Below are 72,089 nucleotides of genomic sequence, written 5' to 3'. Positions count from 1 at the left end.
TTCATCTATACATATAAGATTGCATTCTGGTAAAACAATCTGATTTACACTCTTTCTGGACTTAGCCTGAAGGCTGCTCTCCACAGCTACCACTTAGAGAGCTTTCTAAGGTTGTCTAAGACCTTTTAAATCAACATAAGGGTTTTCTGGACTGGTGCAGGGTGCTCACTTACATAGTTGGACATTATATACCAGGCAAGCCGCTCACACGTATACACTGAGAAAGCCTCTCAGGGACTGATACACCCACTCAGAGACCCACTGACACACTAATGCACCCAGTCACAGTTGCCAGTCAAAGACTCATACACGCTGTGACAAACACATTGAAAGAGTTATAATTATTTTTAGAGTTATATAGATAGTACTGTATGTAGTGTGATGGTTAGAATACTTTTTTTAGTAAACATTTTTGAATATGCTGTTTGCTATTGACTGGCTGTTTTTATTTTGTGATTTCGTGACATATTCGCGATGATCGTGACATCGGAGCGAATAATTTCAAAAACTGAAAAAATAAGTTCTTTATAAAGAAAATGAACAAAATGTTGGGCTCTAGGGTGGCTCTGACTAGAGCCTTTGTGTTGAATGTGTGTATATGACAGCTACACATAAGATCAGATGCAGTGTTTTAGGTTGCTTGGAAACACTCTGTTCCTTTCATCTGTAAAGTGAACCCCATCACTACTATAGATTCCATGCATGTCAAAACGCAGGTTGTTGATGAGGAGTACTCCTCATGGGCCCAAACCCAGATGCATGGAATGACACTTGTGGCCCCCCGCCCTCGGAAGCCCGCCAACCCCTACGGACCATGCATGCAACCTGGGAATCATCCTGGACTCCGAGCTCAAAATGGACCGCAGATCAACTCCGTCTCGTCCTCCTGCTTCCACACCCTCCGCCTCCTACGTAAGACCTTCAAATGGATCCCCCTCGTACACAGAAAGACTGTCACTCACACCCTGGTCACCAGCAGACTCGACTACGGCAACACACTCTACGCTGAAATAAACAAAAACCTCACCCGCAAGCTACAGAACATCCAGAACGCCGCTGCAAGACTGGTCCGCGACCTGCCAAGACACTGCCATATCTCCCAGCATCTGCACACACTCCACTGGATCCCCATCGAAACTAGAGTCACCTTTAAGATGCTCACCCATGCCCACAAGGCCCTCCACGACACCGGACCAGCATACTTGAACAGCTGACTCAAATTCCATGCACCCCAGAGGACCCTACGATTTGCTACGCTGTGGTCCCCCATACCAGAAAGACCAGATCGGGAGGCCGCTCCTTCTCCTTCCTTGCAGCCCGAACCTGGAACTCCCTGCCGCTCCACTTCAGACAGACAACATCGCTCCCCATCTTCGCAAGAAACCTCAAAACCTGGCTCTTCAACAGACCCCCCCTTGATGGACTGGAGCCTGCTAACCCCCCCCCCAACGCCTTGAGACCCTTACGGGTGAGTAGTTGTGCTTAACAAACACCTGATTGATTGATTGATTGATTGAGATAGAGCCCATGTTATAGTCTCTTAGAAATGCAGATATTCTAAAGTTGGGGACCTCTGGGGGTAGGGACAGATTAAGACGTTTGCAGCCCTTCAGGATGAGTACGAGCTGAGTGGAACGGAATTTTTTCGTTATGCACAGGTCCGTCACGCATTGATGGCTGCACTCCCTGAGGGGCGAAAGATTCCGGAGGTGACCCCTTTGGAGGACCGCTTATTGGATGGTCACTTGCCAGATAGTACCATTTCCCTTGTTTATAAAAAGCTGATTAATTGTAGGGCTGACCTTTTGATATTGTTACGTGAAAAGTGGACCCGAGATGGCCTTGAACTTGGCGACGAGGAGTGGCAGTCGGCGATCTCCTCTCCGAAGGAGGTTGCGATTCCGGCACGTCTCAGATTAGTACAACTCAAAATCTTGCACAGGGTATATGTCACGGGTCCCCGCTTGATTCAAATGGGTTTTACACAAGAAGGGCTCTGTCAGAGGGGTTGTGGTCAACTGGGAACTTTCTTACATATCATATGGGAATGCCGGTTTATGGTCGAATATTGGGGCAAGGTCCATAAAGTGATGCAAAATGTGACAGGGGTGGCTCTTTTACCAGAAGCTAGGAGATGTTTGTTAAATGTTTGGGAGCCAACTGATCTTAACGCTTCACAGATTCAGTGGGTGACTTTGGGTGCTATGATTGCTAAACGGAACATAGCGCAGCTGTGGGGGTCCCAAAGGCCGCCCAATATCGAGGTATGGCAGGAAAACATGGATTGGTGCATGTTCCGGGAAAAGACTGTCTATCTGGCTCGGGGCCGCCCACGTAAATGGAATAATATCTGGAGCCCTTGGAATCGTTATAGGGGAAATATCTGTGTGCCGCCTGTGTCCGCAACTGATTCTGTCCCGTCTTCCCCGTGATCTCCCACGGTGGGCCGTCTTCCCCGTGATCTCCCACGGTGGGCACACCCCTCCCCCCCCTCCCCCATCGATTGCCATCTATTTTGTTGTAATGTGATAATGTGGACGACCCTCATCTGTCTATGCATTAATGTATTCTGTGGTTGCCTTGTGTTTGTTTTCAATAAAAAGAAATATAAAAAAAAAAGAAATGCAGATATAGTTTTACTAACATGTTTCTTGGCTTTGTTAATTTGGGGACAGAATTGACTAGGCCACTTTCATTTTCGCCTTTGGCATATGTTGGAGTATACCAAGACAGTGTAAGGGAAAAGAGTCATTAATTCTGCAAAGGTATTCTTCATTCAGATTTCCAGTCCTACCCCAGTCACTGTGTCTAGGTCATTGCCACCACAGTGCACAATCATGAGGTTAGGGGGTCGGAAATCCGTAATTATTTTAACCAAAGGCAGCAATTGATGGCACTCTCTAGCCAATCAAATTAATATTCAAATTAGACAAACCCAAGCCTCTGTCAATATCACTCTTTCTAGTACCTTCTCTAGCCCAAAAGTCATGGCTGTGGCCCACAATCTAATGATTTTGAAGTGAAGCAGCAGTTACAGACAGGAGAAGGCTGGAGGTCAATGAGGCAATTTTCCAAATGAAACGCAGTTAAAATTGAAGTGTCGTCCTAGTTTAAAAAAACGCACATATTTGATTGGATGTTGTGAACATGTAAGTGAATAAAATTAGATAGTGTGTTGAGAGGATTGGTAACTACATCTGTGATTGGCTCTGGTAAAAGAAAAATATAATACAGACATGGATATGCTTTTTAACCCCTACCGCGCTACCGCGTTTTCCCGCTGTACGCAGGAATTTCAAAAATGGCTTGTTTATGACAAAGCCAGCTCGTCATCCGCGCAGCGCAGGTAACGCTGATGACGAGCTGGCTTTGTCATCAGCGCCGAAGGGGTTAATGGCTATAGCAAACCACACCTGCTGCAGTTGATTTTGTAACAAGTATGGTCCTCCTAGAATGGGGTGTGAACTTGTGACCTACTGCTTCTAGTGGATTGATATGGATACTGTGCTAGGAGTATATTGGGGGAAGGGTGTTAAAGACACAGGTCACTATTTCTTATAATTGTGAGCTGTTTAGATTTCTACTACTATAAAAACGGTTTAATTTCCTAGTGAGGGTTTGGTTTAAAAAACAAAAAGTACCATAGTGTTAAAGTCATCAAACTATGAAGGCAAATTTGTTTTTGGACTCCCGTATTTTTTTCACGACTTTGTCGAGATGATCTTGAATAAGTCCCGATTATAGTCAAATAGGCATTTATTTTGGTGATCTTTGTAAAAGCGAGTGCAAGGGTTAGTACATACTAACCACTGAGAAGTACACTTACAATACTAAAATATGAAAGGAGAGATTTCATTTGCTGTCTACGGCAGTATCAGGCAGTGCAAAGTAGAAAAGGTTGCCATTTATGGTTGCTTTGTATGAGAGCGGTTTGCTATTCTTGTGCTTAGGTTTTACAAACTCTGAGACTATTGCATCTATCTAATAAGAGCAAAAAAAGCTATTGGATCAACGAACTTAATCTTCTGGTATGTGAATTACATTCACTTTTAACTTAAAAAATTGATTAAGAAGGTATACGTGTATGTCAAATTGTGAAAAAAGAGTCTGAAATGTATACAATACATTTTATTACTGGTAGTATGAGTGCTTTTATATATATATATATATATATATATATATATATATATATATATATATATATATATATATCACAAAAGCAATGGCGGTTGAAGCTGGAGCGCTCTTCGGCGGGTGCGTGCGTGGGACCAACCACAGGGCCGGTAAATCTTTTATGGCAAAAAAGGAAAACGCCGCACTCAGGAACTGTAGTAATTTTGTTTATTCGGCAAACTCCACAGCAAGATTAGTCTGCCACACCTGTGGAGTTTGCCGAATAAACAAAATTACTACAGTTCCTGAGTGCAGCGTTTTCCTTTTTTGCCATAAAAAAAATTATATATATATATATATATTTTTTTTTTTTGTGAAGTTAGTTCACAATGTTGTCATGGAGCTCGATATTCCCTTGTGCTGATTTACTCCATTCTCGTAATGATAGAAAAAAAACACTGTACTCTAATAGTTAAAGTTTTATGCAAGAGAATATTTAAAGATGTGAAAGTTTCATGTGTGTATACATGATCTGCTGGTGATAGAGAATGCTTTCCTTTGAATTCTGGGACTTGTAGTCAGGGGCAGCTCCTCCGCTTGAGCAGAAGAGTGTTGCTGCACTTAAATTCCGCGACAACTGCTGGGATAAAAAATAAAATGGTAATTCATTACCATTTTATTTTTCATTCCCCTGTAACGAAGCCGAGCCTCAGGACAGGGTCGGGCCGCTGCTGAGTGACAGCATCAGGGAGGACGGTGGGCTGTTAATGCACTGATTAAAGTGCGCACGTCTTTTTGGATGGCCTTCTTGAGACAGCTAGCTGCACATGTGCACTTTAAACATCTCTAACCCAGCTGTAGAGAAAGCCAAAGCCTCCAGAGCACTGTGGAGCACCAGGTGAGCCCACTCCCGCCAATCCTAGCACTGCTCTCATGCTGGTGAGAGCAGCACTAGGATTGATGTAGGGAGTTCCTGTGGGCGTTGGTGAAAGAAGAGCTCCAGAGCAGAGGGCACCTTTTTTGGTAAGTCTTTTCAATTTTAATTTCGTTTTGCGCACACCCGCTCCCTCCTCCCCGAGGTGACAGCCGCCACTGGGTACCAGCACTTCTCAGTGGGAGTAATGAATGTTTTTTTTCTCCTCAAATGTACAGTCTATTGGCTGTATTCCATTTGTTGTCTTAGGGTAACACTGAACTGGTTTGCTACTGGCGCCATTTTGATTTGATGACCCCCATCTCACGTAATATCCCTGGAGAGTCATTTTATAGAGGGTTTCGGTTGCTTTGTACCCGCATGTGCATTGCTTTCATTTGACCAGCGCATATAAAGGTCCGTGCCCTCGCTGTGCACTACTGTGATAGCCACAGGGCCCATGACGCATATCAGCCACGCCTGTCTCCGGCTCACTTAAGCTGCCATTTCTCCTTGATAGTTTAACAAGCGTCTGAAACCAGCATAGTATGTCATTATCCCAGCGTGGCACCAGCCTGGCTATAAATAGACAGCCTCTGCTGTTTTTGCAGCTGAGCTAGTTTTATTTTTGGGATTCTGGACTGAATCACTGGACGCAGCCTTTTCCTTTACCTTGTGTAACACACAAACTCCTTCAGTATTGTACACACTCACAACTCACTACACCATAAATGCCCTACTGTCTTAAACCATACACACGAGTCCACATAACCGGATTACCACACTTCCAGTTCAATGTTTCCTCTGTTTTTGTAGGTCTGAGTTGACATCGCAGCTATTTGTGCACCTAGTCTTACCATTTCTTTAAAATAGTAATAAAGCAGGACTTTTGCCCAGCCCAGAGGAGTCTAGCTGTCTACCTCATGCTACTGACAAGTGTGGCATATCATTCTTTCTTCCAAGAAGAGTTTCTATTGGAATGGGTGAGGAACTATTTTACACCTAAAAAGTTTACTCAATCGCCACACTGCACATTCACTTCATCTTTATATGCTTTCAATATTGAAAGCAATACATTTGTGTTACTTTTTTCCCCCAGCATAGGCAAAGTCAACAGAGCTGTCTTTATTGTGGTGAACATCATTTGTGCATGCAGCATTTGTCAACACTATCGGGCAAATGTATTACTTATGTGACGCAGCACAGCAAGTCACCTCGATAGAAAGGGCAGGAATATACCATATTCATCAAATACAGTTAATTGCTATCCTTTTCCCTTGTGCCATTTTGACAGCCTAGCACCAAGACAGGCACCCTTGTAACATGGTGCAAGGGTGCCTGTGTTGTAGGAAGGATCGTGCACAAAAACAATTCTTAGAGGCTTTTTCGTCTTTTTAAATAGAAAGAGGAAAAAATTAGGAGAAATAAAGATATTTCTCCTCTTTACGCCTCTCATGTGTGTAGTGTCGTCCGGCGCGAGGTAGCGGTTCAGCTTACCCGCGCCGGCGAGGTCACGTTAGCGCTGGCGCGTATCATCATGCGCCAACTGAATAAATAAAGGGGCGTGGCCGACGGGAGTCAGTCGGAGCTGCGCAGCAAAGTAACTCGAGTGTCCTAGTGTTAATTATCGACGCGGCGCTGCGGTGATTAGCGCGAGCGCCTGGGCACCATCACAACGTGGAGGAGTATCTTTTTGGCCTATTCCCAGGTTTACCTGTTCTTGTAAATCTGGGAATGTATAAAAATCCATGGGGGTTGCATGGGAACACTCACGCAACACCCATGGAAACACCTCCCTGGCGCAGAGTAATGGACTGCAGTGATTTGCGCCGCATTACATGAACTAATATTTATGAAGTTCACGCAGGGTGGCCTTGCGTGGCTTCATAAATCAAATTTGACATTTGCGTCACTCTTGCACAATGTTGCGTGGAGCAAGAGCGATGCAAATGGGCTCATAAATATGCCCCTCAGTGTGTATGCCTGTTTAAAGCCAAATTAGTGGATTTTTTAAAATCATTGCCGTCTTGCACTCTTTTTCAATGAAAGAGATAGAAGAATGATAATAAAAAAGGTTATTTTGGGTAGTGCAAAACACTTACTAATAAGTGTGATATAAATGGTTATTAGTTTAATTACTAATACAGACAGACACATCTGACATTCTCACACTACATGCACATCTCTTTCTTAAGGAGCTTAAAAAAGTAAAAAACCTGCCCTCAAATCACAATTCATCTCTTAAGCGCTTGTGAAGTGACAAGCTGAATTTTTTGATCCCTCAATGGCATTGGCTAATAGGACTTGGGCTCCAGTGGTCTCACCTTTTAAAAATGAGTAGTGAGTTATTGGCTTTGGGTATGCTTGTTTCATTTGTCAGAGGTAAAAAAAAATAATATAAATGGCCGCTGTGGTGTGGACATGCGCTGTGACATCTCGAAACATACCCTGGCAGCCACCTTGGAATGCTGTCACGAGTATGCATACTTATTGGTGGCCATTTCTGAATGGTGTTTTCTTTCAGATCACCATTGAAAGATGACCACTGTGGCGTACCCATCAGTCATGTTGTCATAACACATTTGCATGCAACAGAGGTAAGTTTTCAATGGTGTTTTCATTGAGAAAACATCACTGAAGGATAGCTGTTGTCTCGTGTGCATCCATTTCCAAAGAAAACACCACCAACGATGGCAGCCATTGTGTTCCTTTGGGTAATGTTGTGCAAACAACTCTGCACATTCTTGGAGTCAGTCAGTGCCCTTGATGACACATTAGCCGGCTTCTATTCTAAAAGGAACTCCGAGTTAGCTGTTACTACTGCTCTTGATGATCTGTGCATGGACTGGATGTTCACAGTAGCAACACCCCCATACTGTTAGTGACATCTCGTGCTGTCTACCATGGCCTTCTTCTATTTGAAATTCAGAAATAGGGGAGATTGGTGCAATGATATTCAGTCGTTTCTGCTACTTTTTATTCAGATGGGTCCAAAGTATCTATTCTGGTCCATTTTTCAGTGTCTTCTACTAAAATCGCCCATGTGATTCCTTAGTGCTTTTCAGTTCCACAACCCTTTTTAACATCTTTGTTTATCCACTTTTAACCTCTATGTTCATCCGCTGGCATGGATGTATGATGGCACATCGCAAACTGTAACACCGCATGCCTTCACATCGCATTTTTTTGATCGCATGTCCCTTCACCTCGCAAGTAATTGCAAAGCACCCAATCACGTCGCATCCCAATTGCAAAGCATGTAAAACACATTCACACCGCATACAAATACCTCGCATGGTTCTAAATCGCATTTTTTACCCCAGTGTGCATTGCCCCTGATCCTAAGGCCCAAACTACACACTACGGCCCCCTAAAGCCTAAAAGGGCATCATTAACTACCCTTAACCCTAAGCCCTAACTCTAAACCTTAAAACACTACTGCATACACCCCTTAACCCTAAGCCCTAATCCTAATGCCTAAAACAGTACCAGATCCTACCCTTAACCCTAAGACCTAAAAGCCCTAACCCAAATGTCTAAAACAGTACCATATCCGACCCTTAACCCTAAACCCTAAAAGCCCTAACCCTAAAAGCTAAAACACGACCATATCCGACCCTAAGCCCTAAAAGCCCAACCCCCCTAAAACACAACCATATACTACTATTAACCCTAATCCCTAAAGCCTAACCCCCCCACTCCAATACAGTCCCCATCAACTACCTAAAAGCCTAAAACACCTCGGGTACATCCGCCGTCCTTACCTGTCTCTCGTGGTTCCAACGTTGTCTCCAGTGTCGTTTGTAAGCGCCCGCGATCTAATGGCGCCTCCGATGTAATGGGGGGCGTTGTGAATGCATGCGTTGTAACGTTGCTTGCGTTGTGACGGCACGCGACGTAAAGGCATGCGTTGTGACGCATGCGCTTCGATGGTTGTTCCCCGCTGGCATATCTCATCCATTCCCATGTCTTCCAACTTTCCTCCCGAGCTGATGATATACAATTTTTGTAAAGCCATCTTGGTTGCTCTTCTGCAGACCACGCTTTTCAAATGTTATTGATAGAGGTCAGGAGATGGATGGGCCAAAACTAGCCGAAGCATAACCGTAAGAAAAACATACATGTTGGTAGCCGGTGAAGGAGAGGATCTATGGAACCCTTTGGTTTCATCACTGTCAACTGCCCTCATCTTTTGTTTAGAGCTTGGGAATGAAGACCGGTTTCTCTTTTCAAATGGAGCCTCAGGTAGCTGCTGTAGTATCATCCTGCACCCTCCAGATGAGGAAACTATGTAAAATTCTACCTTTCCTGTCTATTGATGGCTTGCTCACCATATGTAGTAGCTCTGATTGTGATGGACAGGGCAGGTTCTAGGATTTGCGGGGCCCCGGGCTAAAAGGGAATGTGCGACGCCCCTCTAATTTACTTAAGTGACACAGATCAGGAAGCTGCTTTGTGCAGGCCCCTCCTGGGTCGCAGCTCCTCCTCTCGGCCTACTAAAAGCACCTCTTTTACAGCTCCTATCGGGCTGAAGGTGTGAGAATTGGGACTGAGAGTTAACACTGTGAGGGCGCTATAGTCCCGCAGTGTCTCTGAATGGACACCATCCCTGAGAGGCCAGGGGAGACCCTAATTGCAAGGAGACACCTTTCTTTCTGTTGGATTGGCAGGGAAACAACAGGACACATGATTGGTGCTGGGCTCCATGCTGGTAGGCGGATTGTGAGGCCCTGGGCAGCTACCCACACCTTGCGCCGGCCCTGGTGACACAGCTTGACGGCTGTAATAGTGACTATTTTGGCATCAAATACGACTTTGTGACTCATCTACGCTGTTTCTGACCTGCTTGGACCTGTGGTTCTCGTTGCTTTTAGCGCACATCAGTTTTAAAACTCCATACCTCGCGGAACCCGCTCCGCGGGTCCCGCAGCGCCGTGTGCATCTTCCCTGGACCTCTGGAAGCTGTTGTGGGTGCATGTTTGTGTGCAGGGCTGCGAGCGTCGGGACCGGGACTCCATATCCCAGGAGCCCTGGTAACTCGAGCATGTGTCATCTGGCCGCTCTCCCTGCTCGCCAAGCCCCACCACCAACTTTAAAAGCCCTTGCTTGCCGAATGGATTTGGGACGCTGTTTCTGACCTGCTTGGACCTGTGGTTCTCGTTGCTTTTGGCGCACATCAGTTTTAAAACTCCATACCTCGCGGAACCCGCTCCGCGGGTCCCGCAGCGCCGTGTGCATCTTCCCAGGACCTCTGTAAGCTGTTGTGGGTGCGTGTTTGTGTGCAGGGCTGCGAGCGTCGGGACCGGGACTCCATATCCCAGGAGCCCTGGTAACCCGAGCATGTGTCATCTGGCCGCTCTCCCTGCTCGCCCCGCCCCACCACCAACTTTAAAAGCCCTTGCTTGCCGAATGGATTTGGGACGCTGTTTCTGACCTGCTTGGACCTGTGGTTCTCGTTGCTTTTGGCGCACATCAGTTTTAAAACTCCATACCTCGCGGAACCCGCTCCGCGGGTCCCGCAGCGCCGTGTGCATCTTCCCTGGACCTCTGGAAGCTGTTGTGGGTGCGTGTTTGTGTGCAGGGCTGCGAGCGTCGGGACCGGGACTCCATATCCCAGGAGCCCTGGTAACCCGAGCCTGTGTCATCTGGCCGCTCTCCCTGCTCGCCCCGCCCCACCACCAACTTTAAAAGCCCTTGCTTGCCGAATGGATTTGGGACGCTGTTTCTGACCTGCTTGGACCTGTGGTTCTCGTTGCTTTTGGCGCACATCAGTTTTAAAACTCCATAACTCGCGGAACCCGCTCCGCGGGTCTCGCAGCGCCATGTGCATCTTCCCTGGACCTCTGGAAGCTGTTGTGGGTGCGTGTTTGTGTGCAGGGCTGCGAGCGACGGGACCGGGACTCCATATCCCAGGAGCCCTGGTAACCCGAGCCTATGTCATCTGGCCGCTCTCCCTGCTCGCCCCGCCCCACCACCAACTTTAAAAGCCCTTGCTTGCCGAATGGATTTGGGACGCTGTATCTGACCTGCTTGGACCTGTGGTTCTCGTGGCTTTTGGCGCACATCAGTTTTAAAACTCCATACCTCGAGGAACCCGCTCCGCGGGTCCCGCAGCGCCGTGTGCATCTTCCCTGGACCTCTGGAAGCTGTTGTGGGTGCGTGTTTGTGTGCAGGGCTGCGAGCGTCGGGACCGGGACTCCATATCCCAGGAGCCCTGGTAACCCGAGCCTGTGTCATCTGGCCGCTCTCCCTGCTGGCCCCGTCCCACCACCAACTTTAAAAGCCCTTGCTTGCCGAATGGATTTGGGACGATGTTTCGGACCTGCTTGGACCTGTGGTTCTCGTTGCTTTTGGCGCACATCAGTTTTAAAACTCCATACCTCGCGGAACCCGCTGCGCGGGTCCCGCAGCACCGTGTGCATCTTCCCTGGACCTCTGGAAGCTGTTGTGGGTGCGTGTTTGTGTGCAGGGCTGCGAGCGTCGGGACCGGGACTCCATATCCCAGGAGCCCTGGTAACCCGAGCCTGTGTCATCTGGTCGCTCTCCCTGCTCGCCCCGCCCCACCACCAACTTTAAAAGCCCTTGCTTGCCGAATGGATTTGGGACGCTGTTTCTGACCTGCTTGGACCTGTGGTTCTCGTTGCTTTTGGCGCACATCAGTTTTAAAACTCCATACCTCGCGGAACCCGCTCCGCGGGTCCCGCAGCGCCGTGTGCATCTTCCCTGGACCTCTGGAAGCTGTTGTGGGTGCGTGTTTGTGTGCAGGGCTGCGAGCGTCGGGACCGGGACTCCATATCCCAGGAGCCCTGGTAACCCGAGCCTGTGTCATCTGGCCGCTCTCCCTGCTCGCCCCGCCCCACCACCAACTTTAAAAGCCCTTGCTTGCCGAATGGATTTGGGACGCTGTTTCTGACCTGCTTGGACCTGTGGTTCTCGTTGCTTTTGGCGCACATCAGTTTTAAAACTCCATACCTCGCGGAACCCGCTCCGCGGGTCCCGCAGCGCCGTGTGCATCTTCCCTGGACCTCTGGAAGCTGTTGTGGGTGCGTGTTTGTGTGCAGGGCTGCTAACGTCGGGACCGGGACTCCATATCCCAGGAGCCCTGGTAACCCGAGCCTGTGTCATCTGGCCGCTCTCCCTGCTCGCCCCGCCCCACCACCAACTTTAAAAGCCCTTGCTTGCCAAATGGATTTGGGACGCTGTTTCTGACCTGCTTGGACCTGTGGTTCTTGTTGCTTTTGGCGCACATCAGTTTTAAAACTCCATACCTCGCGGAATCCGCTCCGCGGGTCCCGCAGCGCCGTGTGCATCTTCCCTGGACCTCTGGAAGCTGTTGGGGGTGCGTGTTTGTGTGCAGGGCTGCGAGCGTCGGGACCGGGACTCCATATCCCAGGAGCCCTGGTAACCCGAGCCTGTGTCATCTGGCCGCTCTCCCTGCTCGCCCCGCCCCACCACCAACTTTAAAAGCCCTTGCTTGCCGAATGGATTTGGGACGCTGTTTCTGACCTGCTTGGACCTGTGGTTCTCGTTGCTTTTGGCGCACATCAGTTTTAAAACTCCATACCTTGCGGAACCCGCTCTGCGGGTCCCGCAGCGCCGTGTGCATCTTCCCTGGACCTCTGGAAGCTGTTGTGGGTGCGTGTTTGTGTGCAGGGCTGCGAGCGTCGGGACCGGGACTCCATATCCCAGGAGCCCTGGTAACCCGAGCCTGTGTCATCTGGCCGCTCTCCCTGCTCGCCCCGCCCCACCACCAACTTTAAAAGCCCTTGCTTGCCGAATGGATTTGGGACGCTGTTTCTGACCTGCTTGGACCTGTGGTTCTCATTGCTTTTGGCGCACATCAGTTTTAAAACTCCATACCTCGCGGAACCCGTTCCGCGGGTCCCGCAGCGCCTTGTGCATCTTCCCTGGACCTCTGGAAGCTGTTGTGGGTGCGTGTTTGTGTGCAGGGCTGCGAGCGTCGGGACCGGGACTCCATATCCCAGGAGCCCTGGTAACCCGAGCCTGTTTCATCTGGCCGCTCACCCTGCTCGCCCCGCCCCACCACCAACTTTAAAAGCCCTTGCTTGCTGAATGGATTTGGGACTCTGTTTCTGACCTGCTTGGACCTGTGGTTCTCGTTGCTTTTGGCGCACATCAGTTTTAAAACTCCATACCTCGCGGAACCCGCTCCGCGGGTCCCGCAGCGCCGTGTGCATCTTCCCTGGACCTCTGGAAGCTGTTGTGGGTGCGTGTTTGTGTGCAGGGCTGCAAGCGTCGGGACCGGGACTCCATATCCCAGGAGCCCTGGTAACCCGAGCCTGTGTCATCTGGCCGCTCTCCCTGCCCCGCTAACAAATTACCTATATTTGCAATCATCCTCTCCCGCGGCGCGGGAGCGTCCCGGGAGAAGCCCAGGACAAGGGCGGGCCGTCTGTGGCCGTCAGGAGCTGCAGGAGGCTGGGCTGGGCCTAATCTCTGACATCCACACCATTCATATCCTGTTTACTGCTGTTTCAGGTTAGTTGGTCTCCGGGGAGCCTCACATGTTAAGGACATCTTTAGATATGTCTGATTCTTTACCTTCCCGTGTCGGGGTTTCGATTCTTGGGCCTCTTGACAAATATTTTGTGAAGGCAAATAAGGAAATTGATAAAGAACTCTTATTAGCCGAGAAACGTGCAGAGCGTCGTCGGTCTATCGAAAAATTCAAAAAGAAACCAATGACCTCCCAACAAGATATAATTATTACCCAAGATTCGGGCAGCATTGGTAGGTCGGACTTAGACGTTGATTTATTTAGCACCGACCATATTCCTAATATTTTTCGAAATCATAATATAACTCCAGCTCACTCTGTTAATATCAGCGACGACAATTTAAATAGCCCTCCTATTGTCTCTAATAGCCTTATTAACTTGAATACTCCAGTTGGCCCGACTATTATTCCGCAACTCCATTCAACATTGACTAATCATTCTGCTGAGATAGTAGCACCCACCGAGGCATCTCCAAAACATATTCTTAGCAAGACTAAGATTAAGTCCTTGAATCCACAAAGGGCATTCCGCTCTCCGCCAAGGAAAAAAAGGAGAAAAGGCGGGATAAACAGAAAAAGTCAAAATCCTTTGAGTTCTCCACCCCTATTAGTAAGCCCCAAAAACAAATTAATTGATCCACATGTGAGTGAGGTTTCATTAAGGACCCACTCCTCGTCACCCTTCCCCGAAGATTTACCACCTATGTCCAATAAAGAGACAATCGATCTCTTTGCCCAGCTTCTAAAATCGTATATGCTCCCACTTATGGAGAGAGTGAGGATCTTGGGGGAAAAAATGGATTGCCTTTTGGCAGCTGCCGATTTGAACACACATTCTGATCCTGTGAACTCCAAAGATCAGCCCTGTTCGAATTGCCAGCCTAGCACAAAAACTTTGATCCCTAGTAGACCCTTTAAAACCAATGAAAAGGCAACCTCTAACAACAAAAGTGCCCCCCTAACCCCAATTAAGCTGACTACAGTACATAAGCCAGTCAAGGAGAAGACACTGTCGGTTCCAAATAAACCACCTCCTCCCACGACCAAGCCAACTATGCCTTCAGGGGTAACCAAAACAAATACTATAACCCAAAGAGCAAATCGTAGGTCCACAGTGGACTTACCGCCAGAGTGGGCAAACTGCGTGATCCTTTTAACCGGTGTTCTCCCGATTTCAGGTGGAAATCGCGAACACAATGCAAACCTGAAAAATAAAGTTATCTTTTGGTTGAGAATTAATAGACCCCTCCCGGCCCACTTAAACGGAGATATAATCTCGGTAAGAAGATGTAATTGGGTGGGTCTTCGTCCTAAAGATATTGAGGGAGACATTGTGATTATTAATTTTAAGGACCACAGAGTTGTTTCACATATTAGTGATTGGTACCCAGGAAATAATGAAGGAGGTGTCTCAACTCGAAACTTAAGTTATTTTTATCCAGAGGCTCTGCTTAGACCTCCTTCCTATTCCAGATCCAGTAGAAACACTCACCCTCTGAATATGGCCAATTGTACACCACATTTTTCCCGCCCAGCCAATAATTTTAACATTCCTTTCCCCCTCCCTCTACGCCGTCATCCTCCTAGTCACCTCCCCACACTAAACAATCATACTAATTATACCAACTATAATGAGTATTGGAACATCCCGTTGCAAAACCTGTATGAACCATATTCGGGGTTGGATTTTAATGATTGACTTGTTTTTCCGTTCCCCGATCTAGAGGCCATTCAAGATTGTACGGGTATTTTTGCTACCCCAGGTAAAGTTCCCTCTTATGTTGAAGAACCGAATGAAAAGTCATCTCATTGTGGGAAAGGGAAGTTTGATCTTCCGGGTGGTGACTGGGATGTGGGATTGGTAATAGACGAGGTAGAGGTTCAGGAGGTAATGATTTTAAAGGTTGGAAATAAGGTGACAGGCCCATATGGAGGGATTACAACTGTTGTAGAAGTTTCAACAGGGGAATTAGAAGGAGAGGGCCCCCTCGTCATTAACGCGGAGGATGGCTGTGAAAATAACTTTTTACTAAATGAGAGCAGTAGGGGGCATACTGCCTCTATTGCAAATGAACTAGCTGCTCAGGCACACTCTCTCAAGATAGCCTCCTGGAATATTGCGGGGTTGAAAGGGAAATTGGATGGGGCCGAATGGGGTGATTTCATAGAGCAATACGATATCCTTATATTTCAAGAAAGTTGGTCAATTGAGGCAGTTTTTCGTTTAGGATATCTACATTTTTTCAAACCAGCCCTTAAGGGGACTAAGGGACGTCCGTCTGGTGGGCTAGTTGTTTGGATTAGACAATCACTTGGTTATAGGCCCCTCATGTTGCTTACCCCAAATGCTGACATCATGGGGCTCAAACTCAGTAGAGCAAACTGTGAGGACCTGTATATAATTAACATTTATGCTAGGGGTCTACCTGGAGGAAAGGGCCCTGCAATAATAGGGGACCTAGAGATTTTAATGAATACGATAGGCAGAGACAAGTGTGTCATAGTGGCAGGGGACTTAAATTGTACGTTCGAACCTCTGTCCTGCTTGGATGATGGTTGCTATGGAGAGGTAGATGAGTTATGGAATATCCCCAGCCTTGCCATACCACCAGTCAAAAAGATTACTGAGGCCGCACTGCAGTGGCTTGGATTGTGTTTGGAGTGGGGTTTAAGGGCAGCAAATGGAAGGTCAAAATCCGACTTAGTAGGAAATTTTACCTTTGATAATGGCTATAGTTCAAGTCGGATTGATTATTTTTTAATTAAAATGGAGTTTTGGTCACTACTAGGGGATATGAAAATCATTGGGAGACCAGAAAGTGATCATAACCCCTTGGCAATTAAATTGAAAATTGATGTTTATCTGTTTAGTAAAAATGCATCAAATTGTATCACAGCTGAGACCGCCCTTACTAACGACTGTCGCAGGGTTCGTTGGTGCAGGATCCTGATAGCCCCAGACACTATTGGTAAAATCTCTCACGAGGTGTCGGAGGCAGTAATAAAAGTAAGGTCAGTACTTGACAAAATGGGTTCATTGGAGCAAATTAGTACAATCCACGAGTCCCTTTTTGCTAATCTAAAAACCTTTTTTACAAAAACTGGTGTTGAAGTGAAAAAAGGTGGAAAACCCTCAGGTGCAAATTGGTATGATAAAACCTGCCGTAATGCCCATAGCACCCTGATTGCTGCTATTAAATCCAGAGTAACTGCGGATATCCAAGAGGAAAGGCTGAATTATAAGAAGGCCTTAAAGTGTGCAAAGACCTCATGGGATGATCTACGCTGGCGGGATCTTTATGAGGCCAGCATGTCCTCAAACCAGATTAAATTCTGGCAGGTAGTGAAGGGGTGGGTCGAGAGACACGCAAACCCCAGCAAACCATGTCCCTGCTGATGACTGGGTTGAGTATTTCTCTTCCCAGTTCTGCGGCATGGGGATGGAAAGTAACAATGCAGGGGGATATAACATGTTACTTTGTCCGGAAGCAAATAGCGGTCCCCTAGTTTTTAATGAAATTGAGGCGATGAATGCACTAAGGTTGGTCCAAGCTGGTAAGGCACCAGGTATGGATTGCATTCCAGCGGATCTTTTTAAATATGACTTGGATAACTGGGTGCCCTACATAACTACTCTGGCTAATGCCATCGCCAGAGGTGCTAGGATACCCGACTCCTGGAAAGGGGCCGAAATCCTTCCCGTATTTAAAAAAGGCGATAAGACCATCCCAGGGAACTACCGCCCAATAAGCCTTATAGATGCCCTGCAGAAAGTCATAGCTAGAATGCTGTTAGGTAGAATCCAGATTTGGATGAACGATGAAAACATCCTGTCCCCGATGCAAGCTGGCTTCAGGGCATGTACAAGCACTGTCGACCAAGTGCTAAGATTCAATCTGATTTACTGGAAGACAGTGCACTTAGGTGAAGGCACCATATACGCTGCGTTCGTGGACCTCAAATCCGCGTTCGATTTGGTCCCAAGAGAGAAGATGTGGATGGCCTTAAGGCGTATGGGTATGCCACTGGAACTTCTTGAATTACTTATTAGACTGCATGACCAAAATTTCGCCAGAGTTAGATGGGGTAGCCAGGGCCAGGTGACTGAGCCCTTCCCAGTGTCACGTGGTGTAAGACAAGGGTGTGTCTTGGCACCTACCTTGTTTTTACTTTTTATAAATCAAGTAGTGCAGTTCTTAGCAGACACCCCGACCGATGCGCCAGCTCTTGGAGGGACTAAGTTTCCCCTCCTAATTTTTGCCGATGATACCTTGATTTTGGCAAAAACTCAGGTGGGACTCCAGACTGAAATAAATAAATTTGTGGAGTTTTGTAATATAAATGACCTCGAAATTAATGTTTCGAAAACCAAATTTATGGTCCTGACTAAGAACAAACCATTAAAGGGTCAAGTTACAATGAACGGTACCATACTGGAGCAAGTAGAGGTGATGACTTACTTAGGGGTAGTTATAGACTACAGGCTTCGCTGGAAGGAGCAGATTGAGGCACTTTGCTTAAAATTTGCACGTTTGTCGGGATGCTTAGTTAAGGAACAGCGTAGCTCCCAAACCAAAAGGGTTTTACCAGCACTTAAAATCTATAACGCTAAAATTAGGTCAGCCATCCTCTATGGCTCGGATTTATGGGGTAATGTAGATCTTGCCCCTTTAGATAAAATCCAACACAAGTTTCTCCGTAGCCTGATAGGGCTCCCAAAATCAACACCATCACTTCCCCTTATGTTAGACATGGGCTGCCACTCGATTAAAAACCAGGCTAGATACAGGATGGTTGCCCTGTGGAGACGTATTTGGTCTACACCAGAACTCTCCATGTTTGCCAAAGAGATTCTGGATGGAAGATCGATTATGGGGTCAGGTAACCTACTTTGGTTTAAGACTGTGAAGGCCACACTTTACAAAATGGGTCTTCACTTACAGTGGTCAGATCCGGGAAATCAGGTATTCCCGTCGAAAAAAGAATTTAAACTACTTTTTTGGACAACTGTAACAGAGGACTACGTTTTGCTTTCACAGACATCCAGTTTGACTGGTCTCTTTCTGCTTCACAAACTGGTCCCTTATACCGAGACCTATTGGGACAATATTACTAAAAGCGCAGACAGGAAACTTTACCACCAGTTTAGAGTTGGCACATTACCAGTAAGGGCATTTACAAACAAATGGCGTAATCAATCAACTATGTTCTGTCCCTGGTGTAGTGAGTTAAAAGAAACCGTTGGCCACCTCCTCTTTGCTTGTCCAGCCTATTCCGCACCCCGTCGCAAATGGCTTCAACCCATTTGCAGAAGGATTAATCTATGTGTGTGTGAGGAAGCTTTGGTAATGCTAAGATCTAATAGCACAGAGTGGGTATCCATAGGTATGGCGAAATTCCTTGGATGGGTTTGGATCATCAGAGCTAGACACTTACTTGGTGGCAAACGATAAACAAGTCATTCGTAGGAACCAATTGTTTTAAATCACCACGATCCATGACCGATAAGTTAACTTTCTTTCTTTTATGATTCATGTAAACGTCTTTCGATACCATTTAATTCCATTTTACTGTGTAATGAATGAATGGTGTTTTTAACATCCATTATGTTGTACTATGTATGTATTTTATTGTTGTCTTTTATGAAGAAATTTCGAAATAAAGACGTTTGAACTGAACTGAACTGACTCATCTACAGTCAGTCCACAATCAAAGCTGCTCCTTTTGCCACCTTTGCTTCTTTCTTCTGCAGAGCTGTAAATAGGCTTCTCTGGCTAGAATTTCTTTGAAAATTCTTGGCATTATTCATTCTGATCTAACTGACCCTGCCACTAACGTTATTTTAGATCATTTAATCCTGTACGTCCCTTTAAGATGCCTTCATTTTTAGAGAAAATTCTCTTTTTTGCAGTCCCAGATTTTGTAATACCAAATCTGGTGACATGCTTTCTACACTCTAGCTCCCTCCTTCATGAGATACATGAAATCTTTTCTCATCCAAAATTTAGAAAAGAACTAAAATCATTACTTGTCTGCGGAATGTCCTAAATTATGCATTTTATCCGGCTGCTCTGCATTCTAATCTTTTCAGCATCAAGAGACCTTTTGGTTGGAAGTACATTTTACAAGTGCTTCGTGACATAACAAAACACTTCAATGCAATGATATCGCTTTTCTGTGTATCTGATGAAAATAGAAAATGTGCAGTACAATAATTACTAGACATGTAAAACATTTTTCAACTGTTCTAAATGATGGTCCCCGCAGAGTTTGAGTTTCTACTACATGCTGTATGGACTGTACAAGAAAATTGTCTAATTGCACTGGGGAGCATTTTAATAATGGAAAATGTCAATTCCGCCATTTCACAGGATGTTTCTGGGTGGCCCACTATCATACTTTGACCATATCTTTCAGTTTTCACATAAGGGTCCTGGCTTTTCTAAACTGACCTAGGAGACCACAGCATAACACCATTTTTAGATTTGACATATTGTGGTTGCACCATTCATTTTGAACAGACGGTATTCAGTGCAAACTCTATACTTCAAAAAGAGATTGTAGGTCAGCCTCCTTAAGCCACTGGCTTCTATGAATTAGGAACCTTCAGCGACTGGCTTGAGAGATTGTCAACCACATATTGGATCAGCCGTTATAAGTATTGTTTATTCTCATCTTTTTTCTATTTGCTGTTAAGGTTTATATTTCAATCTCCATTTTAATGTATAAGGTACTATTACACATCTGAAAGGTATACTCAGTTATTAGTATACATCTCATCCATATACAAAGTTCATTTATGTATCGTATACATAAAGCAATCTTTTTTTCCAGTGTTTTTTGTTACATCACTTTTTATTACTTTCGTCAGTGCTTGAATGTGTCATATTTACTGGTTTTGCGGATGCATTGTTGTTTCTGCACTTATCTTTCTTACACAGACTCCCCCCCTGAGTCAGCTTTTATGAGCTGAAACACCATTAAAGACACAACACCCAAAAGTCTCTAAAGAGTTGTAGCGCCACTCTTAAAAAAGAGTATGAGATTCTTCTAAAAATAAACTAGAACAAACATTGGAGCCTAGTCATAAATGTCAATTTACATATGGTTAAGGTACACATGTAAATTTACTCTTACACTTTGCATTACATTTTTCTTCTTTTAGCTATTCACCATTTCTGAGTGTAAATTTCCTACAAAGTGTAGACTTACTTGTCTCCACCCCGTGAAACAAGGGATTGGGCTAAATGTACGAGTGGAATGTTACTACAGCCAAATAAGACCCTAAAACAGTAGTAAATGTACTCCAGCTCAGACCTGCAATAAGTCCAGCACCACACATGGGCAACCAATGGTACTGCAAAAGCCTTCCATAGAAAATAAAGGAGGCACACACACACATATATATATATATATAGCATGAAAGCAGGCAAGGATGGGGCGTGGCTTGAGCACCGATGGGTGAGGAGGCGTGAGCAGGCAGCTCCGCGCCCGACCCCGCAAATATCCTGTATTAAATCCCTGAAACTGGCTGACATCACAGCGGCACGGGCAAGACGCGAGCTCTTTTCACCCCGAGTGGGCTGGGTATGCTCAGACGTGAGTCCCAGGCTCTCCACACCACTGGAGCCAAGCTATCCAGGCTGAATGAAGGCTGATAGCCAGAAACGGGTCCTTGGATGCTTGATTCCGGTCTGGGAAAGACATGGCTTGGTAGTTCGGACTGGACTGTTCCCATGAGGCACAGGGTCAGAGCTGATTTGCATATAGCCAGTGTCTAACCCAGGGTGGTGTGGAGTGCAAAAAAATGATGGATTTAGGCCCAGATCCTTGTACTGGGGTGAATGTATGACATTGTTCTACATTCTGTCCATCAACTGTGTTTTTTGCAATTTTCACCCCGAGTGGGCTGGGTATGCTCAGACGTGAGTCCCAGGCTCTCCACACCACTGGAGTCAAGCTATCCAGGCTGAATGAAGGCTGTTAGCCAGAAACCGGTTCTTGGATGCTTGATTCCGGTCTGGGAAAGACATGGCTTGGTAGTTCGGACTGGACTGTTCCCATGAGGCACAGGGTCAGAGCTGATTTGCATATAGCCAGTGTCTAACCCAGGGTGGTGTGGAGTGCAAAAAAACGATGGATTTAGGCCCATATCCTTGTACTGGGGTGAATGTATGACATTGTTCTACATTCTGTCCATCAACTGTGTTTTTTGAAATTTTCACCCCGAGTGGGCTGGGTATGCTCAGACGTGAGTCCCAGTCTCTCCACACCACTGGAGTCAAGCTATCCAGGCTGAATGAAGGCTGATAGCCAGAAACCGGTCCTTGGATGCTTGATTCCGGTCTGGGAAAGACATGGCTTGGTAGTTCGGACTGGACTGTTCCCATGACGCACAGGGTCAGAGCTGATTTGCATATAGCCAGTGTCTAACCCAGGGTGGTGTGGAGTGCAAAAAAACGATGGATTTAGGCCCAGATCCTTGTACTGGGGTGAATGTATGACATTGTTCTACATTCTGTCCATCAACTGTGTTTTTTGCAATTTTCACCCCGAGTGGGCTGGGTATGCTCAGACGTGAGTCCCAGGCTCTCCACACCACTGGAGTCAAGCTATCCAGGCTGAATGAAGGCTGATAGCCAGAAACCGGTCCTTGGATGCTTGATTCTGGTCTGGGAAAGACATGGCTTGGTAGTTCGGACTGGACTGTTCCCATGAGGCACAGGGTCAGAGCTGATTTGCATATAGCCAGTGTCTAACCCAGGGTGGTGTGGAGTGCAAAAAAACGATGGATTTAGGCCCAGATCCTTGTACTGGGGTGAATGTATGACATTGTTCTACATTCTGTCAATCAACTGTGTTTTTTGCAATTTTCACCCCGAGTGGGCTGGGTATGCTCAGACGTGAGTCCCAGGCTCTCCACACCACTGGAGTCAAGCTATCCAGGCTGAATGAAGGCTGATAGCCAGAAACCGGTCCTTGGATGCTTGATTCCGGTCTGGGAAAGACATGGCTTGGTAGTTCGGACTGGACTGTTCCCATGAGGCACAGGGTCAGAGCTGATTTGCATATAGCCAGTGTCTAACCCAGGGTGGTGTGGAGTGCAAAAAAACGATGGATTTAGGCCCAGATCCTTGTACTGGGGTGAATGTATGACATTGTTCTACATTCTGTCCATCAACTGTGTTTTTTGCAATATTCACCCCGAGTGGGCTGTGTATGCTCAGACGTGAGTCCCAGGCTCTCCACACCACTGGAGTCAAGCTATCCAGGCTGAATGAAGGCTGATAGCCAGAAACCGGTCCTTGGATGCTTGATTCCGGTCTGGGAAAGACATGGCCTGGTAGTTCGGACTGGACTGTTCCCATGAGGCACAGGGTCAGAGCTGATTTGCATATAGCCAGTGTCTAACCCAGGGTGGTGTGGAGTGCAAAAAAACGATGGATTTAGGCCCAGATCCTTGTACTGGGGTGAATGTATGACATTGTTCTACATTCTGTCCATCAACTGTGTTTTTTGCAATTTTCACCCCGAGTGGGCTGGGTATGCTCAGACGTGAGTCCCAGGCTCTCCACACCACTGGAGCCAAGCTATCCAGGCTGAATGAAGGCTGATAGCCAGAAACCGGTCCTTGGATGCTTGATTCCGGTCTGGGAAAGACATGGCTTGGTAGTTCGGACTGGACTGTTCCCATGACGCACAGGGTCAGAGCTGATTTGCATATAGCCAGTGTCTAACCCAGGGTGGTGTGGAGTGCAAAAAAACGATGGATTTAGGCCCAGATCCTTGTACTGGGGTGAATGTATGACATTGTTCTACATTCTGTCCATCAACTGTGTTTTTTGCAATTTTCACCCCGAGTGGGCTGGGTATGCTCAGACGTGAGTCCCAGGCTCTCCACACCACTGGAGTCAAGCTATCCAGGCTGAATGAAGGCTGATAGCCAGAAACCGGTCCTTGGATGCTTGATTCTGGTCTGGGAAAGACATGGCTTGGTAGTTCGGACTGGACTGTTCCCATGAGGCACAGGGTCAGAGCTGATTTGCATATAGCCAGTGTCTAACCCAGGGTGGTGTGGAGTGCAAAAAAACGATGGATTTAGGCCCAGATCCTTGTACTGGGGTGAATGTATGACATTGTTCTACATTCTGTCAATCAACTGTGTTTTTTGCAATTTTCACCCCGAGTGGGCTGGGTATGCTCAGACGTGAGTCCCAGGCTCTCCACACCACTGGAGTCAAGCTATCCAGGCTGAATGAAGGCTGATAGCCAGAAACCGGTCCTTGGATGCTTGATTCCGGTCTGGGAAAGACATGGCTTGGTAGTTCGGACTGGACTGTTCCCATGAGGCACAGGGTCAGAGCTGATTTGCATATAGCCAGTGTCTAACCCAGGGTGGTGTGGAGTGCAAAAAAACGATGGATTTAGGCCCAGATCCTTGTACTGGGGTGAATGTATGACATTGTTCTACATTCTGTCCATCAACTGTGTTTTTTGCAATATTCACCCCGAGTGGGCTGTGTATGCTCAGACGTGAGTCCCAGGCTCTCCACACCACTGGAGTCAAGCTATCCAGGCTGAATGAAGGCTGATAGCCAGAAACCGGTCCTTGGATGCTTGATTCCGGTCTGGGAAAGACATGGCCTGGTAGTTCGGACTGGACTGTTCCCATGAGGCACAGGGTCAGAGATGATTTGCATATAGCCAGTGTCTAACCCAGGGTGGTGTGGAGTGCAAAAAAACGATGGATTTAGACCCAGATCCTTATACTGGGGTGAATGTATGACATTGTTCTACATTCTGTCCATCAACTGTGTTTTTGCAATTTTCACCCCGAGTGGGCTGGGTATGCTCAGACGTGAGTCCCAGGCTCTCCACACCACTGGAGTCAAGCTATCCAGGCTGAATGAAGGCTGATAGCCAGAAACCGGTCCTTGGATGCTTGATTCTGGTCTGGGAAAGACATGGCTTGGTAGTTCGGACTGGACTGTTCCCATGAGGCACAGGGTCAGAGCTGATTTGCATATAGCCAGTGTCTAACCCAGGGTGGTGTGGAGTGCAAAAAAACGATGGATTTAGGCCCAGATCCTTGTACTGGGGTGAATGTATGACATTGTTCTACATTCTGTCAATCAACTGTGTTTTTTGCAATTTTCACCCCGAGTGGGCTGGGTATGCTCAGACGTGAGTCCCATGTTCTCCACACCACTGGAGTCAAGCTATCCAGGCTGAATGAAGGCTGATAGCCAGAAACCGGTCCTTGGATGCTTGATTCCGGTCTGGGAAAGACATGGCTTGGTAGTTCGGACTGGACTGTTCCCATGAGGCACAGGGTCAGAGCTGATTTGCATATAGCCAGTGTCTAACCCAGGGTGGTGTGGAGTGCAAAAAAACGATGGATTTAGGCCCAGATCCTTGTACTGGGGTGAATGTATGACATTGTTCTACATTCTGTCCATCAACTGTGTTTTTTGCAATATTCACCCCGAGTGGGCTGTGTATGCTCAGACGTGAGTCCCAGGCTCTCCACACCACTGGAGTCAAGCTATCCAGGCTGAATGAAGGCTGATAGCCAGAAACCGGTCCTTGGATGCTTGATTCCGGTCTGGGAAAGACATGGCCTGGTAGTTCGGACTGGACTGTTCCCATGAGGCACAGGGTCAGAGATGATTTGCATATAGCCAGTGTCTAACCCAGGGTGGTGTGGAGTGCAAAAAAACGATGGATTTAGACCCAGATCCTTATACTGGGGTGAATGTATGACATTGTTCTACATTCTGTCCATCAACTGTGTTTTTGCAATTTTCACCCCGAGTGGGCTGGGTATGCTCAGACGTGAGTCCCAGGCTCTCCACACCACTGGAGCCAAGCTATCCAGGCTGAATGAAGGCTGATAGCCAGAAACCGGTCCTTGGATGCTTGATTCCGGTCTGGGAAAGACCTGGCTTGGTAGTTCGGACTGGACTGTTCCCATGAGGCACAGGGTCAGAGCTGATTTGCATATAGCCAGTGTCTAACCCAGGGTGGTGTGGAGTGCAAAAAAACGATGGATTTAGGCCCAGATCCTTGTACTGGGGTGAATGTATGACATTGTTCTACATTCTGTCCATCAACTGTGTTTTTTGCAATTTTCACCCCGAGTGGGCTGGGTATGCTCAGACGTGAGTCCCAGGCTCTCCACACCACTGGAGTCAAGCTATCCAGGCTGAATGAAGGCTGATAGCCAGAAACCGGTCCTTGGATGCTTGATTCCGGTCTGGGAAAGACATGGCTTGGTAGTTCGGACTGGACTGTTCCCATGAGGCACAGGGTCAGAGCTGATTTGCATATAGCCAGTGTCTAACCCAGGGTGGTGTGGAGTGCAAAAAAACGATGGATTTAGGCCCAGATCCTTGTACTGGGGTGAATGTATGACATTGTTCTACATTCTGTCCATCAACTGTGTTTTTTGCAATTTTCACCCCGAGTGGGCTGGGTATGCTCAGACGTGAGTCCCAGGCTCTCCACACCACTGGAGCCAAGCTATCCAGGCTGAATGAAGGCTGATAGCCAGAAACCGGTCTTTGGATGCTTGATTCCGGTCTGGGAAAGACATGGCTTGGTAGTTCGGACTGGACTGTTCCCATGAGGCACAGGGTCAGAGCTGATTTGCATATAGCCAGTGTCTAACCCAGGGTGGTGTGGAGTGCAAAAAAACGAAGGATTTAGGCCCAGATCCTTGTACTGGGGTGAATGTATGACATTGTTCTACATTCTGTCCATCAACTGTGTTTTTTGCAATTTTCACCCCGAGTGGGCTGGGTATGCTCAGACGTGAGTCCCAGGCTCTCCACACCACTGGAGTCAAGCTATCCAGGCTGAATGAAGGCTGATAGCCAGAAACCGGTCCTTGGATGCTTGATTCCGGTCTGGGAAAGACATGGCTTGGTAGTTCGGACTGGACTGTTCCCATGAGGCACAGGGTCAGAGCTGATTTGCATATAGTCAGTGTCTAACCCAGGGTGGTGTGGAGTGCAAAAAAACGATGGATTTAGGCCCAGATCCTTGTACTGGGGTGAATGTATGACATTGTTCTACATTCTGTCCATCAACTGTGTTTTTTGCAATTTTCACCCCGAGTGAGCTGGGTATGCTCCGACGTGAGTCCCAGGCTCTCCACACCACTGGAGTCAAGCTATCCAGGCTGAATGAAGGCTGATAGCCAGAAACCGGTCCTTGGATGCTTGATTCCGGTCTGGGAAAGACATGGCTTGGTAGTTCGGACTGGACTGTTCCCATGAGGCACAGGGTCAGAGCTGATTTGCATATAGCCAGTGTCTAACCCAGGGTGGTGTGGAGTGCAAAAAAACGATGGATTTAGGCCCAGATCCTTATACTGGGGTGAATGTATGACATTGTTCTACATTCTGTCCATCAACTGTGTTTTTTGCAATTTTCACCCCGAGTGGGCTGGGTATGCTCAGATGTGAGTCCCAGGCTCTCCACACCACTGGAGTCAAGCTATCCAGGCTGAATGAAGGCTGATAGCCAGAACCCGGTCCTTGGATGCTTGATTCCGGTCTGGGAAAGACATGGCTTGGTAGTTCGGACTGGACTGTTCCCATAAGGCACAGGGTCAGAGCTGATTTGCATATAGCCAGTGTCTAACCCAGGGTGGTGTGGAGTGCAAAAAAACGATGGATTTAGGCCCAGATCCTTGTACTGGGGTGAATGTATGACATTGTTCTACATTCTGTCCATCAACTGTGTTTTTTACAATTTTCACCCCGAGTGGGCTGCGTATGCTCAGACGTGAGTCCCAGGCTCTCCACACCACTGGAGTCAAGCTATCCAGGCTGAATGAAGCCTGATAGCCAGAAACCGGTCCTTGGATGCTTGATTCCGGTCTGGGAAAGACATGGCTTGGTAGTTCGGACTGGACTGTTCCCATGAGGCACAGGGTCAGAGCTGATTTGCATATAGCCAGTGTCTAACCCAGGGTGGTGTGGAGTGCAAAAAAATGATGGATTTAGGCCCAGATCCTTGTACTGGGGTGAATGTATGACATTGTTCTACATTCTGTCCATCAACTGTGTTTTTTGCAATTTTCACCCCGAGTGGGCTGGGTATGCTCAGACGTGAGTCCCAGGCTCTCAACACCACTGGAGTCAAGCTATCCAGGCTGAATGAAGGCTGTTAGCCAGAAACCGGTTCTTGGATGCTTGATTCCGGTCTGGGAAAGACATGGCTTGGTAGTTCGGACTGGACTGTTCCCATGAGGCACAGGGTCAGAGCTGATTTGCATATAGCCAGTGTCTAACCCAGGGTGGTGTGGAGTGCAAAAAAACGATGGATTTAGGCCCATATCCTTGTACTGGGGTGAATGTATGACATCGTTCTACATTCTGTCCATCAACTGTGTTTTTTGCAATTTTCACCCCGAGTGGGCTGGGTATGCTCAGACGTGAGTCCCAGGCTCTCCACACCACTGGAGTCAAGCTATCCAGGCTGAATGAAGGCTGATAGCCAGAAACCGGTCCTTGGATGCTTGATTCCGGTCTGGGAAAGACATGGCTTGGTAGTTCGGACTGGACTGTTCCCATGACGCACAGGGTCAGAGCTGATTTGCATATAGCCAGTGTCTAACCCAGGGTGGTGTGGAGTGCAAAAAAACGATGGATTTAGGCCCAGATCCTTGTACTGGGGTGAATGTATGACATTGTTCTACATTCTGTCCATCAACTGTGTTTTTTGCAATTTTCACCCCGAGTGGGCTGGGTATGCTCAGACGTGAGTCCCAGGCTCTCCACACCACTGGAGTCAAGCTATCCAGGCTGAATGAAGGCTGATAGCCAGAAACCGGTCCTTGGATGCTTGATTCCGGTCTGGGAAAAACATGGCTTGGTAGTTCGGACTGGACTGTTCCCATGAGGCACAGGGTCAGAGCTGATTTGCATATAGCCAGTGTCTAACCCAGGGTGGTGTGGAGTGAAAAAAAACGATGGATTAAGGCCTAGATCCTTGTACTGGGGTGAATGTATGACATTGTTCTACATTCTGTCCATCAACTGTGTTTTTTGCAATTTTCACCCCGAGTGGGCTGGGTATGCTCAGACGTGAGACCCAGGCTCTCCACACCACTGGAGTCAAGCTATCCAGGCTGAATGAAGGCTGATAGCCAGAAACCGGTCCTTGGATGCTTGATTCCGGTCTGGGAAAGACATGGCTTGGTAGTTCGGACTGGACTGTTCCCATGAGGCACAGGGTCAGAGCTGATTTGCATATAGCCAGTGTCTAACCCAGGGTGGTGTGGAGTGCAAAAAAACGATGGATTTAGGCCCAGATCCTTGTACTGGGGTGAATGTATGACATTGTTCTACATTCTGTCAATCAACTGTGTTTTTTGCAATTTTCACCCCGAGTGGGCTGGGTATGCTCAGACGTGAGTCCCAGGCTCTCCACACCACTGGAGTCAAGCTATCCAGGCTGAATGAAGGCTGATAGCCAGAAACCGGTCCTTGGATGCTTGATTCCGGTCTGGGAAAGACATGGCTTGGTAGTTCGGACTGGACTGTTCCCATGAGGCACAGGGTCAGAGCTGATTTGCATATAGCCAGTGTCTAACCCAGGGTGGTGTGGAGTGCAAAAAAACGATGGATTTAGGCCCAGATCCTTGTACTGGGGTGAATGTATGACATTGTTCTACATTCTGTCCATCAACTGTGTTTTTTGCAATATTCACCCGAGTGGGCTGTGTATGCTCAGACGTGAGTCCCAGGCTCTCCACACCACTGGAGTCAAGCTATCCAGGCTGAATGAAGGCTGATAGCCAGAAACCGGTCCTTGGATGCTTGATTCCGGTCTGGGAAAGACATGGCCTGGTAGTTCGGACTGGACTGTTCCCATGAGGCACAGGGTCAGAGATGATTTGCATATAGCCAGTGTCTAACCCAGGGTGGTGTGGAGTGCAAAAAAACGATGGATTTAGGCCCAGATCCTTATACTGGGGTGAATGTATGACATTGTTCTACATTCTGTCCATCAACTGTGTTTTTGCAATTTTCACCCCGAGTGGGCTGGGTATGCTCAGACGTGAGTCCCAGGCTCTCCACACCACTGGAGCCAAGCTATCCAGGCTGAATGAAGGCTGATAGCCAGAAACCGGTCCTTGGATGCTTGATTCCGGTCTGGGAAAGACATGGCTTGGTAGTTCGGACTGGACTGTTCCCATGAGGCACAGGGTCAGAGCTGATTTGCATATAGCCAGTGTCTAACCCAGGGTGGTGTGGAGTGCAAAAAAACGATGGATTTAGGCCCAGATCCTTGTACTGGGGTGAATGTATGACATTGTTCTACATTCTGTCCATCAACTGTGTTTTTTGCAATTTTCACCCCGAGTGGGCTGGGTATGCTCAGACGTGAGTCCCAGGCTCTCCACACCACTGGAGCCAAGCTATCCAGGCTGAATGAAGGCTGATAGCCAGAAACCGGTCCTTGGATGCTTGATTCCGGTCTGGGAAAGACATGGCTTGGTAGTTCGGACTGGACTGTTCCCATGAGGCACAGGGTCAGAGCTGATTTGCATATAGCCAGTGTCTAACCCAGGGTGGTGTGGAGTGCAAAAAAACGATGGATTTAGGCCCAGATCCTTGTACTGGGGTGAATGTATGACATTGTTCTACATTCTGTCAATCAACTGTGTTTTTTGCAATTTTCACCCCGAGTGGGCTGGGTATGCTCAGACGTGAGTCCCAGGCTCTCCACACCACTGGAGTCAAGCTATCCAGGCTGAATGAAGGCTGATAGCCAGAAACCCGTCCTTGGATGCTTGATTCCGGTCTGGGAAAGACATGGCTTGGTAGTTCGGACTGGACTGTTCCCATGAGGCACAGGGTCAGAGCTGATTTGCATATAGCCAGTGTCTAACCCAGGGTGGTGTGGAGTGCAAAAAAACGATGGATTTAGGCCCAGATCCTTGTACTGGGGTGAATGTATGACATTGTTCTACATTCTGTCCATCAACTGTGTTTTTTGCAATATTCACCCGAGTGGGCTGTGTATGCTCAGACGTGAGTCCCAGGCTCTCCACACCACTGGAGTCAAGCTATCCAGGCTGAATGAAGGCTGATAGCCAGAAACCGGTCCTTGGATGCTTGATTCCGGTCTGGGAAAGACATGGCCTGGTAGTTCGGACTGGACTGTTCCCATGAGGCACAGGGTCAGAGATGATTTGCATATAGCCAGTGTCTAACCCAGGGTGGTGTGGAGTGCAAAAAAACGATGGATTTAGGCCCAGATCCTTATACTGGGGTGAATGTATGACATTGTTCTACATTCTGTCCATCAACTGTGTTTTTGCAATTTTCACCCCGAGTGGGCTGGGTATGCTCAGACGTGAGTCCCAGGCTCTCCACACCACTGGAGCCAAGCTATCCAGGCTGAATGAAGGCTGATAGCCAGAAACCGGTCCTTGGATGCTTGATTCCGGTCTGGGAAAGACATGGCTTGGTAGTTCGGACTGGACTGTTCCCATGAGGCACAGGGTCAGAGCTGATTTGCATATAGCCAGTGTCTAACCCAGGGTGGTGTGGAGTGCAAAAAAACGATGGATTTAGGCCCAGATCCTTGTACTGGGGTGAATGTATGACATTGTTCTACATTCTGTCCATCAACTGTGTTTTTTGCAATTTTCACCCCGAGTGGGCTGGGTATGCTCAGACGTGAGTCCCAGGCTCTCCACACCACTGGAGCCAAGCTATCCAGGCTGAATGAAGGCTGATAGCCAGAAACCGGTCCTTGGATGCTTGATTCCGGTCTGGGAAAGACATGGCTTGGTAGTTCGGACTGGACTGTTCCCATGAGGCACAGGGTCAGAGCTGATTTGCATATAGCCAGTGTCTAACCCAGGGTGGTGTGGAGTGCAAAAAAACGAAGGATTTAGGCCCAGATCCTTGTACTGGGGTGAATGTATGACATTGTTCTACATTCTGTCCATCAACTGTGTTTTTTGCAATTTTCACCCCGAGTGGGCTGGGTATGCTCAGACGTGAGTCCCAGGCTCTCCACACCACTGGAGTCAAGCTATCCAGGCTGAATGAAGGCTGATAGCCAGAAACCGGTCCTTGGATGCTTGATTCCGGTCTGGGAAAGACATGGCTTGGTAGTTCGGACTGGACTGTTCCCATGAGGCACAGGGTCAGAGCTGATTTGCATATAGTCAGTGTCTAACCCAGGGTGGTGTGGTGTGCAAAAAAACGATGGATTTAGGCCCAGATCCTTGTACTGGGGTGAATGTATGACATTGTTCTACATTCTGTCCATCAACTGTGTTTTTTGCAATTTTCACCCCGAGTGAGCTGGGTATGCTCCGACGTGAGTCCCAGGCTCTCCACACCACTGGAGTCAAGCTATCCAGGCTGAATGAAGGCTGATAGCCAGAAACCGGTCCTTGGATGCTTGATTCCGGTCTGGGAAAGACATGGCTTGGTAGTTCGGACTGGACTGTTCCCATGAGGCACAGGGTCAGAGCTGATTTGCATATAGCCAGTGTCTAACCCAGGGTGGTGTGGAGTGCAAAAAAACGATGGATTTAGGCCCAGATCCTTATACTGGGGTGAATGTATGACATTGTTCTACATTCTGTCCATCAACTGTCTTTTTTGCAATTTTCACCCCGAGTGGGCTGGGTATGCTCAGACGTGAGTCCCAGGCTCTCCACACCACTGGAGTCAAGCTATCCAGGCTGAATGAAGGCTGATAGCCAGAAACCGGTCCTTGGATGCTTGATTCCGGTCTGGGAAAGACATGGCTTGGTAGTTCGGACTGGACTGTTCCCATGACGCACAGGGTCAGAGCTGATTTGCATATAGCCAGTGTCTAACCCAGGGTGGTGTGGAGTGCAAAAAACGATGGATTTAGGCCCAGATCCTTGTACTGGGGTGAATGTATGACATTGTTCTACATTCTGTCCATCAACTGTGTTTTTTGCAATTTTCACCCCGAGTGGGCTGGGTATGCTCAGACGTGAGTCCCAGGCTCTCCACACCACTGGAGTCAAGCTATCCAGGCTGAATGAAGGCTGATAGCCAGAAACCGGTCCTTGGATGCTTGATTCCGGTCTGGGAAAAACATGGCTTGGTAGTTCGGACTGGACTGTTCCCATGAGGCACAGGGTCAGAGCTGATTTGCATATAGCCAGTGTCTAACCCAGGGTGGTGTGGAGTGAAAAAAAACGATGGATTAAGGCCTAGATCCTTGTACTGGGGTGAATGTATGACATTGTTCTACATTCTGTCCATCAACTGTGTTTTTTGCAATTTTCACCCCGAGTGGGCTGGGTATGCTCAGACGTGAGACCCAGGCTCTCCACACCACTGGAGTCAAGCTATCCAGGCTGAATGAAGGCTGATAGCCAGAAACCGGTCCTTGGATGCTTGATTCCGGTCTGGGAAAGACATGGCTTGGTAGTTCGGACTGGACTGTTCCCATGAGGCACAGGGTCAGAGCTGATTTGCATATAGCCAGTGTCTAACCCAGGGTGGTGTGGAGTGCAAAAAAACGATGGATTTAGGCCCAGATCCTTGTACTGGGGTGAATGTATGACATTGTTCTACATTCTGTCAATCAACTGTGTTTTTTGCAATTTTCACCCCGAGTGGGCTGGGTATGCTCAGACGTGAGTCCCAGGCTCTCCACACCACTGGAGTCAAGCTATCCAGGCTGAATGAAGGCTGATAGCCAGAAACCGGTCCTTGGATGCTTGATTCCGGTCTGGGAAAGACATGGCTTGGTAGTTCGGACTGGACTGTTCCCATGAGGCACAGGGTCAGAGCTGATTTGCATATAGCCAGTGTCTAACCCAGGGTGGTGTGGAGTGCAAAAAAACGATGGATTTAGGCCCAGATCCTTGTACTGGGGTGAATGTATGACATTGTTCTACATTCTGTCCATCAACTGTGTTTTTTGCAATATTCACCCCGAGTGGGCTGTGTATGCTCAGACGTGAGTCCCAGGCTCTCCACACCACTGGAGTCAAGCTATCCAGGCTGAATGAAGGCTGATAGCCAGAAACCGGTCCTTGGATGCTTGATTCCGGTCTGGGAAAGACATGGCCTGGTAGTTCGGACTGGACTGTTCCCATGAGGCACAGGGTCAGAGATGATTTGCATATAGCCAGTGTCTAACCCAGGGTGGTGTGGAGTGCAAAAAAACGATGGATTTAGGCCCAGATCCTTATACTGGGGTGAATGTATGACATTGTTCTACATTCTGTCCATCAACTGTGTTTTTGCAATTTTCACCCCGAGTGGGCTGGGTATGCTCAGACGTGAGTCCCAGGCTCTCCACACCACTGGAGCCAAGCTATCCAGGCTGAATGAAGGCTGATAGCCAGAAACCGGTCCTTGGATGCTTGATTCCGGTCTGGGAAAGACATGGCTTGGTAGTTCGGACTGGACTGTTCCCATGAGGCACAGGGTCAGAGCTGATTTGCATATAGCCAGTGTCTAACCCAGGGTGGTGTGGAGTGCAAAAAAACGATGGATTTAGGCCCAGATCCTTGTACTGGGGTGAATGTATGACATTGTTCTACATTCTGTCCATCAACTGTGTTTTTTGCAATTTTCACCCCGAGTGGGCTGGGTATGCTCAGACGTGAGTCCCAGGCTCTCCACACCACTGGAGCCAAGCTATCCAGGCTGAATGAAGGCTGATAGCCAGAAACCGGTCCTTGGATGCTTGATTCCGGTCTGGGAAAGACATGGCTTGGTAGTTCGGACTGGACTGTTCCCATGAGGCACAGGGTCAGAGCTGATTTGCATATAGCCAGTGTCTAACCCAGGGTGGTGTGGAGTGCAAAAAAACGAAGGATTTAGGCCCAGATCCTTGTACTGGGGTGAATGTATGACATTGTTCTACATTCTGTCCATCAACTGTGTTTTTTGCAATTTTCACCCCGAGTGGGCTGGGTATGCTCAGACGTGAGTCCCAGGCTCTCCACACCACTGGAGTCAAGCTATCCAGGCTGAATGAAGGCTGATAGCCAGAAACCGGTCCTTGGATGCTTGATTCCGGTCTGGGAAAGACATGGCTTGGTAGTTCGGACTGGACTGTTCCCATGAGGCACAGGGTCAGAGCTGATTTGCATATAGTCAGTGTCTAACCCAGGGTGGTGTGGTGTGCAAAAAAACGATGGATTTAGGCCCAGATCCTTGTACTGGGGTGAATGTATGACATTGTTCTACATTCTGTCCATCAACTGTGTTTTTTGCAATTTTCACCCCGAGTGAGCTGGGTATGCTCCGACGTGAGTCCCAGGCTCTCCACACCACTGGAGTCAAGCTATCCAGGCTGAATGAAGGCTGATAGCCAGAAACCGGTCCTTGGATGCTTGATTCCGGTCTGGGAAAGACATGGCTTGGTAGTTCGGACTGGACTGTTCCCATGAGGCACAGGGTCAGAGCTGATTTGCATATAGCCAGTGTCTAACCCAGGGTGGTGTGGAGTGCAAAAAAACGATGGATTTAGGCCCAGATCCTTATACTGGGGTGAATGTATGACATTGTTCTACATTCTGTCCATCAACTGTCTTTTTTGCAATTTTCACCCCGAGTGGGCTGGGTATGCTCAGACGTGAGTCCCAGGCTCTCCACACCACTGGAGTCAAGCTATCCAGGCTGAATGAAGCCTGATAGCCAGAAACCGGTCCTTGGATGCTTGATTCCGGTCTGGGAAAGACATGGCTTGGTAGTTCGGACTGGACTGTTCCCATGAGGCACAGGGTCAGAGCTGATTTGCATATAGCCAGTGTCTAACCCAGGGTGGTGTGGAGTGCAAAAAAACAATGGATTTAGGCCCAGATCCTTGTACTGGGGTGAATGTATGCCATTGTTCTACATTCTGTCCATCAACTGTGTTTTTTGCAATTTTCACCCCGAGTGGGCTGGGTATGCTCAGATGTGAGTCCCAGGCTCTCCACACCACTGGAGTCAAGCTATCCAGGCTGAATGAAGGCTGATAGCCAGAACCCGGTCCTTGGATGCTTGATTCCGGTCTGGGAAAGACATGGCTTGGTAGTTCGGACTGGACTGTTCCCATAAGGCACAGGGTCAGAGCTGATTTGCATATAGCCAGTGTCTAACCCAGGGTGGTGTGGAGTGCAAAAAAACGATGGATTCAGGCCCAGATCCTTGTACTGGGGTGAATGTATGACATTGTTCTACATTCTGTCCATCAACTGTGTTTTTTGCAATTTTCACCCCGAGTGGGCTGCGTATGCTCAGACGTGAGTCCCAGGCTCTCCACACCACTGGAGTCAAGCTATCCAGGCTGAATGAAGGCTGATAGCCAGAAACCGGTCCTTGGATGCTTGATTCCGGTCTGGGAAAGACATGGCTTGATAGTTCGGACTGGACTGTTCCCATGAGGCACAGAGTCAGAGCTGATTTGCATATAGCCAGTGTCTAACCCAGGGTGGTGTGGAGTGCAAAAAAACGATGGATTTAGGCCCAGATCCTTGTACTGGGGTGAATGTATGACATTGTTCTACATTCTGTCCATCAACTGTGTTTTTTGCAATTTTCACCCCGAGTGGGCTGGGTATGCTCAGACGTGAGTCCCAGGCTCTCCACACCACTGGAGTCAAGCTATCCAGGCTGAATGAAGGCTGATAGCCAGAAACCGGTCCTTGGATGCTTGATTCCGGTCTGGGAAAGACATGGCCTGGTAGTTCGGACTGGACTGTTCCCATGAGGCACAGGGTCAGAGCTGATTTGCATATAGCCAGTGTCTAACCCAGGGTGGTGTGGAGTGCAAAAAAACGATGGATTTAGGCCCAGATCCTTATACTGGGGTGAATGTATGACATTGTTCTACATTCTGTCCATCAACTGTGTTTTTGCAATTTTCACCCCGAGTGGGCTGGGTATGCTCAGACGTGAGTCCCAGGCTCTCCACACCACTGGAGCCAAGCTATCCAGGCTGAATGAAGGCTGATAGCCAGAAACCGGTCCTTGGATGCTTGATTCCGGTCTGGGAAAGACATGGCTTGGTAGTTCGGACTGGACTGTTCCCATAAGGCACAGGGTCAGAGCTGATTTGCATATAGCCAGTGTCTAACCCAGGGTGGTGTGGAGTGCAAAAAAATGATGGATTTAGGCCCAGATCCTTGTACTGGGGTGAATGTATGACATTGTTCTACATTCTGTCCATCAACTGTGTTTTTTGCAATTTTCACCCCGAGTGGGCTGGGTATGCTCAGACGTGAGTCCCAGGCTCTCCACACCACTGGAGTCAAGCTATCCAGGCTGAATGAAGGCTGATAGCCAGAAACCGGTCCTTGGATGCTTGATTCCGGTCTGGGAAAGACATGGCTTGGTAGTTCGGACTGGACTGTTCCCATGAGGCACAGGGTCAGAGCTGATTTGCATATAGCCAGTGTCTAACCCAGGGTGGTGTGGAGTGCAAAAAAACGATGGATTTAGGCCCAGATCCTTGTACTGGGGTGAATGTATGACATTGTTCTACATTCTGTCCATCAACTGTGTTTTTTGCAATTTTCACCCCGAGTGGGCTGGGTATGCTCAGACGTGAGTCCCAGGCTCTCCACACCACTGGAGCCAAGCTATCCAGGCTGAATGAAGGCTGATAGCCAGAAACCGGTCCTTGGATGCTTGATTCCGGTCTGGGAAAGACATGGCTTGGTAGTTCGGACTGGACTGTTCCCATGAGGCACAGGGTCAGAGCTGATTTGCATATAGCCAGTGTCTAACCCAGGGTGGTGTGGAGTGCAAAAAAACGAAGGATTTAGGCCCAGATCCTTGTACTGGGGTGAATGTATGACATTGTTCTACATTCTGTCCATCAACTGTGTTTTTTGCAATTTTCACCCCGAGTGGGCTGGGTATGCTCAGACGTGAGTCCCAGGCTCTCCACACCACTGGAGTCAAGCTATCCAGGCTGAATGAAGGCTGATAGCCAGAAACCGGTCCTTGGATGCTTGATTCCGGTCTGGGAAAGACATGGCTTGGTAGTTCGGACTGGACTGTTCCCATGAGGCACAGGGTCAGAGCTGATTTGCATATAGCCAGTGTCTAACCCAGGGTGGTGTGGAGTGCAAATAAACGATGGATTTAGGCCCAGATCCTTGTACTGGGGTGAATGTATGACATTGTTCTACATTCTGTCCATCAACTGTGTTTTTTGCAATTTTCACCCCGAGTGGGCTGGGTATGCTCAGACGTGAGTCCCAGGCTCTCCACACCACTGGAGTCAAGCTATCCAGGCTGAATGAAGGCTGATAGCCAGAAACCGGTCCTTGGATGCTTGATTCCGGTCTGGGAAAGACATGGCTTGGTAGTTCGGACTGGACTGTTCCCATGAGGCACAGGGTCAGAGCTGATTTGCATATAGCCAGTGTCTAACCCAGGGTGGTGTGGAGTGCAAAAAAACTATGGATTTAGGCCCAGATCCTTATACTGTGGTGAATGTATGACATTGTTCTACATTCTGTCCATCAACTGTGTTTTTTGCAATTTTCAGCCCGAGTGGGCTGGGTATGCTCAGACGTGAGTCCCAGGCTCTCCACACCACTGGAGTCAAGCTATCCAGGCTGAATGAAGCCTGATAGCCAGAAACCGGTCCTTGGATGCTTGATTCCGGTCTGGGAAAGACATGGCTTGGTAGTTCGGACTGGACTGTTCCCATGAGGCACAGGGTCAGAGCTGATTTGCATATAGCCAGTGTCTAACCCAGGGTGGTGTGGAGTGCAAAAAAACGATGGATTTAGGCCCAGATCCTTGTACTGGGGTGAATGTATGACATTGTTCTACATTCTGTCCATCAACTGTGTTTTTTGCAATTTTCACCCCGAGTGGGCTGGGTATGCTCAGATGTGAGTCCCAGGCTCTCCACACCACTGGAGTCAAGCTATCCAGGCTGAATGAAGGCTGACAGCCAGAACCCGGTCCTTGGATGCTTGATTCCGGTCTGGGAAAGACATGGCTTGGTAGTTCGGACTGGACTGTTCCCATAAGGCACAGGGTCAGAGCTGATTTGCATATAGCCAGTGTCTAACCCAGGGTGGTGTGGAGTGCAAAAAAACGATGGATTTAGGCCCAGATCCTTGTACTGGGGTGAATGTATGACATTGTTCTACATTCTGTCCATCAACTGTGTTTTTTGCAATTTTCACCCCGAGTGGGCTGGGTATGCTCAGACGTGAGTCCCAGGCTCTCCACACCACTGGAGTCAAGCTATCCAGGCTGAATGAAGGCTGATAGCCAGAAACCGGTCCTTGGATGCTTGATTCCGGTCTGGGAAAGACATGGCTTGGTAGTTCGGACTGGACTGTTCCCATGAGGCACAGGGTCAGAGCTGATTTGCATATAGCCAGTGTCTAACCCAGGGTGGTGTGGAGTGCAAAAAAACGATGGATTTAGGCCCAGATCCTTGTACTGGGGTGAATGTATGACATTGTTCTACATTCTGTCCATCAACTGTGTTTTTTGCAATTTTCACCCCGAGTGGGCTGGGTATGCTCAGACGTGAGTCCCAGGCTCTCCACACCACTGGAGTCAAGCTATCCAGGCTGAATGAAGGCTGATAGCCAGAAACCGGTCCTTGGATGCTTGATTCCGGTCTGGGAAAGACATGGCTTGGTAGTTCGGACTGGACTGTTCCCATGAGGCACAGGGTCAGAGCTGATTTGCATATAGCCAGTGTCTAACCCAGGGTGGTGTGGAGTGCAAAAAAACGATGGATTTAGGCCCAGATCCTTGTACTGGGGTGAATGTATGACATTGTTCTACATTCTGTCCATCAACTGTGTTTTTTGCAATTTTCACCCCGAGTGGGCTGGGTATGCTCAGACGTGAGTCCCAGGCTCTCCACACCACTGGAGTCAAGCTATCCAGGCTGAATGAAGGCTGATAGCCAGAAACCGGTCCTTGGATGCTTGATTCCGGTCTGGGAAAGACATGGCTTGGTAGTTCGGACTGGACTGTTCCCATGAGGCACAGGGTCAGAGCTGATTTGCATATAGCCAGTGTCTAACCCAGGGTGGTGTGGAGTGGAAAAAAACGATGGATTTAGGCCCAGATCCTTATACTGGGGTGAATGTATGACATTGTTCTACATTCTGTCCATCAACTGTGTTTTTTGCAATTTTCACCCCGAGTGGGCTGGGTATGCTCAGACGTGAGTCCCAGGCTCTCCACACCACTGGAGTCAAGCTATCCAGGCTGAATGAAGCCTGATAGCCAGAAACCGGTCCTTGGATGCTTGATTCCGGTCTGGGAAAGACATGGCTTGGTAGTTCGGACTGGACTGTTCCCATGAGGCACAGGGTCAGAGCTGATTTGCATATAGCCAGTGTCTAACCCAGGGTGGTGTGGAGTGCAAAAAAACGATGGATTTAGGCCCAGATCCTTGTACTGGGGTGAATGTATGACATTGTTCTACATTCTGTCCATCAACTGTGTTTTTTGCAATTTTCACCCCGAGTGGGCTGGGTATGCTCAGATGTGAGTCCCAGGCTCTCCACACCACTGGAGTCAAGCTATCCAGGCTGAATGAAGGCTGACAGCCAGAACCCGGTCCTTGGATGCTTGATTCCGGTCTGGGAAAGACATGGCTTGGTAGTTCGGACTGGACTGTTCCCATAAGGCACAGGGTCAGAGCTGATTTGCATATAGCCAGTGTCTAACCCAGGGTGGTGTGGAGTGCAAAAAAACGATGTATTTAGGCCCAGATCCTTGTACTGGGGTGAATGTATGACATTGTTCTACATTCTGTCCATCAACTGTGTTTTTTGCAATTTTCACCCCGAGTGGGCTGGGTATGCTCAGACGTGAGTCCCAGGCTCTCCACACCACTGGAGTCAAGCTATCCAGGCTGAATGAAGGCTGATAGCCAGAAACCGGTCCTTGGATGCTTGATTCCGGTCTGGGAAAGACATGGCTTGGTAGTTCGGACTGGACTGTTCCCATGAGGCACAGGGTCAGAGCTGATTTGCATATAGCCAGTGTCTAACCCAGGGTGGTGTGGAGTGCAAAAAAACGATGGATTTAGGCCCAGATCCTTGTACTGGGGTGAATGTATGACATTGTTCTACATTCTGTCCATCAGCTGTGTTTTTTGCAGTATTCCTCAGCCACGGCCAGGGTGAAACTGGGTGAGGTGATCTCGGCCCAATATCCAGTCATGAGAGGGACAAGGCAGGGCTGTTCATTGTCGCCATTGCTGTTCGCGTTGGCGATAGAACACCTCGCGGTTAGGGCGAGGTCGGGACTGCTGTATAGGGGGCTGCTGCACCGCGATAGTCTACACTATATCTCCCTGTACTCTGACGACTTGCTTCTCTTCCTTAAGGATGCTGAGACCGATTTACATGGGGCCACGTCCCTGCTGTCCCAATTTGGGAGGGTGTCGGGACTCCAAGTGAACTGGACTAAGACATGCCTCTTCCCGACTCGCCGGGAACTGCCGCCTCCCGAATCCCTTGTGGATATCAAATGGGAACCGGTGTGCCTCACTTATTTGGGGGTTCGGATCTACCATACCGACAGGGAGTTACTGGAGGGTAATATAGGACGATGTATTAGAGACTTGAAGGGCTGTATGGAGTTTTGGGCGACGCTTCCGCTGTCGGCACTGGGAAGAGTGGCATTGCTTAAAATGGTAGCACTCCCCAGATTATTGCATTATTTCCGCACCCTGCCGATCTTGATCCCGCCGCGTATATTTAAAGACTTGAGGTCCTTGACTGTGGGCATTATATGGGGCAATGGTAGACGGCGAGTGGCACTAACAACACTGATGAGACCATGGCTCGAAGGCGGATTGGCAGTGCCGGATTTCAAGCTTTACTACCTGGCAGCGCAATTGCAGGTCCTAACTCAAAACATAGCGCGGGAATATAGGGGCCCGGAAGATGGATGGGGACAAGGGATACAGCGCCACGTCCTGGCCTACATAGTGTTGCAACAAAAACCTGATCTGCAGGGTCTAACTGGGGGGGAGAAGACCCTGCGGCTTTGTTGGAATAGAACTCAGCGTAGGGCGGGGACCCTTCACCTGTATGCTCCGGAGATCCCGCTGGGCATGTTGACGGCTCTACCACACAGGGGAGATTGGACACCATTGGCAAATTGGGAACAGTTGGGTGTCCAGATGGTAGGTGACCTGTACGTGAACGGGGGACTAATGACATTCCCAACACTGCGCGACGTGTTTGGGCTTCCAGCGGGGGATTTCTTGATTCATGCTGCGGTCACGGCAGCAATTCAAAAACACTGGAGATTGGGAAGGGCGGAACCGGTATTGACACTGGCTTGCCAATATGTTGTGATGGCGGCAGGGACAGTTAAGGCAGTGACGTGCCTCCAGTCCCGGCTGCATCGGGAGAATCTGCGCCCCTTGGATGCTCTTAAAGCAAAGTGGGAAGCGAGCATTGGCCGCCCGATTCCGGATAGCGCGTGGGAACAAATCCTCAAAAGGGCATGGAAGAGCACAAGGAACGGCAGGCTACAACAAATCCAATTTTTTATACTACATAGGGCCTATTTAACTCCGGGTAAGATCCGGAAGTATTTCCGGGTCCAGGACGCATCGTGTCCCAGGTGCCAGGAGGAGGATGTTGAACTAGAACACATGCTGTGGTTGTGTCCACGAATGGAGAGTTACTGGTAGGAGGTGGGGGAACTGTTGAATGCGGTAACAGAGCGACAACTAGAATATGATATGGCCACCTGCTTGTTGCACTGGTTTCGGCACACAGCTAAGACCAAGGTCACCAGCAAATTTATTGATCTGGGGCTCCTGCTGGCCAAGCGCGAAATCACCTGGCACTGGAAGGCGAGAGAGGGACCATCGAGTGCGCGTTGGCGAAGGGAATTCTGCAAATGGGCGAGTTGTGAAAGTGTGGTGAGGCTTAGACAGGCTACCCGCTTAGGCAATGAAAAGGCGTTAGAGGTGGCCAGGTCGTGGGAAGCTTTGGTTCAGATTTTAAAGGATCACCAGTCAACAGAGGAGGAGGAATGAGTGCTCAATGTCCATGTGATCATTACACACAATAAATAGCTTGGCTAGCCAATTGCTGATCTGCTATGATGGGTAGTGAGATTCTGGTAGTGCCCACACCACCGTCACTGTACAGGGGGGAGGGTTCTGGGGAGGGGGATGGGAATTGACTTGGTATTGCCCCTGCTAATGAGAATAGGCAACGACACCGATTATTGTGACTAATTGTTGATTACATTGATTTGCTACTTTATACTTCAAGTGGAGAGGGATGTTCAAGTCATATGGCATAAAAAGTTCCAAGGCAAGTGCCTTCCATAACGCGTTTCACTCCTCTAGGGAGCTTGGTCACATGACGCATCCATTTACTTTGACCTTTTTTAAGTGATAGCAGTGAATAAGGTGCCCACCTGCCCTTAGAAACAGGGTGCAGTGTTTTTAAAAGAAAAGTAAAAACTTAATACATAGACATCAGGCATAATACTCTCATTAAGCATATGAAACAATAAATCGGAAGGCTCTGTGTGTAAAGTGCAACGTACATAACAGCTCCACATATTTAGTGACTGATCTCATTATACTCAAATTTACTTATGTAAATAATCTGCTACAACATGCAAAGTCTTCACATTGTCTCTAACTGTGCAAATACGCAATTCTCCAAAGTGCAATGTGCAGAGCAGCAAAGAATATATTTCTTTTGAATAAAACAGTCAGTATGTGCAAATTACTCCAATGAAAGTGCAAGTGCATACTTTTACCATCAGTCATGATCTGAGTAGAAACCAAGTGCATACTCTTCACAGTTTTAATAAATGTGCAAATACGCAATTCTACAAAGTGCAACTTGCAGAGCAGCAGAAAAAATATTCTTTTAGATTGTATAAAATAACAAGTCATAACAGTCTGTATGTACAAAATTAAGCTAATGAAAGTTCAAATACATCATTTACATAGCAGCCTTACTACTTCACGTTATTTTACAAAAACCAGCTCAATGTTCTTAATAATACTATAGCTCATACCCCTGTTCATGATATACCTACGTCTATAAAGTGCAAAAAAAGTGCAAGAAGGTGATGAAACAATAATTGACAAAAGTGCAGCTGACACTCAACTACACTATACTGCAAAGCTGCGGAGACACTAACTAGTAACTCATTAAAAAATGCTTGAGACCAAGCATCCTAATTGACAAACACTCGTTCCCCAGACTAAAAAAAGGGTTATCAATACTGGAGGCAAGCCCAAGGTTATTTAGTGGGATCATCAAACAAAAATGCCACTAGGAATATCTGATTCAGATACTTGGAGAAAGTTATGAAGGTCTTCAGTTATATTCAACCCATTAGGAACTCGGGTATCACAAGCTAAAATAAATTGGGTTTCCCTTTGCCTTAACAATTTATCGCGGTTCCCACCCCGTCCGGGGCATGGAACAGATCCCTAAACCGTATATTCGAAATCCTTCAATTTATTGGCATGGACAGATCTAAAGTGTCTTGCCACTGGATAATTGGGATCCGAGTTTACAATTGCCCTGATATGCTGAAGAATACGCTTATGTACAGGCAACTTGGTGCTGCCAATGTATTCCAAATTACAGGTACATTTCAGTTTATAAATAGGGTATTCTGTACGGCAAGTCAGGTGGTCCTTGATTGCAATAGGCTTGTCACTAAAAGCTGTTTTGTAATGGGTAGAATTTTTGGCAAACGTGCAGGCACGACAAGATGTACATCTAAAAAAAACAGGTTTCATTAACCACGTATTATTGGCCTTCACCTCGGGCATAGATTTAACTAGGGCATCCCACATAGAGGGAGCCCTCCTAAAGGTGATGGCTGGTAGTTTAGGGAGAATAGGCCCAAGAATAGTATCTGTCGTCACTATAGGCCATTCAGAATAGATAATTCTTCGTATGGTTTGCTCATGTACATTGAAAGTAGTGATCAGCCTGACAACTTTACCAGTATTCTCAGTATCAGTAGAAATTATATCACATTTGGGTTGGAGAAGAGTTTCCCTTTGATTGTCATTGGCTTTACTGAGTGCTATCGTCAGTTGTTCCCTGGTGTACGCTCTCAGCAGAAATCTCTCATAAGCCTCATTTTGACATTCTCTAGAGACCTGCTCAGAGCTACATATCCGACGTATTCGAATAAATTACCGTATGGTATACTGTTGATTAGGTGTCTAGGGAGAGAACTCTGCGCATGGAGGATAGAATTGCCAGCAGTGGACTTACAATGTAACTTAGTCTGCAGAGCTCCCTCATCCACATACAGTAATACGTCCAGAAATTCTACTTTTTGTGTTGTCAATAGTAGCAGTGAATCTTAGATTTAGATCGTTCATGTTGATATCTTTGATAAACATCTCTGCCTCATCCCTGGACCCTTTCCATATCAAACATACATCGTCAATGTATCTCCAGTAGTGTACTATGAGATTCCACCAGCGTGCATGCACCGTCCTGAGAACATGCTTCTCCCACCAGTCAACATGTAAACATGAATAGCTAGGGGAGAAGCATGAACCCATTGCGACACCACGTAACTGCTGATAGATCTCACCATCAAATTGAAAAAAGTTAGTAGTAAGGCACAACTCAATGATTTGCAGGAGCATTTCATTATGTTCTCGCATGGAAATGTCACGATCCTCAAGAAAATGTCTTACCACCCTCAAACCATGGCAATGATTTATACTAGTATGAAGGGACTCTATGTCCATCACAATCAAAAGAAAATCAGAACACCAAGTAACATCATTAAGTCTGTTAAGAAAGTCTGTAGTGTCTTTCAAGAACGAAGGCAGGCATTTCACATGGTTTTGTACAAAATAATCAGCGTATTTTGAAAGATTCTCATTGTTGCTACCTTGGGCAGAAATGATGGGCCTCCCGGGTACAGGATTGGTGAGCTTATGTACTTTCGGAAGAAAGTAAAGGACTGGTGTAATGGGGAAATCATTCATTAAAAAATTAGTTTCCTCTTTTGTGATAAGTCCTAAACGTCGCCATTGATGTATTTTCTTGCGGGTACTTTCTTCAGCTTTCCTCATTTCAAATTTAGTTGATTTCCTGTAGCAACTTTGTTCTTTCAAATGGCGATCAGCTTCAATGCAATAATCCTTTTTCGACCATAGAACAACATTCCCGCCTTTATCGGATTTGTTGATTATTATATCCGAGTTGCTTTGGAGTTTCTTAATCAAGAGATTATACTGTAAGTTGCGAAAATTCCTCTTCCTTGATTGACACAATACATTTTCATTCAAATCTTTAAATTCTGCAATGACTCGATCACTAAAAACATCAATCGCATCCTTGGGCATAAGTGGCAAAAATGTAGATTTAGTACGGAAAGGACTCGAAACTGGTTTAGACACATTGAGTACTTGACTGACTGTAGGAGTGGTCTCAATATCATCTTCGTATGCCAAATCATAAAGAACTTGTAGTTTGGAATTGTCCTTGACTTGTAGCATATCAACTGTATTAGCTGTGTTTGGACATATTGCTCCAGATAGATTACTGCTTCCTGGAAAAGTATTCAACTGAAAGTGTTTAATAAGTTTGATTTTCCTTACAAATTTGAACAAGTCAATTCGAATTTGATTGTATGAAAACTGATTGGCTGGACAGAATGATAGACCAAGGGAAAGAAGTTGTTCTTCCGCTTTAGATAGTTTAAGGTCAGTCATATTGATTACTGTATTCTCTGTGATATTAATTATTTTCTCCAGTTCCGCCTTGCATTGCCTCTTATGAAAGACTTGCTTGTGTTTGACCCTCCTTTCGTGTCGTCTCTTACTTGTTGGTTTCCTTGTGTGAGGCGAGGTTTGCGAGGCGCAAGGAATAACGCCAATCCTCGCTCACAAAATTTAGTTCATCGACTAGTGTAAAATTCATTGTTGCTGATGGAATAGAGCTCACAGCCACTGGTTTAACTTCATAATTTTCACTGGTTGAAGTTAGCGAGGCAGAGTCAGAGTCACTTTGTAGTGCAGCTGCTTCTGTACCTGTATTGCTCTGTTGGCCTGAATGCCTACCACCTGACATTGCCTGACGCTTGATGTTATCATATTTGCGGGCAAACGTGAAAATTCTGCCAGTAGCGTAGTCATTTTGATCTCTTGCGAACTTATAAATTATATATATGTTTGTGCATATATATATTTATATACACATATGCACTCGCCCCCGCCATGCACAGTTTTTTTCATCACTAATTTTACAGCAAATTTTTAACTGATATTATCAATGATATCATAGAAGATGTCATGAGTGATGTAATATGTGGGGTAATAATCAGTGCATGGTGAGGGCGCTAGTTATAGTTACATCATCGTGGGTTAGCCACAGCCTGCCAACTCTCCTCATGCAGCCAACCCCACACTGCACGCGGACTTTGGCCGTGCACTGCGGGGGTCGGCTGCAGGGCTTAACTCCAGCCCAGGTCTGTGGCAAGCCCCCCACATGCAGCCAGCCCCAAGCTTCGCAATGCCTTTGGGCATGCGCAGCGGCACATTGGCCGCAGGGCCACTGCACATATAAAAGAGGGGGAATGCATCTTCTCTCCCCAGGCCAATATTGGCCCTGGTGACCGCATCCCTTGAGCCCGCCCTGTAGATGGTGGGGCCATGGGGGATGGGATCCCCGGGCCATTAATGGCTCCAGGAAGGAGACCAAGCAGCCCCTCTCCTTTTCGTATGCAGGGCCTGGCTTCGGGGCATGGGGTCTCCAGAGCCAAATGCAGCCCGGGAAGGGGGGCTCTGCAGCCCCTCTTCCCCATTTGTTTGAAAACCGGGCCCTGTGGGACAGGGTCTCCAATACCAAAATTTCCCGGAAGGGCTCACGGCCTGCTCCTCATTTATAAAATCAGAACTACCTGTTTGTGAAATTGGCAGGGCCCCGAAATCAGCCTGGGGAGGGGAGCTGCATGTGCTCCCTACCCAGTAATAGATAGAAAAAACATTTCCCCCTGGGACTTGACGCACTCCCAGGGGGGGTTTAGAAAAACAAGCACTGAAGATCGCACTTGTTTTTTTATTTTTTACTATTATTGCCATGGATTCGCAGATCCACCACGATTTCGCAGATTTTTTTTTTAAATGCTTTTTTGGCCCCTGCAGAGACCCCTGTGGGACCCCACCACCAGGCCTACGGGGTCATGGTATTCCTACCCCGATTCCTTTTGTTGTTTTTGTCAAACTTCTGTTTATTAGACATTCTTTGCATGGTACAACAATCACAACGTCATATTATTCATCACACATAGATGGCTATGAAGAATAGCAGAACTGTACGGCATGCAGAGTCATGAACTACACAGGAAACATGCCCTAGCCCACCACCAATGGAATGCACACTTAGAGGGAACAGCGTCTAAAAGAATAGGGCGCAGGGCTCTTCATTCAAAATGGTAAAGAATGCTATGAGTATCCCAACAAGCTGTAAAGCACTATACTGTATGTTCGTCTATAAGACGGGATATGCAAGATGTACCAAAGCATTGGAATAACGGCTCCCAACCGCGGAGCACTGAACTAAAAGAAACATACAATCAACCCTGCCCCCCTCCCACCCCCCGTACAAGGAGACGGCCTGAAAAAAAGAGGAGAAACATAAAAAGGTGCAAGCTACAGATCACTGGATGGGTCATGCTTTACAATTGGAATAGATGGAGTGCCCTGACAGAGGCGGGGCAGACAGGGGACGGGAGACTTCATGAGAGGAAGGTGACAAGGGGACCCCAAGTGAATTCAACATTTTTAAAATCGTCCCTAAAAATTTCCGACATCCACTCAATACTGAGAAGCCTCCATAATCTGGAATACCAGAGGGAGAGAGCTGGAGCTTCTCTCTTTTTCCACGCCGCCGCTAGCATGATCTTAGCAGCCCCAATACTCAGCCACATGATCTTTTTATCTGTCCGTGTCTTGTGTTCTAACGAGGGGTCCCGAAGTCCCAGCAGCACCTCAGCCATGTTAGTTGGTATAGGATAGCCCAGCATGTCTTTCATATGGGCAAGGATCTCTTCCCAGAACGGCCTAATGTGAGGACAGTCCCACCAGATATGCTGGAAATCTCCCAAAAGCCCACAGCCTCTCCAACACCTATCGGATGCCTCAGGAAAGATCCTGCTAAGTTTGGAAGGATACAGGTACCAGTCCACCATTGTTTTGAGATGTGCCTCCCTGAGATCAGCAGATTGATTAAATTTTGTGATATCAGCCCACAAGCGGGACCACTCGTCATCCGTGATATCTCATTGAAGAATATCCTCCCACATTGGCATGTAACGAGGGCACGGCGCGTGTATAGTACTAAGAAGACATTTATATATAAATGAAATTGTACCTTTCATGGAATTTGTTTTGGCGAGGAAGTATTCGAATTTTGTCAAGGGTCGTGTAGCTCCCTCCCGTACCTGCGGGCCCAGTGCAAGAGCTGATGGTAATGGTACCTCTCCGAGTCCTGTAGATTGTACTCCATTTTGCAGATTTGAAAGGTGAGGGGATCATAGTTGTGGAAGAGGTGTGTTAAGGCCAAGCAGCCCCCCTCCCGCCATGCGTCAAATGGTCCTGACTGTAGTACTGGAGGGAATGCCATGTTAAAATGTATTGGTGTAATGGGGTAATGGGAATGAGGTCCATCTCTCATCGCCTGACACCGAATCCCATTCCGTGAGTGTCGTACGTGTGGGGGTGCTTAAATAAGTATTTTTTGACCTGGCACATTTGGGGCGCCAGATTAAGTCCCAGATAGTGCGGCCGGTCACACTATGGTCCATGTGTAGCCAATGCTTATCGGATTCATATTGCGTCTATTCCACTAGCACCCGGAGCTGAGCGGCTTTATAATATAAGTGAATATCGGGAAGGCCCACCCCACCCTCCCCCCTAGAACAACGGAGTATCCCAAAAGAGAAGCGCACCCGTCTCCCATGCTAGACATATTTCAAGATCATGGTCTTAACTCGCTTGAAGAAGTCCGTCTTCATTGCAATAGGCAAGGCCTGGAAAAGGTAAAGCTGCTTTGGAAGGAGAGTCATTTTATAGCCTGGATGCGACCTAGCCATGAGAGGAAAAGGGGTTTACATTTATTAAGTTTGGATTGAAGCCGCCCCAATGTGGGAGGGAAATTGGCAGCGTAGAGGCCCCCTACTGTGGGTGTGATTTGGACGCCGAGATATTGAATGGAAGACGTGGTCCACTGAAGGGGGTGAGAGATTGAAGTTCCTGCATTGCCGCTGGTGAGAGCGTAAGGTTAAGAATGAAGGATTTCCCTAGGTTAACTTTAAAGCCAGCCACTGTCTCGAATTTAGCTACCTTTTGTTGTTTTTTTGCGTTTTCTTTTGGGACTCAGGCTTGGTCCCACGATGGCTGCCAACACTTCCTGGTTGAACTTTTGGCAGCCAATCAGATCTCACCATGAGATCCGTCAGATCTGCGGAGGATGAAGTTGCTCCCTACCCAGACCATATTTGGCCCCGGGACCCAATCCCCGGGGGACCGGCTCTGCATACCAAAGACCACACATGCCCCTTCCCAAAGCAATTAAGGGCCCTACGGAGCCCTTGCTCCATGGCCAGTCACTTGCTATGTCCCGGGGTGCCTACTAGGGCACCCACCATTTACTGGGTGCACCCCTAGCGATGGGGTCCACGGGGCCAATATTGTCCAGGGGCAAGGAAATGTCTCGAGGATTATCCACAAATAACTTACAGAAAGGCCAGGTCTTTAAAATATACCATCTGCACAGCACATATTACATCAGACACAAGACAGAGTACTATACAAGTTTTTTTTTTACATGTGGCAGGTGTAAGGCCTGTAAGCATAGTACCAATTGTAAGGAGGTACGGCTGTCCTCTGAATGTAGACCCTTCAAAATAATGAGACACTATTCGTGCAACACTGAGTTTGTTGTATATGCCCTCAGATGCCCTTGCGATAAGTACTACATAGGAAGTATGATACATAAGGCTTAGAAACGCATTTTAGAGCATCTGAAGGCAATAAAACACAACGACAAGCAATATCCGGTAGCACGGCATTTTGCAACCCACCATAATCAAAATAGTTCATTACTTTCCTTCTGTGTCTTGGACAATGTTACCGTAAGGGAAAGAGGGGGTGACCGAGTACAAGAGCTATGACGACTTGAATCTAAAATGATCATCAAATATCACACAATGTACCCAGGTGGACACAATAGTGATGAGGCGCTATGAGTACACTTAGGATGATTATCTTTATGCTCTGTTTCTCTCTATTTCTACTTTTTAATTTCTGTGCTGTTAGAAAACAATAATTTTATTAATGTTTTTATTCATCACAAATCCTGTATATAGTAATCTTAGTAAATGTAAACGTATAGTTACACTTGGTATGGTATCTCACCTATTGTTATCTTTTATTTTTTATAGGTTTCTGGTGTGTTAAAAATGGCAAAGTGGCAGGCAAAACGAGTGATAATATCTTTCTATGTGATTTTGAGATACAAGTGTCTAAACTTGATTGTTAATTGAGAAATGCGAGTTTTTTTTCGTTAATTTGCCCACTAGGGTAAGGTATGATTTGTCGGAGCTGGCCCACTGGGGCAGGATTTGATAGTGGACGTACTCTCGAGATTAAGCAGTTATGTTTGCTTTATGGTGTTTCAAATTAAGCACAATTCAGGCTCTGTTTATTTAACCTTAAGTGATTTGCAATGTTCTCTTGCGGAGTTAGTCAAAGCCCACAGGGGCTATATTTCTGACGTGTCCCCGTTATGCACTTGCGGCATGCATAAAATTAAGCAGATAATCAACTCGTTGCGACACGCAATTATGGAGTCACCCCAGAAGCACTCTGTTGCTGACGTTGTAATTTATGTTGATGACTGCTTCTCGAGCACTGTTTTCTCTTTATAAAAGGCTATTGACATAGAGGTCAGTTTCTTTTGACAATGGCAACACGCAGTTGGAAACCAATTTAATTTTAATTGTAAATTTGATTTAAAGACTGTATTTTTATTACAATTGAATGCAATTGATTGATTTTGCAGGTAATACTGATATTGTGTTACGCTGTATCCACTATGAATGTTAAACACCATTTAGTCTGTTTTCACTGTTATTTGTTTTGAGGTGTCTCACATGACTATGTTTAAAAACACCACGATTTGCATTTCACATTTACTCTTGAGCAAGGAGCAAGAGCTCCGAAACGCGTAGAGTGACTTGGCTGAGAAAATAAAATTACGGGGAGAGGATTATTGTGTGTCCTTGGCGTATTTACTGGATTGTCGAATACAATACTGTTTGGATGTTCGGGGCTCGCGACCCTGCCAAGGCCCACCATTGAGAGTGGCGTGGGTCTCTGTGCGAAAAAGTCAAGTTGTGTGTGTATATATATATATTCTCATCCGGAAATTAAAGTTGCAGAAACATTTTGCAGGGAGTAAGGCGCGCAGAATACCGGCGCAGACAGATGCGGGCAATCAGGGGCTCCAGGCTTGTGATGCCCCATGTTTGCAGGACATGGAAACTCTCAGAATGGAACAATCAATGTCCCAAGCTGCATTGGAACAGACTGTTGGTAATACAGGGGGCCTTTCATCATTTAAACCACGCTCAACATATACTCCTGTCATGTTGTATGACAACATTGACATTTTTCATGATACAACTTCTAAGGAAATCAAGGTGCTGTACTCTAAAATGCTTGGCAATAATAAGAGAAAATATGCACAGAATGATCAATACTCAAAACTCATCAAGAAAATCCAGGAAAATCAAAATATCATTGTGAGACAGTCCGATAAGGGGGGGAATATAGTATTATGGCCACGACAACTATATTTGAAGGAAGCCCTCTTACAACTAAACAATTCAGACTGTTACAGACACAGTGACATCAGCCTGGTTAGGAAAGCCCAGGGAGACTTCTACACGTTATTAATGGGATGGAGGTCCTATGGCCTTATTAGTCTTGATGAGCTGAAATATTTGAAAAATGACAATCCGATTATGCCAGTGATGTATCTGATCCCGAAAGTACATAAGAATCCAGACAATCCCCCTGGGAGACCGATCATTGCAGCATGCGGGGGATTGTTGGAAAAGACAACCATCTATGTGGATTCATTCCTCCAAGAACATGTACAACGGTTACCATCATATGTTCAGGACTCCACTGACTTTTTGCGTAAAATTGAGGACGTAGAATGGGAGCCTGAATGGTTTTTGATCACGTTAGATGTAACATCTTTATATACGAGCATAAACCACAAAGATGGTCTACGGGCCATCGAATTTTATCTGGGTCAGAGACAGATCATGATGGTTGAGCATAATCGCATGTTATTATCTATGATTTCATTCTGTTTACACCATAATTTTTTCATGTTTAACAACAGATACTACCAGCAGGTTAGGGGTGTTGCCATGGGGGCCTGCTTCTCTCCCACTTATGCCTGTTTGCATATGGGCTACTGGGAGAGGCAGGTCCTCTTTGGTGAACATGCTGCCATAACAATGAGTTCTGTGGTGCGCTGGTATCGTTTTATAGACGATGTGTTCCTCATTTGGAGGGGCACACGTCTTGAAGCCGAGCATTTTATTGAGACTTTGAACTGCAATGACTATAATCTTTCATTCACCTCAGAGATTAGTCAAGTACAGGTGAATTTTTTGCATATGACAATTGTAAATGACCAGGACAAACTAGAAACTAGATTGTACAGGAAGCCCACATCAGGCAATACGGTACTCCATGCCAGTAGTCACCATCCTTCCCATCTCATACGCAGCATCCCCTATGGGGAGATGTTGCGTATTAGACGATTGAGTAGTACGGATGCCCAATGCCACTTGGCACAGGAGGCCAGTAAAATTAGATTTCTGGCTAGGGGGTATCAAGCTATTCAAATTGATAAAGCTATTGCCAAGGCGAATGCCTTATCACGTAGTGAGTCCCTCAAACGTAAAAACACTTCTGGACCAGATATCTCCCAAGATCAATCGGCCAGGCTGATCTGGCCTTATAACAGGCAACATGGAGCACTAAGGAGAATCATCACAAAGCATTGGGATCTTATCAAATGCGACCCAATTATAGGTGAAAAACTTCCAACTAAACCCAGTATCACCTATAGAAAGGCTTATTCTATGCAGGATGCCCTTGTTAAATCTAGTCCAGAAATTGTGACACGCAGTAATTGGCTGGACAAAAGTAAGGGATTTAGGAAGTGTTCCACCTGCAAAGCCTGTCAACACGGGCTAAATAAGACAGAGTTTGCGGTTGCATTTTCCACGGTTGCCCGGAAGATAAAGAAACAGTTGACCTGTAAAAGTGACTTTGTGGTATATGTGCTGGAGTGTCCGTGTGCCCTGCGTTATGTAGGCAGCACCAAGCTACAGGTGCACAAGAGGATACTCCAGCACATAAGGGCCATTAATACCAGTGACCCGGCATATCCTGTTGCGCGCCACTTCAAGGAGTGCCACAATAATGACAGCGCCCTGTTGAGGTATTATGCCATTGATGATGTGGGCCCACTGAGAAGAGGAGGGAATAGAGAAGGAGCACTAAGAAGATTGGAGACTAGGTATATATTAGAAATGGACAGTAGAGCGCCAGGAGGATTAAACTCCACAGAAGATTTCTATACCTGTCTCTAAACGCTATAAGATTTAGACTTTACCGCTCCCCAAGGTATGGGTATCAATGTTTGATATTGGGTGATGTTGGTATGTTTGAGAATTAGATAGTTTGTACAAAGTAGTGTTGCCAGGTAGCAAGAGCATCCTAGTGAATCCAGGTCCTGAGAATGTCCATTATGCCAATTGACCATATACTTTTTTATAGCCCAGGCTTGGGCTATAGGAGTGTATAGCATTCAGGGAAAATGAATTTAATTTTTAAGAATTGTATAACTGATAAGAGGAAAACAAAGTTTCATTAAAAATGGTTTCCGAAAGGGAAAATAAGAGAGAAAAAAAGAGAGAACAAAATTTATTTGTACACATATCACGGTTTTTAATCACTGTTTGCTAGTGTTTGTTGTAATACTCTGTAGATATTGGTTATGTGGTAGGGGAGGCTGCGATAATGTACTTAATTAAGCAAATTCTATCTCCTCCCCAACTGACTTCAATGACACAGACAGAAATAACTCGTTGTTCAGATGTGCAAGTTGTAGAATAGACAAACCTTTTTTAAAGAAATGATTGTTACTACTGGGGATTTGTGAATGCATTTAAGCAATTTTTAACCAAATGTTATTTTTAACCTGTGGTTACATGGCAATTTCGGAGAGGTGTAGATATATTAATTAGCAATGTATATATATTTGTTGATGTACTTTGAATTGAAAATTGTGTAAATATTATGATTTGCACTAGTCCATCACTAATTGTATTTTGCACATAGCTAACTTGCACAGTGACTACTCTTTATTCAAGGGATTATCCCGGAATGATTGGCATTTTTTGCCTAAATTGGACATCTATATCTAGCCTTACATATAGCTAATTTACACACTGCTTATTAATATTCAGGGGATTATCCCGGAATGAGTGGCATTTTTATTTTAATCTGTCTTCCATGTCAATCATTACTTGATAATATCATGTGGGGAGATCTAACCAATGACAAAACAAAGATTACCTGCACTAGCACTTTAAATACTGCTTTTCCTTTTGCATGCGTCATGTGACCAAGGCCTCTGTGAAGGCCGAAACGTTATGCTGAGGTGCGCCTTCCACACGACTTAATAAAACTGCTCACCTGCACTTGGGTCTCCTCTTCGTTTCTGCGCAAAAGGTATCCGTGACTGGGCTCCAGGCGAGAGAAAATTGGGATTGTTTCATATATATATATATATATATATATATATATATATATATATATATATATATATATATATATATACTAGCAGCCGTCCTGACGTTGTCCGGGTATGAATTGCTGCCGGCCAGTAGTATATTGTTTTGTAGGATTTCGTTTTGATAGCATTTCTTATCTGTGACAGGCCTGTGAAACGCTCCGATTCACAGTGCACTGCTGATGCACTTAAGAGTGCGCGTTCAGTAGTGTGTGAACTCGAGTTTCCCTACTTTATTTTTCCTTGCAATATTATATAGCGCAAACTCCACAACATGGCATGAGCACAATTTACATTACAGAAGAACACATTCATTTGTGGTAGGCACGGGGAGACAAAGCGATTTGCCTGGAATCACAGGATGTTGAGCTGATGCTGAGATTCAAACGTAGCTCCCCAGCTCTAAAGTTCGCAATTCTAGAACTTGTGGCGGGAGGTGTGTATGTCTGTGCTGGCCATCAATGAGAGAGACCTGTGCATTTTTCTAATCGGTGGTGAAAAAATATGAGTATGTTGCTGGAGATGTGGGCCGCCGTGCCACCAATGTACTTACCGGGGAGGGTTAACACCCATTATTCCGCAACTTTCTTTCCGCATACCATCACTCCGCATACTTTCATTACGAAAGTACCATGACTCCGCAATGCCATTATAACGCATGGCATTACATTTTATATGCTTTTACCACACATACATTTACAACGAAATTCATTGTAAATGCATGAATGGTAAAAGTATGTTTTTTTTTGTTTGGATAAGGTAAGTATGGGTATAGGGGTATATGTTTTGGGTTACTGAGGTATATGTTTTGGGGTGTTTGGGTATTTTAAGAGTTCAGATATAGTTTTGGGTTATGGGGTACAGGGGTAGTTTTAGGGTTTAGGGGTAGGTATGGGTTTTGGGGTACAGGGGTATTTTTAGGGTTCAGGGCTAGGTTTGGGTTTTGGGGTATTGGGGTATTTTTAGGGTTCAGGGCTAGGTTTGAGTTTTGAGGTACAGGGGTATTTTTAGGGTTCAGGGCTAGGTTTGAGTTTTGGGGTACAGGGGTATTTTTAGGGTTCAGGGCTAGGTTTGGATTTTGGGGTACATGGGTATTTTAGGGTTATGGGGTAGGTTTCAGTTTTGGGGTACAGGGTTATTTTTATGGTTCAGGGCTAGGTTTGGGTTTTGGGGTTCCGGGGTATTTTAAGGGTTTAGGGTTAGGTTTGGGTTTTGGGGTACAGGGGTATTTTAGTGTTCAGGGGTAGGTTTGGGTTTTGGGGTACAGGGGTATTTTTAGGGTTCAGGGCTAGGGCTAGGTTTGGGTTTCGGGCTACAGGGTTTTTTTAGGGTTCATGGGTAGGTTTGGGGTTTGAGGTACAGGGGTATTTATAGGGTTCAGGGCTAGGTTTGGGTTTTAGGGTACAGGGGTATTTTTAGGGTTTAGGGATAGGTTTGGGTTTTGGGGTACAGGGTATATTTATAGGGTTAAGATGGGTTAGTGTTTAAGGGTGTTGGGGTATTTTAAGGAGTAAGGGTGGGTTATGATTATGGGGTGCAGGGGTATTTAAAGGGAGCAGGGTGGACACCCGGAGCTGGAATGTACAGAACCTGGGAAGAAAAAACAATGAAATATTGGGCACAACGCTCTTTTTTTTCCGTATTCCCGCGCCCCGCACACGATATGAGACATGGCATGAAGGGCGGAACGTACCACACGCCCCCAGCGTTTGTCACGCCCCCAGCACACGCCCACATCACAACGCAGATACGCCCACAAGGGACTACTTTGCTGGCATGGTTCTTTTACCTTTTAAATGTATATGGTGGGCGTCTGCATAGCCTATGTCCTTCTGCTGCAACTGCCCTTTCAAACGCTGTATTGGGTGTTGTGATTGGTGCTGTGGTTCCTGAGATTACCCGCATCAAAGGTTTGGGCTCTCTCTTTATTATATTAGTATAGATATATTCATTTAAGAAATCAAATTTATTCTATTTAACATGGCTACAAGACATTGACAAAGCCAATTTCTCTCTTATCCTGGCCAGCTGACTGCACAATTTTTCTGAGACTGCTCCAGCCTTCGCAGAAAAAGTACTTGTGGAAAGTCTTTGCTGTACTGCTGATAAACTCTAAATCAGGAGGTGGAAGCAGTGCTTCCAAGGCCCCAGATGCTTGGTAACTGACTGATCAACACTAAATAAGGTCCTTAACCTGCATATTATGGTTGTCAAAATTATGTTTAGAGACAGGGACACTTTAAGGCTTTGAAGTGGCTTGCTTAGGGACGTTTATCGCTTTATAAAACTACGAAATAAATATACATATATCTATATATATCTATATATATATATATATATATTTATATATATATATATATATATTACCTACTGGCGGTCGCCAGTAGGTAGTTATAGTTAGGATTGATTTCCGTAGGGAAATCGCAACATTCTATTGGGAATAAATTTGGCGCCGGTTGAGGAATCTGCCTGAATGTTTCAGCATCTTTGCCTCGCGGCGCTTCGCTCCTTCCCTGAAAGTTTGGGGGGGATTCGTCAAGTGGGGGCCGAGATAAAAGGGGGGTCCCAAAACGTGTTTTCCCCATGTTAATTTCTATGGGGCGGTCGGTCGCACTTTTAGCTCGAACGGCTGAATGGATTTTCACCAAACTTGGCAAAATTGTAGGGACTGGTAGCCCGATGTGCCTTTGCTATGTCTCACGATATGTGCTCCAGAGGATTTTGAGTAATTTAGGTTCAAAAAAAATTATATATCTATGGCAGCGCACCGGGGAGCGCTCCGGGCGCGCCACGCGACTTGCGCACGGAAAGCTGATTGGCTCTCGGGTGTCTGTAAACATTCGAAACAGTCCGCAGCGGCCGCCATCTTGTGTCTCGGTAGGATCGAGACACAAGAGGTGGCAAAAAAAAGGGGGAAATGACCAAAAGGGGGCAGGGTACACCCCCCTGACCCCCTAGGTTTGATGTGGGGGCTATAAAAGGGTCCCGCGGGACAAACATTGTTTTAAAAAAAATTTCCGATTTTCGCGGGGGGAGCGCCCGGCACGCGTACCGGGAAGCGTACCGGGGAGCGTACCATGGGGAAAAACAGTGAAAAAAATTATATAATCATAATAATAAATAATAAAATAATCATTTTGAGTGATCAGAGGTAGGGTAGCTCTGAAAAGAGCTTTTGGGTTCTGTGGCTGTTTTAGGTACCTACAAGTACGTCCCACACACACACCCACACGCACACAACCCCACAACCCCACACCCACACACTCCCCACACACACCTCACACACGCACACTTCCACACACACCCAAACACCCCACACCGACACCTTACACATCCACAACCACACCCACACATCCCACACACACACACTCACACACACACCTCACCCCCCCAACACACACACACGCACACACAGATACCTCACAGACACACCTCACACATCCCACACACACACCTCCCCCCACACACACACACACACATGCACACCTCACTGACACACCCACACATCCCACACATACACACACATCCTACACACATACCCCCCACACCCATACACACCCCACACACACCTCACACACCCACACCCCCACCTACACCCAAACACCTTACACACCCACATCCACACCCACACCCACATACCCCACACACCTACACACACCTATACATCTCATCCTCCCACACACTCCCCACACACACACCTCACACACGCACACTTCCACACACACCCAAACACCCCACACCAACACCTTACACATCCACAACCACACCCACACATCCCACACACACACACTCACACACACACCTCACCCCCCAACACACACACACACGCACACACAGATACCTCACAGACACACCTCACACATCCCACACACACACCTCCCCCCCACACACACACATGCACACCTCACTGACACACCCACACATCCCACACATACACACACATCCTACACACATACCCCCCACACCCATACACACCCCACACACACCTCACACACCCACACCCCCACCTACACCCAAACACCTTACACACCCACACCTTACACACCCACATCCCCACCCACACCCACATACCCCACACACCTACACACACCTATACATCTCATCCTCCCTCAGAAATACACACACACACACACACACCTCACAGACACACCCCACACATCCCCCACACACACCTCCCTGCCCCATACATGGGGAAAACTCAGTGAAACACTAAAATAATAATTTAAAGTGCTTAGAGGTAGGGTAGCTCTGAATAGAGTTGTTGTGTTGTTTGGGTATTTTAAGTACCAACATGTAGGTACCAATGCTGAGTCTTAAATTTAATGTACACCGTTTCCTCTGTAGATAATGTGCATGTTGTTACAGAAGTTATTGTGGTATACACCAAAACACCCCACACACCCACACCCACAGATACACCTTACACACCCACACCCCGACCTACACCCACTGACTCCCTATAAGTCACACACACTGCATTACTTATCTTTTTTTGCTGTTTTACTCAAGCCCATTCAGGTACTGTTTCCTTTACTCTCTTTGTCCTCTCTCTTTGTCGCTCCCCATGTGTTAACCTAATTCAATTTTTCTCCCTCTTTCACCCCTCTTTACTTATACTACCTGGTCTTTTCTCACTTTCCCTCATCGTTCTTCATTTATCGTGGTTCCGCCACTACCCTTCATTCTCCATTCTTTACTGTCCTTTCTTTTTCTTTTAACAGCCAATCACAGTCTCACACTATCTCTACTTTAGTGTTCTTCCTCTCTCTTCCTTTCTTTCGCTCCTTTAGTCATTTTACTTTTCTCACTTTCATCCAATTACACCTTCTCTATTTTTTACTATGTAATAAACAATCCCTCTGTGGTCATCTTGTAGCTCTTTTTCTCTTAACATAACTCTCTTTGTGTCCTTCCCTCATGCTAACTGCTTCATTAAATTTTTTTTTCTTTTTTTGGGGGGCACGCCCCAGGACGCGTACCCTTAGGACAAAAAATTGACAGAGATCCTTTAAAAATATAGCTTTAATTTTATAAATGAAAGGTAGTTCTAAAAAGAATTGTTTTTTTTATTCTTTTTGTTGTTTTATATTTTTTTAATGTTTTTGGAACATTTTGTACTTTATTTGGCTTTTCAAAACAGTTTTATTTTTTTGTATTTTTTATGGGAAGAAACAAAGAGAAAGGGAATTGAAAATGGCTCAACTGGAGCAAAAAACTAAAAACTGAAAAAATTACTTCTTTTGTTTGGGGCAAATGTGATTCTCACCAGCTAGGACGATCAGCTTTACGCTCTTTTCACCATAGGTGATGAGCTTGCCACATTCAGTACAAGTGACTCTAAAAGTACCAAATCGTTCTTGGATACAAGGCATCACCTCTGATGTTTCTGGTCCCGATTGAGTGGATTGCATTCTTTTGGAGCTGGTCCTTGAACACTGGGGGAGGTGACTGGCCAGTTCCCTGATCTCTGCACGAGAATAGTTAGCAGGATGCTTCCGGGTCATATGCCGAATCATGGTATTATTACCAAATGAATATTTTTTACCTGGATTGCCCCTTGAGAGTTCTGCACCACAGATTCGACATGTTACCTTAGCCACATTAACTTTTTTCTTGCCCTCTGGAAGTGAAAAAAACTCCCATACAATGTGTTCTTTTGGCTTGTATGGGGTATTTTCTTCAGGCAGCCATCTGCTCCCCTCCTCCTCTTCCTCTTCCTCCTCCTCCTCTTCTCCACCAGCAATGTATTGTTGTGGTGGTCCTCTTGGTGGTTGTGGTGGTGGTGGTGGTGCAGATGCTCCAGCTGTTGCTGTTACAGTAGCCATTTCAAAGTACAAAAGAATTGTCTCTGTAGATGAAACAGGTCTTCCTCAGTCAAAGGACAAAGTCAGAGTGAGGAAGAAAGGTGGGGGTTTTTATAATTTGGGAAAAAAAACTGTGCTGAACCAATCAGAAGTGTTATTTTCAGGTCACAAGACCAAGGCTTTACTCATATGGAAACCAAAACTGTTCTGCACCAATAGAAAGTGTTATTTTCAGGTCACAAGACCCAGGCTGGTCACAAGACCCAGGCATTACTCATTTAGAAACCAAACCTGTTCTGCACCAATAGAAAGTGTTATTTTCAAGTCACATGACCCGACGCGCTTACGCTACGCGCCCCGGGGCGCCCGTAGTCGCGCTCCGGGGCGCACCCGCGGGAGCATAGCGTAAGCGCGTCAGGACGTTTTGCGATCGTATGCGATCGCGTGCTTTCGGTTGCGATTACGCTGTGCGTCATATGACGCATCACGCGATACGTCACGATGTTGTTTTCGTTCGCGGCAATAGCGCTCCCGGGACGCTCCCCGGTACGCGCCACTGGGCGCCCCCCAAGTTAAATATAGAAAAAAATAAATCAAAATTGTGACACAATTATACAATATAAAATTCGTTTTAAAATGTATTATTTTTTATACCTATAAAGATTTGCTATTAAAAAACCATTGAAATTCACTGAAAAACCCATAGGTTTCACACCAGTTATAGTTAGGAATTAGCATTTAAAAAACCTATTAAATTCACTGAAAAAACCATAGGTTTTACACCAGTTATAGTTAGCTGGAAATTTTACTTGCATAAAACCATTGAAATTCCCACGTTATAGTTAGTTGGACTCACTATAACTTGTGCGTGCAATGCACTGCTGATGACGTCACATATTACATCACTCACACACACTCAGTGATGTCATCAGTGATGTCATTTGAGATGTCATCAGTGATGTCATCAGTGATGTCATTTGAGATGTCATCAGTGATGTCATCAGTGATGTCACTGACCATGTCATGAATGATGTAATATGTGACATGATCAGCAGTGGATTGCGGGTGCGCGATATATAGTTAGTACAACTAACTATATATGGAATTTCATTGGTTTTGTGTGAGTAAAATAAGGTTTTTTAAATGCTAATTCCTAACTATATATGGTGTATAACCTATGGTTTTTTCAGTGAATTTTCAAGGTTTTGTAAATGCTAATTCCTAACTATATATGGTCTATAACCTATGTTTTTTTCAGTGAATTTCATTGGTTTTTTAAAAGCTAATATCTATAGCTGTAAAATGTATTCTTCTTTAAATCCAAAAATATATTTTATATGTTTATTAATAATTTTTTTAAATATTTTTTTTTGTTTCGCTCCCGGTCCGCGAACCGGAAAGCTTTCCGTTAGCTCAAATTGATGCCGCGAACCGGTAAGAAATCAACATAGTGACGGTATCGCGTTGCCGCGTAATGCGTCTTGTGACGTACCGCGTTAGCGCACCCGGAAGTGCCCCGGGGCGCGGACCGAGGCGCGAAACGCAGCTCCCCGGAAGCGATCCGCGGCGCGTCGCGAAAGCGCGACGTATCGCGTTGCCGCGTAATGCGTCTTGTGACGTACCGCGTTAGCGCACCCGGAAGTGCCCCGGGGCGCGGACCGAGGCGCGAAGCGCAGCGACCCGGAAGCTAACCGGGGCGCGTTCCGCAGCGCGTAACATGAGCGTGAGAGGTCATGTGACTTGTTAATAAAACTTTTCATTGGTTCATTTCACTTTTGGTTTCATAATGATGTAAGGCTAGGTCAGGTGACCTAAAAATAACACTTTTCATTGGTTTAGAACTATTTTTTTTCCCAAATGATGAAAGCCCCCACCTTTTTTCTCACTCTGACTTTCAACTTTGAGAAAGGAAGACCTGATCATTTGCTCTGATTAAAAAATGGCTTCAATAGTAGCTTCAGCTTCTGCACCCCCACCACCACCACCACCATCTCCTCATAGGAAGAGAGGACCACCTGCACAGTTTATTGGAGACACAGAGGAGGAAGAGGAAGAACAAGACGTAGAGGAAGAAGAGGGACCACGATTTGTCAAAGAGTTACCCCGGGTATCTCATCGCAAAGTTAGCTTTATCTGGCAATTTTTTTCCATTCCACCAGGAGAGAAAAAAGTCAATGCACGCTATGCTACGTGCCTTATCTGCCAAGAAAAGTTATCCCGGGGCACTAATAAAAAATACAGTTATGGAAATCACACGATGCACCGACATATGCAGAGGTGGCATCCAAACAACTATAGTCGTGCAGAGATGCGTGAACTACAACAGAACCCCCCAACTTCGGTGACAAGAACATCTACTGATATCTCTCTCACATTTGGAGAGGCCAACGAAACAGTGCCAAATATTCAAAAAAAATTTGTCCATATGAAGCTGACATGCTTATATTGTGGCACTTTAATTTCATGCGCAAACATGAGTCTGAAATTAATTAATTTGGCTTTCGAGAAACACCGATGCTCCAAACGCAGCAAGTTTTAATTTTTTTTTTGCTCCTGTTGAGCCTTTTTCAATGCCTCTTTCTGTTCTTTCCCTGTGAAAAAAAACAAAAAAAACAAATAAGTGTTCAAAAAATACAAAAAAACAAATAATGTTCAAAAAAGAAAAAAAATATATAAAACAACAAAAATATAAAAAAAAAGTTCTTTTCAGAACTACCTCCCCGTTATTAAAAAATTGCTAGAATGTTTAGCACTCTGGCAAGCTCTATTTCTTTTGGTTCGCTTCCCGGTTAGCTTCCCGGTATGCGGACCGGGAGCTAACCAAAAAAAAAATAAAAAAAAAAATAGAGTAAGTATAAGGAAAGTAAACAGAGAGTGATGTTAAAAGAAAGACAGCTATAGGGACTAAAGAAGAGATACTGTTTAATAGATCTATTTACCGAAGAAAAGACGGAAGAGGGTATAATTGTGAAAAACAAAATAGATAACGAAGTGAAAGAAAAAAAAAGAGAGTATAACATTAACAAAGAAGAGTTTCTTGGAGAATGTGAGTGAATGTTCAAAATAAGATTAAAACATGAAGAATAACAGAGAGAAAAAATAGAAAACAGAAAACAAAAAATAACAGAAAAAGATTAATTGAAACAGCAAAGAAATGTAAGTAACATAGAGCCATATCATCAACATATGCAATAAAAGTTTTGCAGCTTTTATTGGCAGAAATGTGTCGCTAAAGCTGCTTTTGCGGCAGAAAACTGCCACTAAAACCACTTTTGCACCAGTTTTCTGCCAATAAAAAGAGCAATAATTTTATTGGCTGTGTTCATAATATGCCCCTTAGTGTGCTTCAACTACACAGAGAAAGCATTATGAACAAATAGTGATACAGTGATCAGTCAAAGACACTAAGAGTAATAGAGACGGAGTGAGTGAACAAGAGTGAGGAACTATGAGAAGAGAGGGACTGAGAAAAAGAGTGGAAGGAGTTGAGTAAGTAGGTAATAGAGAAAGGAATGAGGGAAGTAGCAAAGGCAGGAAACTGAGGGTTAAAGAAATGAAGCAGTGGAACTAATAGAAGTTAAATGTGAAAGAAATGTAACGAAAAGAGTACAAAACATTTACCTTATAATTGTCGTTAAATTACTCACTTTTTGTTTTTATACTTTCAATCTGTGAAAGAGAGAACAAACATTTGAAAAATATTAAAACATGTATTTAAAAATTACAAAAGACAAGGGAAAAGATTGAAGGACAAACAGTTTTTCAACAACTTTGACACTTACAGAAGCTTCTGCTTCTCCAGGCCCCCTACACAGTCCTAAAGATATACATTTTAAACTAACAGTATCTTGATGCAGATGAAGTGAGGCCTATCTTAAAACATGGTGCATCTTTTGCATTGCTGTTGTCTCAGAAAAGTGTCGCAGACACTAACATTTTAAATGATTGCTTCAGGATGCCAATAAGATGTGTCCTATCCAGAGGTTTGTTTGAGGTGAGGCCTACTCAGGGTTGCAGATGAAATTTCGAGTTGTTGAAGAGAATAGAGGACATAATACATGTGAAGGTCTACCAATGAAGTGAGTCATGTCCACTGCACTCTTGAACAATGTCCAAACCTCCTATGTTTCCCTGGACAGACCTAAACTTGATCTGCACAATGTGATTCGTAATGATAGGAAACACAGGTGATGTAAATGAAATACGTGCAATTTATTTTGCTCATTTCACAATCACATCACTTGTGTTTCCTTTGCTTAGGTATCTCATTGTGCAGATGTAGTCCAGCATATGAAAGAATACGCAGAAGTGCAGCACTGCATGCAACAACTTTGACACTTACAGAAGCCTCACCTTCTCCATGCCTCCTACACAGTTCTACATATACATCATAAATGCAAACAGTACAGAATTAATTATACATGTTAAATGGTTTATTTTTGCTGTTCTCAGAATGTATCAAAATTCACTAAAAACAGTGACTTGAAGGTATTCATCATATAACAGCGGGGAAAAAAACACAATCAAAATGATTGTGTTTAAAAAAAACCATACAACATAACAAATCAGAATTCAGAACTCCTTAAAGTTAACTTACTTTCCATGACGTCAAAGGATGTCCTATGAACAGCTTACACTCTGTTGTGCTGTTATTACTTTCAACCCGCCACTTTCTGAAAGAAAATCTCCATCGTTTTTAAAAACATGTTACATGCAATAAATGACTTCTTGCTCTCTACCACAAGTTTCCACAAGGCCAAATCTTGTCAGAGCCATTTATAACTCTTGGATTTCTTGTAAGCCAATCCCGTCATTTGGCATTTCTGCAACTTTCAGAATTAAAATGTTGAAGATCATTTTCACAATCCTGGAATAGTAATATCTTCCCCTTCTTGCTCAGTCATGTTCTACATTTCCTATGACACTGATACTGCTTACTATGAAGCAGACTTACACTACCTCTATGAGTACTACAATTATTTAATTCTCTACATCACTTTTAATCACAAAGCAATGTAAAACAGTAGACAGCATTGCAGACTTACATTCCCTCTACTCTATGTTTTGATTGGCTGCTTCAATTAGCTTATAAAAAGAAATAGTTTTTCTGAACTCATTCAAAGTGCACTTATTTCTCCATGACGTCCAGTCTTATGGTTAGAAGTTATGTCTCTGAACTACACTTATCCTCAAGGCCAAATTGTGTAGGAGCCATTAGAACTTCTTGAAATTCCACAGAGCACATCCCGAGATTATTTCCCTAAAATTTTGGTTTTAAAAACACCAGGTAAGAGTTTTTAAGGTCATACGGCAATTTTTTTTTTGAAAATTAAAACAGAATCATTGCAGAATGACCAGCCATTTCTAGACTTTAAATAAGCTGTGTAATGTCCTGATGTTATTGAAGGGCCGTCATGATATATAATTGCTGCAGTTACAAAAGTCCTTCCTGATATTGACAACTGCGAAGCTACAAAATTTTTAATTAAAGTTGTCAATTTTGTTCCATCAGGCCTACATCGTTGGAACATTAAAATGACATACTGGCCATATGTTCGTATAAATAATGTGGACATCATTTCAGATTTACATTGGCTACACTCCATGTTGTGATCAGCTGCTTTTACTAGCTTATTAAAGGAGACTGATTTACTGTCTGGCAAAGTTAAATATATAAATCTTTCTGAGTCTACACTAGTAGTACTTGATACCATACAGTTCCCGTAGTCATGCTGCCATTGATAAGAAAGCCCAAACAGCTGATCTACATCTACACCTTCAGCATGCAATACACCAAGCATATACATTAAAAACTCCTGACAATCTTGCTGAATATTTTGAGAGAATTGTGTTTGGCCTGAACATCTGTCTAACAGATTTCGAATTTCAGACACACTTTCTATGTTTGTTCTATCAGTGCTACATTTCTCTAACACAGAATTTAACAAACTGCAAAATCTTTGATCAGAATTGACCACAATCTCTTCTTTTACATTTTCTAGAGAAAACAAAACATTAACCACTACATTAGCATAGCAGTTGACACCAGAACTGTTTTCAAATTGAAAACCAACAACATCTTCAACAGAATCCTTTTTGTTTCTGCTTGTAATTTTAGGTTCATCGACTTTTCGTCTTTTTGCTACAACCTCCCCAGTATTGGTCACATTTCTTCGTTTCCGGCCTACCACACGTTTCTCAAACAAAGGATACTGAGGCAAATGTGGCGCATACTCTCTTCTTAACCTATTGTATTCCTTAACACAATCTAGATCCGCACAAATGTTTGTGACATCACACTCAATCAAGTACAATCCCGATAAAGTTCTAACTCGTGACAATGCCACATATGCCATACCCTCCTTGAACACAGAACTGCCAATATTCACCAATGCACAGTCTACACTTAAACCTTGCGATTTATGGATTGTCACCGCATATGCCAAGCAAACAGGAAACTGCTTACGGCGAACATATAAGTCTTTTACAAGCAAAAATCTAGCAGAGCAACGACCAATTAGCTGTACTTCCTCAATGCCATCAAATTTAATTTTTAAAAATTCAATTCCATCTCTATTTCTGTATTTTACAAAATCAACAACATTACCCATTGATCCATTTACCAGACCTCTTTCAACATGTAAATTCCTTCTTAAAATTATACGGCAGTTCAAGCACACATTCAGAGTCTTTTCAAAACCTGCAGTTTTAGATATACTCTTCTCTAATTAATCCAATTTTGTTTTCAGATTCTCAGACAAAATAATTGTTGATCCCATATGCTCTACTCTGTCAATAGCTTCCAGTTTCACAATCTCTTGCTTTTCTAAATGCAACATTTTGTTGTTGAATTTGGCACATTCTGCAAGAGTTGGCATCAAACATATTCCAGATTTCTTATCAGTAATTTTCTGAAAAATATTCTCAGGCACAACATCTTGTTCTGGATATAAATTTGACAGTAATCGTGCATGTAAAGCTTCTTTCCCATGCTCGGTCACTTTTCCAATTCTAACATCTTGTAGAATAGTCTTGTAAACTTCATCCTTCGCCTGACGCATATTTTCATGCAGTTCAGCATAATTGAAGTTTAACCATATATTGACGTTGCCAATGCTGCCTAGGCACTTCCTGGTATCTTCATGCGTGAGCATTTTGAACACAGGTTGCCCTTTCACTGGTGTCAGCTGCAAAAGATCTCCGAAAACAATGATGTGTTTGCCACCAAATAACACATCATACTCTGTTTTGAGAACTTCTTGCATTCTCAAATGCACAAAGGCAAGCATGACATTGGAAACCATGCTTACTTCGTCAATGATAAGAAGTTTCATTTTCCTCAAGATTCTTGAAACTTCAAAACAAGCATCTCCAGATAGCTTGTGATATTGTAATTTGTTGTCATGCTCCACTGGCAGCATCAGTAAACGATGTAAAGTAATCCCTTTAATGTTATGTGCTGCCAGTCCAGTTGGAGCGGTGACAACACAAGACAGCGATGACTCTGTCCTTTCCTGCAAATAGCATGAAATTGCTTTAATGAGGAAACTTTTTCCAGTTCCCGCTTCTCCACTCACGTACAGTCGGACAGGCTTCAACGACGTACATGAGCACTCTTTCTTGTCATGACTTAATCCATGATCAATTTGCATGGTAACTTCGTCATATATTTTCCTCTGCTCAACGTTGAGTTGTCTTTCCAACTCTTCTAAGTTAACCGCATCCTCCTGAGCATGTGCCATGGCTCTTTCCACTTCATTCATAGCAGTGGCAGCTTCATTTTCGATAACAGGTCCTCCTAGTGGATCCTGACTCAATGAAGCAGAACTCTGACTGTCCTGAGAACTGTCTCTGGCAATCTCGGCTGCAATCGTTGCTTCCTGCTCAATTTCCGCATTCAACATTTCTACATATTTGGGAAAAGCAGGACATTCTATGGTCTCCTTGGCAGCATTGAAAGAGTCTTCGTAACAGAGGAAATCTCCAAGCAGTTCCTCTTCTGCACGCCAAGGCTTGAAAAGTTGCAAAAGTGCTAAATAGAAAAACTCCTTTTTTTCAGGAGATTCGCCACTCAATTTTCGATGGTTTACCAAGTGGCATTTTCTTTGCTTGACCAGACATCCCTCACTTCCTATTACAGCATACACTCCTTTCTCAGTATCTTCTTTGATGTTCCTCTTGAATATGTAATTTTGAAGAACCTCATACAGACAAACATTGTCGAGGTGACTGCTTCTATTTGGATAATATGTATCCAACATGTTGGTCTTCAAAATGTCGGTACTGTTTGGCTCCTTTTCCGCCAAATACTCAATTTCCCGCACAGGTTTCAGAACTCGATTACGTGTTGCAGCAAGACCAAGACTCGCCCAAACGATACTCCTGGACTTGGCATAGAGACTTGCTGAAGACAACCGGTCAGAGCATTCGTACGCTCCGATTTCTCGATGCGACAACATCTTCAGACTGAAACTGTACAACTTCTTGCTGAGGCTCTTTTCATGGGAAATGTCCTCCCACATATCCTTCAATTCTGTCTTCTCTTTTTTGGTGATGTAAGATGTCACATACCGAGCCACAGCCATACAGTTATCAGCCACAAACTGTATATCCATGTTAGCATTCCACATGGACAAAATCACCGGGTTGTAGTCGTTGATGTACTTGGACTCTTCGTTCCTCTTCAAATTGTATGTGTTTTTAGGTGATTTCTTCATCACATTATGTCGCAGCGAAGACATCAAACTGTTTACTCTTCCTTTAGAAATCACCGGTCGTGGAAAGCCAAAACGACATTTGGTGTAGAACTTGTCCTTGTTTCGGAATTTACGACGGCAGTACTTTCCACATCGATGGCTTTGGAAACGCAGAACTTTTTCTCTTAGGCTTTTCTTCTCCTTTGCATTTGGAACAGCACACGTAGAATACTGTTGGATGAAACTCATCACTGAGTCTTCTGGATCCGTTCCAAATTTAGGTGCATCCTTGATCCACAGCAACATATGTTTATGAGGAGCACCTCTTGCTTGGTACTCCTTTCTCCAGAAGAAATCCAACACCTCTCCAAGAGGTGGATTCTTCTTATTCATGATGAAAGACATCATAGCTTCAAATCTATGATTGAAGTACCTACATACATTGACTGGATCCAAAGAGCACAGTTCTCCGGGTGTCTTGAATTCGATGTTATCTACGTTAGCATTTGCCTCTCGTAGAAATTCAAGTAAGTCTTCCCAGCCATACTCGGCACAGCTCAGAGTGAGGAACCATGTGGGAGTACCTAAGTTCCTCAGCATACATTTTAAATCACCATGACGACGGTACCAGTACTCATTAGTACCACGCTGACACGCCATGAGATTAATCAGGTGAGAATCCAAAATACTGTCTTGGACATTGACTTTATCCATAAAGTCACTTGCCGAGATGTTTTGCATGTGTATACCACTTTTCAAGATGTGGTTCACTGCATATGACAGTCCAAACAGATCGCTTTCAAACAGGAGATGAAACAAATAAGGAATGCATTGTCGAAACCTAGCATCTCCTGCATACAATCGCAAAGTCCGGTATTCAGAAGCAGGAATTTGATGAGGTCGCTCATCATATCTTCCTCCCTGACCTGTTGGAAAAAGCTGTGGGAAACACCGAGCTTCCAAACTTTCCTCCCAAACACTAATGGGACTCCCTTTGGCTTGTTTCATTTGAAACAACTCAATAGCATTCCCCATGACTTCCTTGGAATGCAAAGGATGAACACTATAATGTTCATATATTTCTTCACTAGTAGAGGGTTCTACTTTCTCAATTTGACCAGCACACAAATCGCTATCCTCTTCCTCACTTACTTCCTCTTCTGCAACATATACATTCTTATAGTATTTATTATTTTTTTTCAAATACAATGTTGCCTTTTTAACTTTCCTAACATCTACTAAATCTTGCCATATTTTCTTATTCTTTGTCGGAACCCCATTAACTAAGATAACCAGAGGTTCCTCTTCCACTTTTTCTACTCCAATTGTGTTAATGTTTTTCTTCAAATCTAGAGGCAAATAAACAACTCTTCCCTTTAATCCTCTCTGTAAATCTGATGGAGGCAATTTCCCTGTCTTTGGCTTCATTCTTACAATAGCCTGAAAGGGATGGATACTTTGAATCAAAATAGATTCATAAGTATTTAAATCCTTCAATTCAGAAGGAATCTCAACCAATTCCAGATTATTATGAACTGCTCTAGCAGGCATCTGGTTTTGATTTAATTTGCAACAACAATAAGTACACACACGTTGATCCAATCCCAAATCAAAACAATTTTCTACCATCAAGTATGTTGCGAAATCCTTCCATTCACTATTATTTTCCCTTTCACTTTTTTCATATAAATCCACTAACTTAGTCTGATTCTTATAATAAGTGCGTCGACAACACACACAAGTGAAATTTGGCCTCTCACTTGATTTGACCTGAAATGTGACAATTTCCCTCTGGAAATTATCTGTACTGGAAACCTGTACACTATCTTCCACATTACCCGCTTCTTCTTCGTCAATTTCAACATTCTCCTCTTTACTTCCAAAGTAAGAAAACTCAATTTCTTCACATATATTCTTCACATCTATTTCAGAACCATGCAAAAGAGCAGCACATAATTGTTTAAGCATAATTGCTGGATTCTTAGCATAATACAACATTCTAACTAATTTCCTCACTTTATTATGATGCACTGCTAGCATCCTGAAATGATGAAAAACACTCTGGCATACTCTCCTGGAAAGACAAGCCAGTGAATGACCATGCAAACCTGTCACTTCTCTCACTCTGCAAGGATCTAATTCTTGCAACAACCTTATTTTCTGCTTCAAA

Source organism: Lissotriton helveticus, chromosome 5_1 (assembly GCF_964261635.1).
Source record: "Lissotriton helveticus chromosome 5_1, aLisHel1.1, whole genome shotgun sequence".
Taxonomy (NCBI): domain Eukaryota; kingdom Metazoa; phylum Chordata; class Amphibia; order Caudata; family Salamandridae; genus Lissotriton; species Lissotriton helveticus.
The sequence above is the reverse complement of the archived record's forward strand: the minus strand, read 5'-3'. Positions refer to the sequence as shown.